At 43.2% G+C, this 72,089-nt stretch overlaps 1 protein-coding gene and 1 long non-coding RNA gene across 2 annotated transcripts; one reads left to right on the forward strand and one right to left on the reverse strand.

Moving 5' to 3' along the window:
* Window positions 1–1,584: 1,584 nt before the first annotated feature.
* Window positions 1,585–30,158, reverse strand: LOC306919370 (uncharacterized protein; the record flags this gene model as incomplete). Its single annotated transcript, XM_079532161.1, has 22 exons — window positions 1,585–2,190; window positions 5,684–5,950; window positions 7,113–7,145; window positions 7,622–7,766; window positions 8,153–8,230; window positions 11,086–11,242; window positions 11,725–11,870; window positions 12,118–12,402; window positions 12,584–12,643; window positions 12,774–12,908; window positions 15,213–15,275; window positions 16,273–16,557; window positions 16,754–16,813; window positions 16,944–17,069; window positions 18,394–18,456; window positions 19,902–19,997; window positions 20,115–20,162; window positions 20,381–20,470; window positions 24,701–24,742; window positions 25,157–25,176; window positions 28,085–28,213; window positions 30,107–30,158. 22 exons carry the CDS (start codon window positions 30,156–30,158, stop codon window positions 1,847–1,849), a joined length of 2,724 nt encoding a protein of 907 aa, XP_079388287.1. The 3' UTR covers window positions 1,585–1,846.
* Window positions 30,159–36,816: 6,658 nt separating this feature from the next.
* On the forward strand, window positions 36,817–37,539 carry LOC306919316. Its single transcript, XR_013789512.1, has 3 exons — window positions 36,817–37,009; window positions 37,207–37,265; window positions 37,476–37,539. It is a non-coding gene; the product is annotated as an uncharacterized lncRNA (long non-coding RNA).
* The last annotated feature ends 34,550 nt before the right edge of the window (window positions 37,540–72,089 follow it).

Here is a 72,089-nt window from a genome sequence, read left to right on the forward strand (position 1 = left end):
TATTCTTTCGGTTATTTATTTCTCAGGTTTAGAACATATGCATCTCCAACAGCTACAATTCCTATAATGTGGTAAATATACTGTAGAATCCACTGCTGATACAAGTTGCTTTTCTTTGTAGTTGATGAAAATGAACTGATGACTGCACCATGTGTTTAACCACACACATAGTCTTCAATACGACAAATACGGCCCAACATTTTCATTACATAGGCTATTGGTCCAAACAGTGTGTAGAAATGTTCATGAATTTGGATCAAAGATTCCGAGAGTAGATAGATTTGGCTGTTTTTCATATCATTCAAAATGGTGGGTCATCTAAAGGTCAGAGGTCAAAAGTTAGAACACGGAAGTTGTTTGGCATGAGGATCGAGATTCATGTGTATCAAAGTTGTATTGCTGATGGTCAAACGGTGTATGAGCTATGCCAGTTTAATGCATTTTAAATTGAGTGCTATAGCGAGGATTTTGCATCTGCACCGTTTAGCATAGCCCTATATCACCAAGTTTTGCGAAAACCGACTACACGGTTAAGCCAGAGCTGCAATATTTGGCTATGATACTGTGTTCAAATCCCAGATAGGACGTTAAGGTTACATAGTGTGAATTTTCAATATGTTCATGTTACATACAATTCAAAAGCTTCAATTCACTGTTGGTTTGTTGTTTAATTCCCATTGCTGTGTTCTTACAGGCTTATAACAGTGTTATAACTAGTTGCATAAGTGGGAAATCTCTGGAAACATTATTTACACATGTTTGGCATGTCAGGCTAAACCATAAGGTTAGCATGTCAGGCTAAAGCCCACACCTCACCGTTTTAACCCACAAGAATGCAACTCATTGCAACTCAATGAGTTGCATTGGTGTGGTTGACCTTAAAAACCATCTCGTCCCGTCTCGACCCTTTGGTGTGGTTTGGGCTTAATATGTGTACGGATACAACTAAACTTTGCTGTTTCATAGCTTTGCTTAATTACTGAATCAACCCTCCGCAAGGGGGTTATAACAAACAGGTCTGGCAATTGTGATTTAACACACACCAATTGTAACAATTATATTACTCAAACACTCATAGCCTCGACGTTGCAATAATGCTCGCAAACAATCACTTGATTTTGGCCATTGTATTACTATTATCTCATAACACACTCATACAAACATACTTCTACTAAACTTGTGTACAGTATAAAGCCTTATTTGCCTTGTCTGGCCCGTGTTTAGATCTAGTTCAATAGCATTGATTGTCCTTAAATCTGATCATTAGCACAAAGTTATCAGAGACTGTGGCGCTTAGGTAATAACTGAAAACACAAAAGAAACACAAAACACATACTATTAATTCACAGATATAGCGACTGCATAAACGCATCATTATGACTGTATTTAGAGCATTAACGAACATATAACACATTACAAGGACTTCCTTAAACGCGTCATCCTATCCGTTACATTTTACTGAATGGAAGGAAAGAACACATTCTACACATCGTTCTACGCCCGCCTCTTTCTCTGTCATCTGACACTTCCTGCCTCTTTGTCTCCTACACCATGTCCTAGTACGACCTTTGCATTCCCCATATAGTATAACACATTTTACCCCCCAATTAACTGTATTAATATCTACATCCCTGAGACATACTGTAATTGGTTGATAAGAGGATTTCTGTTCTTATATAACAGAGTATTTACTGTATAGGCACCAACATCTATACATAAACGACACAAACATGAAGTTACAAATATAAGCTGGGTCGGCACTTAATATCATAATGAGCCCACTCACGGAATAAACTCGACAATATGTATGGTAAGCATGTCAGCCTAATCCTTAGGGTTAGCATGTCTAATCCTTTTTAGGGTTAACGGTAGGCGGCGGCCTCAGCTGCAGCACTTCACTAAGGTTACGATCCAGCTGATTGATCACGGCAATCATGAATGAACTGGGCTTGTTTCCTTTTTTCCGCACCATGTCGATAATATGGCGTGCTTTGTCTCGTGTGAGTCTTTCCGCCATGGCGGTGTCCATTTCCTCATCAGTGATGATGCCTTCATCCAGAAGTTCGTCCAGCAGATTTTTCAAGGTGGGCTCTGAGATTCTTTGAATAAACTCCTTCCTCGCACACATCAGCTTCTTCTCTGCTCCTTCTGTGACGATCTGGGTCGGATGTTGTTGAGTTGCAGAAGCACCTTGAAGGGGAAGTTGTTTTATTATTAGTGGCGCAATTATAAAATAGCCAAGATAATAGATTAAAGTATAATTTTGCTTTGTAAGAGGTTTTGGTTGTATAATCACATTGTCTAGCAACAGAGTAAGAGATTGGACAAGTTCCATTATTTAAAGGAGAATTCCATGCTAGAAGGCTTTCTTACCTTTCTTTGTAGTTGTTACATCTCCACCAAAGAGGTCCAGGTGTTTTTTGTGCAAAAACTCCTTATTGGCTATTTCCCCTACCATAAGCCCTCAATGAATTGCGTTGAATTGAATGGGAATTGAATGGGGCTATGGGGTGTTGTGCTAATTCGCTTATTTCCATCGAAATAAGTAGTAAAGTGTGCCGCTTGGGATATTATTTACATTATGAAGAGAGGATATATACAAAAAAAATAATAATTTTGAGCGATGGAAATAAGCGAATTAACACCCCATAGCCCCATTCAATTCCCATTCACTTCAATGCAATTCATTTAGGGCTTATGGTAGGGGAAATAGCAGATAAGGAGCTTTTGCACAAAATAACACCTGGACCTCTTTGGTGGGGACGTAACAACTACAAATAAGGTAAGAAAGCCTTCTAGCATGGAATTCTCCTTTAAATAATGGAACTTGTCCAATCTCTTACTCTGTTGCTCCGTTGATTAGAAATTAATCGTCCAAAATAGTCTCCTCATTGACTTACAATGTATAGTAAATCAACTCTCAAAGTCACTGTTTTAGCACATGAAGCGAGGCAAAGAAGCCAGATTCTGCCAATTATAACACCCTGGCCTGAACTGCTTTAGTTTTTGTTGTTTTTTATGTCAACTTTCCTGTTTATTTTATTATTCCATTTGAAAATCCGGATACAGTCTGGGTATTCCTTCCCAATATAAATCGCTTAATCAACATGAAGTTGACATTTTTCTAAAACAAAACAAAACAAAAACCAACATCATACTGGATTTTGTGATGTTATACATTGTTATAATCTGATTTATTTGCTTTGAGAGCCGTTTGATCATAACATGTAGGCTAAATCAACAAGGAGACTTTTTCTGGATTATCAATGTATAATCAACAGAGAAACAGGATGAGTTATAATGTCAATTTGAATAGTTCCATCATGACAAGCTAGCTACACAACCCAAACCTCTACGAAAGGCTGTAATGTTTCTGCCTCCTTCATCACAGCTCTGAAGCTACTAGGTTATTATTCAGCTTGTTTGTTGTGAAGGTGTCACCTTTCAAATATTATAACTACAGCAGACTGACACTATACATTCACACCCAATGACCTTCATCTTACATCTTCTGTACAATCATCGTCATGTGTTCATATAAACAATAAACGCTACAGTCGGCTATTGTTTACATGGCAACTCTCTATGCAGAAGGCTAAGTGAAAAATATTGCCAGGCAACACCACGGAAGACCATGTGCACATAAAAACACTCCCTTCTGGGGTGTATACCAGAGGCGTATCTACAATAAGGCGATGGCAGGCGTCCGCCTGTCCAAATCCATTTCTGGCCTGGCCAAAATCCATACAATGAGAAAAAAAAAAGAGGACAAAAACAAGACCTGAGAACTATTAAAATGGACAGCCGATTGGCCGTTGCGGTAGAGCGCGACCCTCAACCACCCATTGGAATGTAAATGCATGCCTTTCAGCCTTTGTATCCCACTCGTCTGGCAGGTATATCTCTTTGAAAACCTTTAGTGCTACGATTGTGCGCGGGGAGACGACAATTAACATATCTTGCCTGTCCAAAACGTAATTCCTGGATACGCCACTGGTGTATACTGTACGTTGGTTAGACATACATACAGTCCGACAGGCATTAGTCCAACAACACCGTCGCTCCTGACATGCGTGGCCCGTTACAACTTACCTGTTCTGCGGGTTCAAACTCACCCGTGGCTCCTGGCATGTGTGGCAGGTTCAAACTAACCTGTGGATCCCGACATGTGTGGCAAGATCAAACTAACCTGTGGCTCCCGACATGTGCGGCAGGTTAAAAGTAACCTGAGGCAGGTTAAAACTAACCTGTACGTTCCCAACATGCATGACAGTTCAAAACTAACCCGTGGCAGGTTAAAACTATCATGTGGCTTCCTGTGAGGCTAGGTTTAGGTTTTGGGTTTTGGTTATGGCGTTGGGCTGTTAGTTTGTCAGACAAAACACATGCACCCCGCCCTTCTACTACCCTTACACACAGCACGACTGTAAACAAACAATGAAACACACTCCAAAACAGATATTTAATACATTTATATACAGAAATGGATATACTTAACAAATAGTCCTTGGTTTTCCGAGAACTGAATAGCCTGTTAATGGAAGTAATAACGTGCGTTAAGTGGGCCGTGCCGCTTAACCCTCTTATGGCCCTTGACGCTATTGACGCAATGAATCATTAACCTTGACGTAAATGACATAATTGTTTTATTCCCTATAATCGGTGGCTTAAAGGTGTAGGGAAACGGAAATGGTGGGCATTTTATTTTGAAGTTTCAGACGGTGAGCAGATATGGGGAATTAAACGGGTGAGCTTAATTTTGTATTGGCTTTTATCAATGTGGGCCTCGACACGTCATCACGCAGTACGTTTTCATTTTCAGGAAGTAATTCAAATTAGATTTTATGGACTTTTGATATAAAAATACACAAAAATGAAAATGTACCCATTGTTTTGGCATCCATTGTTAGGTATGCTCATATGATGACCACGGATATGGTCTAAAATTGTGAAAAATGTAATGCGTGATGTAATCTACCTAAAACTGGTGGAAATCATCGCGTGCACGCGCATATGTGCATAGCTGCGTAATATGCGATATTCAGGGCTTCATTAGAGCTTAATTTGACTTAGATATTAAAATAAACGATGATCGCATAGCATCGGGGACAGATCACTGTGTAACACATGTGCAGAAAGCTAGCGGATGTTGTGATCCGTTTAACCGGAAATGACATCGCCAGATTCGCTCTATTCGGTCAAAATTGGCATGGTAAAGTTACCGCCACCATCAGGACTCAGTGTCTAATACTATAGTCTTTCCCCGTGAAAATGAGATGTAGTGTGTATATAACAGATTTTTCTATTGGCATTAAAATGATGAATAAAACATATGAATAGTGCAGGTAGAAGGCACAATTCACTGTTAATTAGGGTGGCCATAAGGGGGTTAAACACGTTTAACATTTATCCACGGTTTATATTGACACGCTTTAGGCAGAATGGTTTGAAATATATCCACTGTGGGGGCTGGTTTCACCTTTCTGCATTTTAAACGGAAATTATATCTAGTCAAAATGTTTGACGTTTTCTACAGGGAGCGTTGTTTATGTGAACGGCACCTTACTTCACACCAAGTTGAATTATTGTCAGTAGAAGTAGAAGCTTTTGGTTTTTAAAGTGTGAATAAATAGAAGTAGCATCGCGCTCACATGTTTTGAAAGAGTAACATGGTTTCACTTACATTTCTGGTCTGCCTCCATCTGTCTCTGGCTGCACTTCTCCAGTTCACTCCTAATTTCTTTCATATGAGCTGTGAGCATCTCTACATTGGCTCTCTGCTCCTGTTGTTCCCCCTGTTGTTCCTGGATGCGTTTCTGTTCCCGGCTCTTACTGTCCTCCATCTCTTTGATGGTGTCTTCTCTTTCTTTCATTTGAACTTTGAGCATCCGCACTTGGTCGCTCAGGCTCTGCTGTTCCTGGATCAGTCTATTTTCATTGATGACATCATCTGTTGAATGAATTATGTGTATAATGACGTCATTCTCCTGAGTCCTGACAATGTTCAAGCACACACAACTAGTAGCTTGTTGTTAACTTCATTAACCATGTGAATTAGTATAATTACTAATAATTGTAATTGTTTAATTATTAATAAGTTAAATAGGCCTAAGCAGACTCCTCTCTCTCTCTCTCTCTCTCTCTCTCTAGTTTTGGAAAAAGAAACAATGAATCGCAATAGGGGGAATGGCTAACCAACAGCAATGAAGGCCAAGGACCCTAAACCGGGTCTACAGCAAGCAGGTCAAACGTTATGGCAAAGGGGGTGGAGCCGAGTTACACCAATGAAGGACAAAGTCTCTGGACTGAGTCCAGTGACATCAACCACAAGTCTGTATGGCAATCAGCTCAAAGGTTACATAGGGGGGGAAAAGGAAAAACTTGGGGGTGTGCACGCTTATCCGACACACCAAATATCCGACATGCAGAAATCACCCGTCGCTCCTGCTCCATGCTTGCGGTTAGTGTTAGGTTTTGAGGTAGGTTTTCAGTCTAATGACAGTCGGACTGTTAGTATGTCGGAACTAAAGCCTGTACCCAATACTTGACCTTGTAGATCAGCTATTTTCACTTCCTGTTTGCCGGTGAAACATGGAAGTTTAATGCTTTGACACTGTCTTTCACGCCAGTGACAATCTGGATCATTTCACATCTAAAAGGCTGAGTTTGTTCATTCATATTTGTGTGTCAAAATAGTGTAGTATAGTGTAGTGTAAACTGCACTCACGGTGACGTCATAGAGCATGTTAAGTGTGGCTTATTTACGAACGACCAGTTAAAACAATACATCTTCCTGTAACGTTGAAAGGTAATTCATAATTTTAGCCGACCTGCTGTTGGTCTACACGTTGATGCGTGCGTAATAATAAAGCTCAAGGGACCAATTTTGCACTCGAGACACCGCAGTATCACACTCACACTGGACAAGCCCAACTTCTGAGTAGGGTCGGTCAGGTCAGTGCGGGAACTGAGCACACCCGGTGCGCAGCACACTGTTGATTATTTTTCCATTCTTTTTTTTCACCCTCTACCACTGGTTGTTGATATAATAAAATCAGATTACAGTAATATGATATGGTATAAGAGAAAGCGCTCCTTTAAATTGCACTCACCTGGGACACACAAGGCCGTTCCTTTGGATTGTTCTGTAAGAAATAAAACACAATTCACATTCAATTAAAATGCATGTGAGTGTTTTGAACTTTTGACTCCACTCCACTTCTAGGAAGAGGAAGGGTAGAAGTGAGCCATGAATTACCAGCTTAATAGTATAAGCCTAATGTCAAATAAAGTGAAAATAGCAGCTCTACAAGAATTAGTATACAGACAGACATACAGACAGACAGACGGAGAGAAACAGATCAGTGTATAGGCAGGGCCAAATTAGCCCTTGGGCCGGTGGGGGCCGTGACCCAGGGGCCCTTGGCTCTCAGGGACCCTTCCGGGGGAATTTCGACCGCATGGTCCTGGGTTTGAGGCCCTAAAAAGGGCTCCTGGGGTCCTTCATTGTCCGTTGATTTTGTTAAATTTAGGTAAAAAAGATGATAAAAACACGGAAAAACACAAACATGTCACACACACGCGCGCGCGTGCTATGGGTGGCCCAAAACACAAACATTACCGGCCCAGGGGCCCTTGTGGGGGTTAATCCGTCCCTGTGTATAGGTGGTCATCCACACAGTAGAGAGGTCACCCAGACCAGCAGCACCGAGCTCCTCATCCTCAGAGTCCGGGAGGTTGCGGAGCGACTCTCTCTCCTCCTGTGTCTGTCCAGGCAGAGAGATAAGAGAAAGAGGAGACAATCTGAAACATATTGGATAGGAGACAGAACAGTGGTCTGCTCTTCAGAAGAACACAACTGCTGTCGGGAGGAAACCTCATATCTCCATTTTTGAGGTTTTTGATTATTTTTTTTCCCTAAATCAGTGCTATTGAACACCCTTTACGTCTGTGTGTTGTTTCGAAAATATTGAACCAATGGAAAGTAGTAAAAAGTGCTTTGGACAAAACCTCTTAACTCCATTCCTCCCGACAGCAGAGAGATAATGCATTCATTGAACAGTAACCAAAAACATGTAGCATTCAGCAAAGAAGTGTGATTAATAAGTGTCAATTAATCACATTGTGGAGAGGAGGTGTATGGAGAGTATACCAATTTCAAATTCCGCTTGCTCATGTCGCCTTCCTGTTTGTGAGGTTTCTGGACGCTACGGAAGCCTCCACAGCCGTCCTGTGGACACACACACAACAGACCTTTCATTAGTGTGGGCAACCAGACCAGGCCCGCGGGAAGTACTTTACACTCGCAGGGGCTGAGCGTCTAGTAGGGGGTGCGCGCGCGTGGGGTGCGCGCGCGTGGGGTGCGCGCGCGTGGGGTGCGCGCGCGTGGGGTGCGCGCGCGTAGCGCGCGCCGCGAAAATGCGCGTGCACGCGCATCATGCACGCGCATTTTCGCGCATTTTCACGCGCAAACGTGGCCTTTACTTTCCCTCTCCACACGCAAGTTATATGAACGAACTGACACAGGCAATTAACCAGGATAAGGTGCCAATACTGTGATACAGCATATTTTATTCTTTTTTTTCTTCTTCCCCTCCTGTTCGAGGGGGGGCTGTGCCTGGGGGGAGGGGGTGCTACAGCCCCCCCAGCACCCCTACTTCCCTCAGCCATGAACCAGACTATTGTTATTGTAAATTTGGATACTTTGCCGCACTACTCCTCCCACAGTTTTTGCCGCACACACTCGAGCCATATGTCAAATCGACCGGCTTCATCAGGAATGGTGTGCTTGCTCATTGCTAAGAGATCCGTTGTATAGTTTAATTGATGATGAATTAATTAGTTCTCCATAGACTTATGGGGAAGCCCACTTTATGTTTTGGCTTATAACTCTTGAACCATAGGTTGTAAAATCAAAATTATTTTTGCCCTGGATGACTTGGGTCATGACGCATCTCCCCATATAGGCCACGCCCATTTGCGTCAGGATAGATTTTCGGCCATTTTGAATTTTCTTCAAAACACACTTTTATTTTCGGAATCTACAGATTTTGTCCGAATCTCACAGAAATCGGTACACATGATCTCTGGACCTATCGGACCGCGTTTAATTTTTTTTCAGATTTTTTTTTAAATGTTTTTGTCCGTATCGTTTGGCCTTAATCGTCGTCCGAAGTTAGTGGGAGGGGCCTATTTTACAAAAAATGCCACAAATCACGAACGGAATGTCCAATTCATCCCAAATTTGAATCACATGTCGAGGGTGGTTTAATCAACCAAAAGCCAAAAGCGATTCCATTTTCATCCATAGGGGGCGCCGCAAATGCGAAAAATTTAACCGTTTCTTGCAGAAAAAAAGATTTTTGGGGGGATAAATCCCCCGAATTACTTACGCATGATCGCAGGGGTGACGTGACATTGTAATTGGCTGGCAATATCAGTGGGAGGGGCATATGTAAGCCACTGCGGCAACCACACTTTGCAATTTTTTTAAATTGCGACCTTTCTAGTTTATATATCGTCTTCACAGTGTCTTTTCCACAGCTGGTGCAAAACTACAAAACAGATACTAAAGGCTTTGATTTTCAGTGAGCATTTTACTCCTGCAAGACTGTGGTGTGACAAATAAAACTGATTCTGATATTAGTGCATTATGAATTAGAATCAACTTTATTGTCACATCACAGGTTTACAGGTGTAAAATAGTGGGTGATTGCTAGTGTTGTTTCAGTGGGTGTGTCATGCCAAGTGTGTTGTGTGCACATCACAGTGTGCCACTGTGAGGTTGCTGCTTACTATACAAACCATTATTCTTACATCACTGTTTTTGTGAGGGCAGACAACAAAACACCCCTTCCATTAATTGCACATTTTTCTTGCACATTTGGAAGCTAAAATAATTACCCAATGGTTGCAATCTGGAGCCCCGGCTATTTTAATATGGTAATTTCATAGGTTCTACAACACATGGATGGATAGACTCTAAATATGGTAATTGCTGTAAGACTTTTTGGGGTAACTTTTTAAAAAGTATTAAGTATTTGAAAGAAGCAAAAGTCCCACTAAGACCCAGGCGTGGCACATTGGGTGTATCTCAATAGACTAGGAGGAATCCACTCTACTTGCCCCAATTTCTCCACAGTACTAACACAGCTCCAACTTTGGCACAATACTGTACAATACTGTACAATAGCCCCTGTCAGGGCAGGGGCTATTGTCTTAATACAGCTTCAGCACTTTGATTTTCATTCATTATAATTTTCTTGATTAGTTACAGCTGTCAACTAGCCTGAAACACAAGGAAACAGACAAGCTTGTTCCAGCCCAATGAGAACTCAGAACAGAAACTGATAAAATAAAGGACTTCTGTGTTAGCCAGGGAAGAGGAAAGGACAAGTTAAGGCAGCCTCTGCAGAGTATTGAGAAGCATTTGACTCAGTATGGTAAGCACACACTCTCTCACGAGAGACTTCCAAATTAGGGAGACATCATCACTACGTGTATGTAAAGTGAACTATGCATAATGTGTGGAGAGCAAACACAGAGTGAACCTGAACCTTAAGAGAATGACACACAGAGAGCGACAGAGATACACAGCCGCAAGTTAGAGGGGGGGAAAAATCCAAACACACAGAGACACACCACAAGGAAGGAAAAGGTTAGTTAAAAACAAATAAATAGACAACTTTGTATCAGCAAAATAACAAACAAAATAACTAATCCCAACATTAAGTGATACATCATCCTCCATAAAAGCATTGATTGAGGGCTGGTGATAATGCCAGCTTGGGAGAGATAACAGATGACACAGCAGCAGCAGGCAACAGGCTCTTTGATGCAAGAGAAGCATCTGAAGTAAGAGACATCAACAAAAACCTCCAAAGCAGATGTCCACACATTATGTTCACATAAAACAATGAGTAAGAGACAGCCGGGATCAAATGAACACTTCCCTAGTTTGTTAATTATCATCAATGTTATTAGTACTTGTATTAGCAGGGGTGTGAAGGATTGTTTGTGATTTAAGTAAAAATGGTAGATTTAACAGACTTTAAATTGACGAATATTCTTCTGTAAGTGACTCACTTGTTTGATGTTCTGTCTGTCTGAGGGGGGTATCATTTCTGGGGAGAGAGTCTGAGGAGGGTCCAGACCTTTGGTCAGCTTCTGGTTGATGAGATACAGTGCTAGGGCAAACTGCTCTCTGGTTAGCTTCCCTATGTCCCCGATGTCACACAGCTCCCTGAGACAGACACGCACCATGACATAACATAGGAATGATTTACACTTCAGGCAAAATACTATTGTTAATAGTGTGAATGAACCTCATGCACTGTGGCTAGAAGCTTAATGTGCATACAGACAAAATGACACAGATACAGGAATGTATATGATATTCTGTGGTAAATGTTAAAGGAAATAATTATGTGAGGTGTCGTCTGTGCAATGTCATTATTTGTGATACAAATATGTCGGCAACAAATCCAGCAGGACAACTGTATGCATTTTATATTTGATTCATTGTGCAGTCCTTATATAATGTAACTTGACAACAAAGTTGTGATATGGTGAACATTAATGAAAAAAATCTAGTAAAAACTGACATGGTGCCAGTGGAAGGTAATGTGTCAATGCCAGTGTTAAGCTGCAAGTGGCAGGTATGCAGCCCAAACTGCAGGCAGTGCAATTGAGGGGAAACATTTGCCAATTGCCATCTCTGCTTACCAGATGCGCGCTAGCGTGTTAGAAGGCAGGCCAGTCTTATGAAAGATATCTCTGACCTCAGGTCCAGACACCAGACCATCCATGTCCCCATCTGTTTTTCTGAACAGTTCATCGTATTTGGCTTTCTCTCCAGGAGACACCACCCACTTGACATGGGAGAGATGGTAAAGAGAGCTATTAACTACTCATATGATGTTAAATTAAATTAAATACACAAATATGATCTCTAACATTGTGCTCACCAATTTGACCATTTAACAAAATAATCTCAAGCACATGTATTTTCAGTTCTTATAGTAGAGTCTTTCAAAAATATTTTAAAGACTACACTATACATCACAAACGCATTACCTCAGGAAGTCCTTCATACAGACTTCACATCCAAGTACTTACAGGGGCAGCTGCTGATGTTGGAGTAGGAGCTGGCGCAGGAGCTGGCGCAGGAGCTGGCGTAGGAGCTGGAGGTGGAGCAGGAGAGGGGGCTGGTTTAGGGGGGTGGGGCATTGTCTTTGATCCAGCATGAGAGGAGCGACTGTCTTTGATGGAGGGTGGTGAGGGCAACAGGGGCATCACGGGAGGCACAGAGGGTTTTTTCCGCTTGGAGGGCGGGACCAGGGGAGGTGGGAGTGACATTGGCACAGGCTCTCCTTCCAAAACACTGTACACCAGATACATGGCCTGGATAGGGGTAAAACGGTCACCAACGTATGTCATTATGTTTTTGCAAAATTATATATATATATATAGAGAGAGAGAGAGAGAGAGAGAGAGAGAGAGAGAGAATCATTAATTTAATTGTATGAATAACCTAGTTTTCTGAGATATATCTGAAGTTGAATATATAGCCTGAAAGGCTTACCACAGCAAACTCATCTCTGTCCAGCATTCCATCTCTGTCAAGGTCACTCAGCTCCCATACCTGGAACACACACACAAGAATGTCATCAAGCATTTTGGAAAATATTATACTGATTAATTAACACACGTTTCATTTGTGGTACTTTTCTCTGGGATTTTATTTTCCGTCGTCATCAGTATGAATATCGTACCCTGCCTAGGACATCCATGGGTAGCTTAGAGTTCAGCAGGACTGGTTTGACCTTGTCTCCTGTCAACATCCCTCCCACTGGAGCCAGACTGTCAAAGATGGCATCAATGGCATCAAACTTCATCTTCTCTTCAGCCTGAAGAAAAACATATGCAAGGGAATTTTTTTTTACCTTATCCATCTCGTAAAGCAGCCAGCTACTGCCAAAACTACTGATTAACTCATTCAGCCTTTTGACGCCTACCGGTCCAAACACCCTCTGTGATAACATAACACTCTATGGGGACGCAGTTTTTTTTAATCGTACTATCTCTGATTCTTCTTTTTGGCTCAAAACCAGCTTGATTTGCGGCTCATTTCTCTAAACGATATGATCCCCGGTTACAAAATGTATGCTTCAATCGCTATGTAATGGGTGCCTCGATTGTTATAAAATGTATATACCAATCGACAGTGACGGATCAACCCCTCTCAAGGCCCTGGCGCTTCACCAAATCAAAAGGCCCTACAGATTCAGCCAATTAATTAATTAATTAATTAACATGCATGCATGCGTTTCGCCGTTTAGCGCATATCCACTACTGCCTGCGCTGCCCGCTGACACACAAGACACAGCCGCACTGGGCACAGCCTTTCCAACTTCAGTCTCTGCTAAACTATTATGTAAGGACTAGGAGATTACTTTATGGTTATTAATACAGTCATTAACAGGAAACATGCAGCAGCATGTTTTGTCTAAATTGTCTTTGTGGCCAACAAATGTAGCTACATTTGCAAACAGTGCTGTTGGTCCATATAACATGTGTGATTGTGTGCACCAACAGACAATGCCAATATGCTATATTAATATTAGAACGTTTTAAAGACAGATTAATTATTGACAACAATGCAACCAAGTTGTGGGTGCAACGTCACTGAAAACTTTCATAATAGCAAATTAGCAATTACAATAATTTACTCACGAGTGCTGAAATCGTGAAATGGAGGATGTAAGAACACACTTTTGTTGCATTAGAGCAGGGTAAATATGAAGTTTTATATGAAGTTTATATTCCTCTTACATAGGCTGTAGGCTATGTTATTGTCGCAGCAACAACACACGTTGGTCAGTCTGAGAGAGGGGGCCTTCCTGAGCGAGGGGGCTTCTGTCGCTTACTCGCTTCCCCGGAGGAGGAAGCGACGCGCAGCCGTCGGGAACCCCCCCCCCCCCCCCCCCCCCCCCCCGACTGCCCCCCCCCCCCCCCCTTGCTGCTAGTATCAGGCTGCTACAGAAACTCTCAGACGAGAAGACCAAAAACACTAGCGGGGGTTCCTGTGTTGCGTTATATTTTTCGACAGAAGCAACAGTTGTACCTATAGTCTCGTACCGGGCCCTACAAGCTTCGGGCCCTGGCGCTTAAGCTCCACCTAGTTCCATTGTTAGTCCGGCTCTGCCAATCGAGGCACCCGTTACATAGTGAATATTCACTTCCTGACTCTCGGTTTCCAAGTGAAACCGCTTTCAAACTAAGAGTCTCACTGTATTAAAATACTGGGCGGCGGTCCTGGAGTACACTTTTCCGACACCAGATGGCAATGTCGGCGGTCAATGAGTTAAAAGGCACAAAGTGGTGTAAAATATAAACAACAAATTAGCCCTTCGCTAAGTCCCTCCCCAACCCGTCCTTGTCCAATAGCCACGTTAGCAGCGAGGAGACAGGTTAAGCTGTCCTCCCCCATAGAGATGCATGTTAAATGACAGGATTTATCCATATAAATAATCGATCCTTTCAGTAGCAAGAGCATCAAAATGTCTTCTAAATCAAGTCAACCAGGCCTGCAGTATACACTGGACAAATTTGCATGACATAATTTAAATAAAATAGAAATACAAGGCAATGACAGAGGGAGAAATCAACTTTTAACGACCACCCACAGGAGTTTTCATGTTGCACGGTAAGACTACGGTCATTCATATTATTGCCATCACCTGGGTGGGTCAGTCGTGTAACTTTCTTGACGTTAATTAAGCCGTGTACATGTTCAACTAGACTATTTGGATTGGCATTGGACAATCACCTTTTTGGGGTGAGATTTAGCGAGGGCCAATTAAACAAGTTGTGATGTGAATTGCAAGTATAGTAGTATACACTTAAGGAGAAAACCAATGTTCAACATGAAATGAAAAAAAGAAAATATCACACACACACACACACACACACACACACACACACACACACACACACACACACACACACACACACACACACACACACACACACACACACACACACACACACACACACACACACACACACACACAATGTCAATCTGTGTAACAGAAAGGTAAAAATCATAACACTGCGCAAGATAGATATTATTAGTATTACTGTCTATAGCACACATTTTGTCATACACTGTGATGTGATATGTGGAATCACGACCATTGTGAGGGTCTCACCTTGACAACCCAGGGAAGGTCACTAGCCACGACCCCTTGCAACAGGGGGCTGCTTGTGTCATGCTGGAGATAAAGGGCATTTAATTCAGAACAGTAAACACATTCAAACTACATATGCATAATCACTATAGAGCACCGAAGTCTGACGTCACTTTCAGTAGAGGGCACCAACACACAGGTTCATGTATTTTTTTATTTGCATTGAAATCTCCATAGGGCGATTTTAGGTCGCTTCATATAAGAACTGTGTTTGAAAAATAAACCGACCACCCCAGACTTTCTGTCAGGGGAGTGGCTGTGCGTCGTTAATGATGTCCATTCATATTTGATACAGCCAGTTTCTGGAGAAAATGGAATTCATGTGACCGCAAAAGCCTTGAAACTACATATGAAGGCAATGTCGCTGCTAATATACGTCACGCCCAGCTGTCAACACATTGCGTTCCTGAGATTCCTCGTTGACGTAAGCTCAGCTGGTGGTGACTCGACTCGTACTAACCACGAAACATTAAATATCAATAAAATAAAAATAAAAATAAACGTAATCGACATTCAGTTTCTGTTGTGCGACGGACAGATGCAGCCACACGCATACCCGGAAATGTAGTCTCTGGGTTGTTTGACTCGTTTCTAACGCTTATTTTGTTACTCTTTGGGTATATTTGTACATTTCCACCTTCAGTCGATGCTTCATATCCATATGAGTGAAAAGGCCGGGGTGATCAGTTCATTTTTCAAACACAGTTCTTATATGTGGCGATCTAAAATCCCCCTATGGAGATTACAATGCAAATAAAAAGTACATGAACCTGTGGACTGACGCCCTCTACGGACAGTAGAAGGCAGTGACGTCAGGACTTCGGTGCTCTATGGGAGTGAGCCAAACAGTAATTTTCTGCTGTTGACTTAGTTATTTACAATGGAATCTGAAAGTAGTACCCAGGTTTGAAAAAAAAGAGGAAAAATAAATGATATGATGATATTTTAAAGACTACACTATACATCACAAACGCATTACCTCAGGAAGTCCTTCATACAGACTTCACATCCAAGTACTTACAGGGGCAGCTGCTGGTGTTGGAGTAGGAGCTGGCGCAGGAGCTGGCGCAGGAGCTGGCGTAGGAGCTGGAGGTGGAGCAGGAGAGGGGGCTGGTTTAGGGGTGTGGGGCATTGTCTTTGATCCAGCATGAGAGGAGCGACTGTCTTTGATGGAGGGTGGTGAGGGCAACAGGGGCATCACGGGAGGCACAGAGGGTTTTTTCCGCTTGGAGGGCGGGACCAGGGGAGGTGGGAGTGACATTGGCACAGGCTCTCCTTCCAAAGCCCTGTACACCAGATACATGGCCTGGATAGGGGTAAAACAGTCACCAACGTATGTCATTATGTTTTTGCAAAATTATATATTATATATATATATATATATATATATAGAGAGAGAGAGAGAGAGAGAGAGAGAGAGAGAGAATCATTAATTTAATTGTATGAAGAACCTAGTTTTCTGAGATATATCTGAAGTTGAATATATAGCCTGAAAGGCTTACCACAGCAAACTCATCTCTGTCCAGCATTCCATCTCTGTCAAGGTCACTCAGCTCCCATACCTGGAACACACACACAAGAATGTCATCAAGCATTTTGGAAAATATTATACTGATTAATTAACACACGTTTCATTTGTGGTACTTTTCTCTGGGATTTTATTTTCCGCCGTCATCAGTATGAATATCGTACCCTGCCTAGGACATCCATGGGTAGCTTAGAGTTCAGCAGGACTGGTTTGACCTTGTCTCCTGTCAACATCCCTCCCACTGGAGCCAGACTGTCAAACAAGGCATCAAACTTCATCTTCTCTTCAGCCTGAAGAAAAACATATGCAGGGGAAAAAAATATTTACCTTATCCATCTCGTAAAGCAGCCAGCTACTGCCAAAACTACTGATTAACTCATTCAGCCTGTTGACGCCTACCGGTCCAAACACCCTCTGCGATAACATAACACTACGGTTACGGTGTGATGAAAAATGTAATTAAATTAATAAAACGAAATGAAAATTCCACTGGCTTATGCTGTCTATGGGGACGCAGTTTTTTTTAATCGTACTCTCTCTGATTCTTCTTTTTGGCTCAAAACCAGCTTGATTTGCGGCTCATTTCTCTAAACGATATGATCCCCGGTTACAAAATGTATGCTTCAATCGCTATATAATGGGTGCCTCGATTGTTATAAAATGTATATACCAATCGAGGCACCCGTTACATAGTGAATATTCACTTCCTGACTCTCGGTTTCCAAGTGAAACCGCTTTCAAACTAAGAGTCTCACTGTATTCAAATACTGGGCGGCGGTCCTGGAGTACACTTTTCCGACACCAGATGGCAATGTCGGCGGTCAATGAGGTGGTGTAAAATATAAACAACAAATTAGCCCTTCGCTAAGTCCCTCCCCAACCCGTCTTGTCCAATAGCCACGTTAGCAGCGAGGAGACAGGTTAAGCTGTCCTCCCCCATAGAGATGCATGTTAAATGATATATATATATTTATATAAATAATCGATCCTTTCAGTAGCAAGAGCATCAAAATGTCTTCTAAATCTAGTCAACCAGGCCTGCAGTATACACTGGACAAATTTGCAGGACATCATTTAAATAAAATAGAAATACAAGGCAATGACAGAGGGAGAAATCAACTTTTAACGACCACCCACAGGAGTTTTCATGTTGCACGGTAAGACTACGGTCATTAATATTATTGCCATCACCTGGGTGGGTCAGTCGTGTAACTTTCTTGACGTTAATTAAGCCGTGTACATGTTCAACTAGACTATTTGGATTGGCATTGGACAATCACCTTTTTGGGGTGAGATTTAGCGAGGGCCAATTAAACAAGTTGTGATGTGAATTGCAAGTATAGTAGTATACACTTAAGGAGAAAACCAATGTTCAACATAAAATGAAAAAGAAAATATCACACACACACACACACACACACACACACACACACACACACACACACACACACACACACACACACACACACACACAAAATGTCAATCTGTGTAACAGAAAGGTAAAAATCATAACACTGCGCAAGATAGATATTATTAGTATTACTGTCTATAGCACACATTTTGTCATACACTGTGATGTGATATGTGGAATCACGACCATTGTGAGGGTCTCACCTTGACAACCCAGGGAAGGTCACTAGCCACGACCCCTTGCAACAGGGGGCTGCTTGTGTCATGCTGGAGATAAAGGGCATTTAATTCAGAACAGTAAACACATTCAAACTACATATGCATAATCACTATAGAGCACCGAAGTCTGACGTCACTTTCAGTAGAGGGCACCAACACACAGGTTCATGTATTTTTTTATTTGCATTGAAATCTCCATAGGGCGATTTTAGGTCGCTTCATATAAGAACTGTGTTTGAAAAATAAACCGACCACCCCAGACTTTCTGTCAGGGGAGTGGCTGTGCGTCGTTAATGATGTCCATTCATATTTGATACAGCCAGTTTCTGGAGAAAATGGAATTCATGTGACCGCAAAAGCCTTGAAACTACATATGAAGGCAATGTCGCTGCTAATATACGTCACGCCCAGCTGTCAACACATTGCGTTCCTGAGATTCCTCGTTGACGTAAGCTCAGCTGGTGGTGACTCGACTCGTACTAACCACGAAACATTAAATATCAATAAAATAAAAATAAAAATAAACGTAATTGACATTCAGTTTCTGTTGTGCGACGGACAGATGCAGCCACACGCATACCCGGAAATGTAGTCTCTGGGTTGTTTGACTCGTTTCTAACGCTTATTTTGTTACTCTTTGGTTATATTTGTACATTTCCACCTTCAGTCGATGCTTCATATCCATATGAGTGAAAAGGCCGGGGTGATCAGTTTATTTTTCAAACACAGTTCTTATATGTGGCGATCTAAAATCCCCCTATGGAGATTACAATGCAAATAAAAAGTACATGAACCTGTGGACTGACGCCCTCTACTGACAGTAGAAGGCAGTGACGTCAGGACTTCGGTGCTCTATGGGAGTGAGCCAAACAGTCATTTTCTGCTGTTGACTTAGTTATTTACAATGGAATCTGAAAGTAGTACCCAGGTTTGAAAAAAAAGAGGAAAAAGAAATGATGACATGTCAGGTGAAACGAACGCTGTCTCCGATTTTTGTAACTTGTATGTTTCTGTGTCACAACCTCGCGGCCGTTGTTTGCGTTCGTTTCCGACGTTCTGTTCGTGGTTCAATCACTGTGTTTTGTTGTGGCTTTCTTGCTGTCCATACAGTTAGCTCATAACATTAGCAGCTGTTGTCGTTACGAGCTGCGGGCCTAGAGTGGCTGCGGTGCGGCTTTGCCAGACTTCCGCGGTGTGGGGCAGGGCTTAGGAGGCAGTCAATCATGACTAGGTCGCTACGACGTGATTGGCTACACGAGTGGTGCAGACTCCCATTGGCTTAGGCGGCGTTTCAGAGTATACCATTGGCTTAGGGGGCAGTCAAGGTGCATTGACATCGTCAAACACATTGGCTCAAACTCGGAAGGTAGGGGATTACACTAGGTGAGCAAGTTTCATTAAAAGGAGTGGCCGGAAATGTCAGTGCATTCTGCAGGTAATATAAATATGCAGGTAATATAAAGCTCTATGGTTGCAGTGATGAGGGAACTCACAAACTTAGGTGGAGGAACAGCCACATTGAGGCTCTTGAGCGCCACCTCCAGGCCATTCTGAGCACAAGCCACCAACCGGAGAGCTATGAAGAATTGCTGAGGGAAATAGAATGAATAGTATGTGATGTATACCTCTGCATTGCTAGCATACCATTACGATTAAATACACAAATGTTAAAAATATATGGGTTCATGTATAGGATCTGCTTGTACCTGTTTGTTTAGGCACCCTTTTCGGTCAGAGTCTGCTAAATCCCAGATCTATAAAGGGCATAACATTTAACTTTTTACATTTTAGGAACAAACACACAAGTGTGCAATTGTATCTTAATATCATCACAAGTAGTACAGAAAATGGAAAACATTTCAACAAATTATACTGAAATAATACGAGTCTTTTGTTTACTGCAAATGTGTTAACCTTTGAGATGCCGTGCTACTGTATATTTGCCATTGTACGCCTCATGCAGCATGCTTACCTTTCCCAGAACCAGGTCAGGCAGGCCAGAACTTTTCAGGAACAAGGCTGTATCAGCTGCTGCCACCCGCGCACTGCCAGTAGGATCAACCTATACACACAAAAATACTGTTTAGCTGTAAGAAAATGTAGCTGTCTCTGATCTCAGAGACAGCTAAATCTCTGAGATAGCTCTGAATAACAATAATAATAAAAAAACAATTCTCCATGCTATCAACTAGGTATTTAAGGAAACTGCAACACTCTAGTCTAGTTCTCTTTCATGAGGCTCCCTGATAGCTCTGCTGACAGGTTTGGCAGAGAGAGCCATCATTTATTCATGGAGAAGCCTCACTCATTGGCCACAGACTAATTTTGAAAGGAAGGGACAGGAAATTGCTACCACTCACTGCTAAACTGCAGTGGATTAAATACAGCTAACGCTATGCACAGTAGTGTTCGAACTAAACCGGCCTTCTCCTCACTCTTAAGTAGATGATTAATATAGTCCGGAGGCTTAGTGAAAAGATAGTGCAATTGCGGATAAAAGCGTAATTTTTTGCATGATGGTTCGTTAGGGTCAGTTATTGAATTTTAGCCTAGGAGCCCTTGTCAAATATCTATTTGAAATATCAAATTGCAAGACATTATTATCAATGCAATATGTGAAATATGTGAAAATCCGCCTAGTATTTTTCAGACTATATACATCATAAAATGATCAGATTATTTCCAAATGTGATAAAGTTGACTTATTTTGACATTATTAAAGTCACAGAACATGAAATATCATCAATAACACCTTTATTGCAATGAAGAATACATACAAATGAACTATAACTCGACCGGCCATCGGACGGTCTCGCGCCACACCATCCAGGTGGCCAGTTGTCCGGGTGGCCACTTGTGCAGGGTGCCCACTTGTTCAGTCAGACTACATTTTGGGTGCGGTACTGAACCATACTGTAGCGTACTGTACTGTACCATACCGTACTGTACAATACTGTACTGTGCTGTACTGTACTGTACTGTACTGTACTGTACTGTACTGTACTATACTGTACTGTACTGTACTGTACTGTACTGTACTGTACTGCAATGTACCATACTGTATGTTACTGTACCATACTGTATGTTACTGTACCGTACTGTACGTTACCGTACCGTACCATACTGTACTGTACCATACTGTGCTGCTGCGTGTGCGTGTGTGTGTGTGTGTGTGTGTGTGTGTGTGTGTGAAGTGAAAAGGGGAGGGGTCGGTGAATGTGGAAATTGTGATATAATTTGCGTCACAGCAAAATGTTGCACAATAACAGTATGGCACACAAAAGCAATATTTGTACAATACATATGACAGGTGAGCGGAGGCAATGTAGTGCAGATGGATTCCTGTGGCATGTAGAATTTGTTTGTGCTTCTTCTGTCGTATATGTCGTTAGACCTTCAGCTCCATTGCAGCAAGCCAGTCCAGTGTGTCATTGTCTAGGTCAATTAAGCCTTGATCACTATTTGGTGGCCGGTATGTGGGGAAGCTGGTCAGCACGTGTTCCACAGTCTGTAATGGATCCCCACATTCTCAGTGGGCACTGTCTGTGAGACCCCACTTGTGCATGGATGCACCAAAGCGTCCCACACTCGTCCTCAGGCGGTTGAGGGTTGTCCACTCCCTGCGGGGGAGGCGCTGGCCAGGAACATCTGTGAGATCCTCGATGTAGTAGTGAAGCCTGGAAGGATCTGCTGCCTTCCACTGGTCCCTCCATCTTGCCTTCACCCAGGAAGCCTTGGAGGTGTCGGCTGGTGTTGTGCCGAGCAGTTCCTGGGCCTGTGTGGCAAAGGGCCGCCGGGACTTGAGATGCGTACGCTGTGGTGTCTCCGTGACGACCTTGTGGAGGAGGTGAGATTTGCTCAACTGTGCCTTCCGAGTGAGGGCCAGTGTGGCTGCTTCTCGCCTGACCTCTGCTGGGGCGATTCCAGGCTGAGGCACAGTATTCAGCGGCAGGGAAAACTAGGGCCTCGGTGGAGATGCGCAGTGTCTTTGTGGTGACTCCCCACGTGGTGCCATCTAGATGCTGTATCAGTGCGGCACGGGCTTTCCCTTAACACTGTCCAGGTGTTGTTTAAAGGACAGTGTTCTGTCGAGCTTCACTCCATGTATGTCGGTGAGGACTGGGACTGTAGCCAGGCACCGTCGACCATGATGTTGATTTGGCGAGTTGCTTCCCTTTTGTAGAGGTGGAACATTGTTGCTACAGTCTTCTCAACACTGAGCTTGAGGCGGCAGTCCTTCAGGTATGAAGAAAGGGTGTTCAATTCCTCCGAGAGGCCTTCCCCTATACTGCTTCCCAGGATGGCTTGCTGAGCAGAATTGCCAAGTTTCGTAGGAGAAGCCGGACGGATAAATATATTGGTTTGCTCCCCCTTTCCATTATAGTACAAGGATATGCATCATAGTGTGAAACATGTTATAGAGCTGTGCTTTCTGCCTGGCTGTCACAATTGCATTTGCAAAGTGGGGAACAGTCCAAATTTGTATTACTGCATTTTCAGGTACTACACTACAGTCACCTTTACAGGTGCATCTGATCAGCTCTCTGCAAGCTCTGGAAACCTCTGGAATGGTCAGCCAAACTGGCACCCATGACCCTTCTTCCTTAACCCACCCATAGTTCTGTGGAGAAGGAATCACTTGGTGGCTTCGTGTGCTGGTGGCCCAGATGCCCGCTTGGTAGACTGCAATAGCCTAGGCCCTAGGGGAACCCAAATCTCGAGCCCTGCCTATGTTTCACGCATATTCTGGTTGTGACACAACATATGCCTTAATAGCCGGGGAGCCAGTCACCCAAAATTTGAGAGGACCTGTGATGTCATAACATACTTTTTATTTGTGTTTTTTTTCTATTCATTTGGTCAGAGCAGACCTCTCATTCTGTGTTCCTTAATGACCAAGTTAATAGAAAAAACACAAATAAAAAGTATGTCATGACATCACAGGTTCATCTCTATTCCCGCTCCCCGGCTATTAATGGAAAGGGTAAGAAGTCAGCTTGGCGGACCTGGCAAGCCTATGATGCTGCCTGCGACAGAAACATTCGTCAATCTGGCAAAGCATCCCTTCCAGCAACTAGATGTTGACTGCCAGCACTTCCGGGAGCTTGAAAGACTGACAGTAATTTTGTACGACAAAACCAGTCCTTTGAGCTCCATCAACGAAAAAAGAAAATAACTCTTCTGTGAACAAAATCGAACAATAGAGAAATGACCTCCCACCCAGGGTGCACTCACATGTGAAACGGGCAGTCTACCAAGCAGGCATCTGGGCCACCAGCACACAAAGCCATCAAATGATTCCTTCTCCACAAAACTATGGGCCAAGGAAGAAGGGTCATGGGTGCTAGTTTACTGACCATTCCAAAGGTTTCCAGAGCTTGCAGAGAGCTGATCAGATGCACCTGTAAAGGTGATGTATACCTGCCAATGCAGCAATGCAAATTTGGACTGTTGGATTCTAGGCAGAATGCGCACAGCTCTATAACATGTTTCGCACTATGATGCATATTAATTTGTATTCTTCATTGCAATAAAGGTGTTATTGATGATATTTCATGTTCTGTAACTTTAATAATGTCAAAATAAGTCAACTTTATCACATTTGGAAGTAATCTGATCATTTTATGATGTATATAGTCTGAAAAATACTAGGCGGATTTTCACAGATTTCACATATTTCATTGATATTGATAGTCTTGCAATTTGATATTTAAAATAGATATTTGACAAGGGCTCCTAGGCTAAAATCCTTTAGCATGACATAAAGAAGCCTCATACAAAATTTGGCGCTTTTATCCGCAAGTGCACTATTCTCCTAAAAAAGTGCACTAAGCCTCTGGACTAATACTGTTGAAGTGGAAGTCAAGGATTAAAGCTAAATAAAATCTCACGACTTAACATAGTTCATGGGCCAAGTAGGTTAATTTAAAATACCTTCAATAAACATATTTACAACAACAAAAACGCTAGTATGCAGTGTGTGTGTATTCGTCACTTCCTTTTTTCAGTTATATTTTGCATTTAAGCACGTAGCTCAGCATCTTATGCAGACTTGCAGAGTGTCTTAAATTTTAATTCAGCAAAAGTAGAAAATGTAACAAGTGCAACAATTCCACAGTGATTTTCTTCCTGTATCATACCTCTCCTTGCATCTTGTACAGCCGTCTCATATTTGAGTGATGGAAAATTCACTGCATGGTTTATTAAGCCTTTATAATCACTAATAGACCCAGAACGGAGGTTAAACGGAGTTTAAACAGAAAAAGCCATTGTAAAGGACATATTTGCTTACCTGCCGATAGTATTTGTCATAGACGGGATTTCCACTCGAGAGCTGTTGGTGTAGACACAAATTCAACATTAGACACCATTTTGAAAATGTTATAATTGGTTGCAACACTGACTGCAATACTTGCACCTACAGTATGGGCTTAGGCCTAGGTTTGAGAATGAAAATGTAGAAGGACCATAAACCATGGCCAAATTAAATACAAAATAAACCTGCTTCCAGTCCATAAGCTGACTCTACAAGTGTTTGTTTGACTGCTGGCCAGTGGCCAAAACTGTCATCCATTGTGTTAAGACGGCTGCCAGAAAACAAGGCTGATCCTTCACAGATGGATGGAGGCAGGCAAACATGTTGACTCTAATCAATATGCTTCTGCATTATTGTTTCTCATCTTCACACTCCAATCAGTGACTAAACCTACGCTCTGTCAATCATCAGTTTCCAGGTAAATATGAATACATTGACTGCTGCCTGTTTCGCTGTGGAATGAGAGCTTACACAGCAACATCTTACAGTTCACAAAGCCCAGTCTAAAACCATGTCTCTAGGTAGGACAAAACAACCACAGCAGACATGAGAATAGATGCATGCCTTGGCACTCTTCACCTATATGTCATATCTCCTCGCAACATCGTGCAAGCACCATTATTCCATTCCACCATTATTAATTAATCCACTTAGGCCTATGGGCCGGGTGTGTTGAGGATTTCGGAGAAAAATCGACAGAATTGCTTAGTCTGGATTTCCTGACATAAAGCCACACTTCCTCTGGCTCTTAGATTTCAGCTTGTTAAAGATCTAGATAACTCTGCAGCCACAGAAGTCGAGGACTAAAGGAAAACAAACCCTACACACGTCTTGTCACATGGCAGTTATATTATGTCAATAGCTGATTCATAACCCGATCACTATTCACACACACACACACACACACACACACACACACACACACACACACACACACACACACACACACACACACACACACACACACACACACACACACACACACACACACACACACACACTTATCTTTCTCTGGCCCACACCACTTTTGGTGTGGGCCAAAAGTGGTACACAATTCTGTGGTACACAATTGTGTGCCTGGAACTGTTGGCGACCACAACACTGTGGTCATTGCACTGGTGACACTTTAATAGCGCTGCACTGAAAAAAAGTAGAAGAAAAAAAAGAAAAATCCCTCAATCATTCTCTAGCCTATACAAACTGCAGCAGATAGCCAGATATGCTACTGCAGGCTGACAGGCCAGTCTGGTTTTCTCTAGAATATTCTACTAGCCACTGGTTACAATTGAAACAATGGCCGCAGTTACATGCAGGCTGATCATTCCGAATAAATACTTCCGAATAAAATACTTCGGAAGTAAAACATTTTGCTGCGAGTTTACATGGGAAATTGTCATTCCGAATGATTGTTTACATGGAGATGTGATCTTTTTCCCCACCCGCTGCAGCTCCCCTTCTCCGCTGGGAAGGTGATCATCTCGTTTTTATTTGTAGGCCTGCGCCCAGGGCACGCAACACACTGATTATTATTGTATCAAGGGTCGCTCGTTATTTTTGAGAGAGAGAGAGAGAGGGAGAGAGAGAGATAATACTAGATTGATTGCAGCTGCTCATCAACTGCAAAGCCGTTGTTTCATGACGTTTTGGTTGCAACTTGGAATAGGCAAGTTATAGCCTGTAAAAGTACAAAAGGACATTATAGCGATAGTAGCGTATTATTGGGACTGTGTGTGTGTGTGTGTGTGTGTGTGTGTGTGTGTGTGTGTGAGATTACTGAACAGCGGACTGACGGCATTTCGTCCTCTCTCTCCTCCGTCTTTCTGTGAGTCCCCCGATGCACGGTAGCCTACATAACCTATATCAAACATCAAAATTATCAGAGTGATCATCAACTCGGGACGGTTGGATCTTTGAACACTCACAGATCAGGGGGATCATCATCACTGCTGCTGCTCCACGTTTTTTTTTGTGGATTTTGGATCTGCAAAATGCACGAAATAATGTGCAAACTCCTCAGCGCGCCTTGGATATGAGCGCCTTGGAGTTGGAGCGCCTTGGAAATGAGCATGCTCAGAAAGACCAGAATGAATTTACATCCGAAGCAGTGTATACATGAGTCCAATTTTCTTTCAATCTCATTGAACATCGGAATAATCCGGCCAGTGACATCGGAATGGTTTTTAAATCGCATCGATCATTTTCATTCGGATTTAAGTTTTTGTAGGTGTTTACATGACGTTTAATAGGATTTAACTTCTATTCGGAATTAAGAGGGGTTGAAAGACCTCATGTAAACGTGGCCATTGTCATGTTAGCACCAAGAAAGCTGAGTTGAGTGAATTTTACAAATTCATCCTTTATGGGAAACAGAAATACACAAATGTGTCAATGACTGTGTCACTCACCAGAAATGACAAGAGATACAGTTGTATGACACAGTACTGTATAAACAGAGCTTTAGAGTTTATCGTGTGTACTGTATACAGTAAGAAGAATGCATGACTTGTGGGTAGCCCATTACATATTAGCTTACTGTGTGTTTGCTCTACTGTATCCAAGTTTATCAGGCTGTAAGTAAAGTGATGGATCATAGATTTGTCTTCATGTAGGCCTCACTGCTTGGATGAGTAGTGGAATTCCTCAGTATGAAATCCTCAGGACACAATGTATAATCAAGGTAGGTAGTATTATCAGTGGTGGAAAAAGTACAAACATATTTTACTTAAGTAAAAGTACAAGTACCCATTATGAAAGTTACTTAAGTAAAAGTATAAAAGTACCTCAAATTAAATGTACTTAAGTACAAAAAGTACCCGGTGTAGTATAAAACTAAAAAGTAGTACATGATTTTCAAAAGTACAAAGTACAAGTAAAAAGTACAACATGCTTTTCAAAATGCCTACAAATAAATTAATTCCAAAAGTGGCTTTATTTCAACACTCGTCTCGAAACTGGCCATTCATTATCAATGGCATTTAATGTTTGTGTTGGGATAAACACTAGAAACTGACCATTCATTATCAATGGCATTTAATGTTTGTGTTGGGATAAACACTAGAAACTGACCATTCATTATCAATGGCATTTAATGTTTGTGTTGGGATTGTTGGGAACCTGAGCCCTGCGACCCCAGCTTCAGGAATAGCCCCCCGTTATCCCCCAACCGACCGGGCCACCCAGGTACCAGAAGAAAGCATACATACAGCCCCAACCAAGCCCCCCAGCTAATAGGAAGAAGTGGAGCAGGGAGCCAGGTTATCGCCAAGGAGGCTCCCGGCAAAGGTGGTGTCCCAGAACACCCCACGCTATCCTCATCACGAGATGGCTCACGGGCCCCCCGGACCTGCTAAGTGGGCTTACATCGAGGGGAACAGCGCATCACCACCACCACCACCAGCACTGCCAGCGCCGGGACCTCCGACCCTGCAGCCAGAGTGGTCCAGTGAGACAGGGCCACCGACACGGGGAACGCGCCAGGCCAGGCGATGGCTGGAGTGCATAAGAAGAGTGGATGGGTTTTTATTCACTGAATGGAAATGTTAGTTTTTATTCATTGAATTGAAATGTTAGTTTTATTCAGTAAAATGAAAGGTTAGTTTTTATTAATTGAATTGAAAGGTTAGTTTTTATTCATTGAGTTGGAATGTTGAAAATAACCTCTCTCCTGTCCGGCGTCAAGCCAAACGTGTATGCGTGAATATTTGTGTGCTTAGAGAGAAGTACGGTGGTGTGCCTAAAAGGGAAGTAGATGTGTTAAAAAGTTCATGAGTCATTAACTGACAGGAGGCCAGAGGCCCATGTCTGAGGGAACTATGCAAGATGCAAACAGAAAGATACATTAAACTGGTAAACATGCCCTTTTAAGGAACAGGGCAAAGGTGAGGCAGGAACTTGTGTTTAGGCCGATAAGAGTAACAGGACGTTTTCCTCTCGACGGCACGTCCGCTACAGTATTGCAACATATAGCATTATATATGCATGAGCGCAGGAGAGAGTCTCTCTCTCTCTTCTATTTTTGCGCAAGCAATAGATCACTTAAACCACAGCTGCAAATATACTTTTGTACTTTTACCTGTATTGTCTTTGAACTGACATTAAACATCTATTACCTCTTTTGAACGGGTTTTTGAGTAAGATCTCCTCTGCCGTTTCTCTGAATTGCCTTTTTGTGAGTAATGAGTAAAAGTAGCCATTTATGTATTGCTGAGTATAAATACTTGCAGTCCCTTGCCAAGGGTGGTAAATTGGTGACACTGCACCACTTGATCGAGAATAAGGGGAGCTACTGATGATGAGTGACTTAAAGTGACGTAAACTGCATATTCGCGCAGGCTCTGGTGAAGAGTTCATAAGTCATAAAAATACCAGTACCCCCATAGATCAAGCCCAGGTCCACTGGGATTACCGTAATAAATGTAAGCGTGAGCACCTGAGAGATAAGGTGGTCTGAATGTATGCCTGCATTGCTGAATTGAGAATTCTGACAGAGCTTTTGATATCACTGTATTGGTTTGTCTCTGTAAAGGTGGTGGTCTATAAACTAAAATAATTGTTAATCTTATGAATATATGAAATTAATTCACAAAGACAGGTTGGTCAGAAATAATAATTAGCTTTATCTAGGCCATGACATAGATAAGTTTTGGTGTATGTATACAGAGGTATTTTATTCAGATAAATAAGTTAAAAGCTCTCAACCAGCGGTGCGAAGTAGCGTTTGTTTCCTCATGGGGTCTGAGCAGAGCGCACGGCTGCCTGTAAGGCATTCATTATCAATGGCATTTAATGTTTGTGTTGGGATAAACACTAGAAACTGGCCATTCATTATCAATGGCATAATGTTTGTGTTAGGACAATGTTTGTGTTTACATACACGCACCAGAGATAGGATCCGACAGGAAGCACGCACATCTCAAGACATTCTGCTTTTAACTATGTCTGCACATTTAGTCCTTAGCTAGACATACCCTACAATACATGCTGATTGCAGCCTCATCCTTTCTGATGCGGTGGGCGTGTCTCTCTTGATTTTCATCATTGCAACAGAGCTTGTTCATTGTTGACCTGCCCATATGCTGTTGTATATAATACGCCTCTTGATGTTGTGTACCTGACGAAGACACACAGAGGTCGAAACGTTGTAACAAATAAATAAATCTTCCTGGGAGCTACAACTCAGTGTGCGGACATACATTCCTTTTTCATTGTACATACACCCTCAGGGTGCAAGCAAGCTCACACAAAAATATATTTCAGATGGGGGTCCACAGTCAACAGTCATTTAGGGGAGAATGGAGAGAGAGCCATTGCAATTTGCAAAACAGACATTATAATTGTGTGAATTCACGCATTATAATTAGCCCTTCACTAATTAAGCCCCACCCACTCCACTCTGCGAGGGCAAACTGTTCTTCTGTCTCCCATTGAGATGCATGTTAAATGATTTCTCCATCAAAATAATCGATCATTTCAGTAGCAAGAGCTTGAAAATGTCTTAACAAGACAACTCACCCCTTTTGCCACTTTTGGTGAGTTGTCAGGACAACTCACCCCGAACGTCCGGACAACTCACCAGGGGTGAAATGTCTTCACTTTCGGGGGTGAGATGTCTTCACTTTCGGCCACTTTCGGGGTGAGTTGTCTTCACTTCCGGGGTGAGTTGTCTGACTGAATATGTAGCCTTTGAGCTCTTTTATATACTTTACTGAATTAATGGTGACATAGTTCCTATTGGATATTGAAGTAGTCTATTTTCAGAACTTTACAACAACAATTATATATACAATAATGTATAAGTATAATTAAGTCAAGGTATGATAGCACAATCACAATATAGGCTACAGATGTAAATATATTTATGACACAGTAAAATGTCGAAAATGAGTGCTATTCCCCTTTAAGTATGTCAAGGTCAAATTCATACATTTAATAAACCTTACAAATACAAACATTGTTTGTATGTAGGCTACCCAGTAGCCTACCCATATGATTAGATGAATGTGCAACATTGTTTCCATCTTCCAAGCATATTCCTGCCAAAATGGAGATCTTAAATTGTTGAAAATGTCTTTAAACCTCTGATTCCACTCATTTCCTTGTATAATCTGAATGATTTATCCCATTATCCTTAATATAATCTAGTTTCATTCAACCTTATCTTCCTGTGTGTGTGTGTGTGTGTGTGTGTGTGTGTGTGTGTGTGTGTGTGTGTGTGTGTGTGTGTGTGTGTGTGTGTGTGTGTGTGTGTGTGTGTGTGTGTGTGTGTGTGTGTGTGTGTGTGTTGTAATTTATCACATGCTAATGTATAACTAGCAGTAGCCATATCATCGTTGTTGGGGGGGGGGGGGGGGGGGTCAATATTGCTTTGCTATTCAGATGTAATTCAGTCAGTATAAGTAGGCCTATTAGAACTGTGATTGATTGATCATGCGTCCGTTGGGAGTGCAGTCTAATTAGCAACTTTGTACAGCTGTGAGACTCTGCCTTTGAAGCGCAAACATTATCCACAAACGACCCCCCTCCCCTCAATGCTGCATAGAGAGTGAGAGAGAGAGACGCTCTACTCCTTACTTACAAGTGTTTCACCGGATTTTACTGTTAAATAAATAAATAATTAGCCGTGACTGCGCACGTCTGTAGGAACCGATAGTTAGATCCGAAATTGCATTAGGCCTGTAATGGGTGACACGGAAAGTACAGACAACTCACCCTGCAATGTCAGAAAGTGAAGACAACTCACCGGGGTGAGTTGTCTGGACTTTCGGGGTGAGCTGTCCGTACTTTCTCGCCCAACTCGCCCCAGCGGAAAGTACAGACAACTCACCCCGACATGTCAGAAAGTGAAGACAACTCACCTTCTAAATCTAGTCAAAAAAGCCTGCAGTAGGCTATAGGCCTATGCACTGGACAAATGTGGATTACATTATTGGGGTAGAAAGTTGAAACCGATATCAACTTTAACGACCATCTCGTTCGACAGACGTTTACATGCAATGCATGGTAAGATACAGTGATTATTATTGCAATCACCTGGATGGGTGAGTCGTGTAACGTTCCTGACGTTAAGCTGTGTATGTGTTCCACAACACAGCCATGCAAAATAACAGCCATGAAAACAGAACTGCAATAACCAGCAGATGCAGCGCGCGACACACACACACACACACACGCTGTTATTTATTCACCGCACCAGAGAGAGAGACGGGCGCTTCTGTCCAGCTTTTTCACCGCACCGCAACACCATGCTTCTCTGTGTGCATGTGAACGAATGAGTGAGGCGATGACTTTATAAACTTTATAATGCGGAGATTGTGAAATCAAGCGAGCCCCGCATATTTTGCGCGGAAATGTGTAGCGAATAACGAAAGGTGTCTAATTTTAATGTAGCGGATTAAAAGTACGATGTTTTACTTGTAAATGTAACAAAGTAAAGTTAAGTAAAATTACAGAAAAATAAAAATAGTAAATAAAAGTACAACTTCTCAAAACGTGTACTTAAGTACAGTAACGAAGTAATTGTACTTTGTTACTTTACGCCACTGAGTATTATAAATGTTTAACAAACCCTACTGCGGCCCAACTAATGACATAAACGTAATGGTTTTACTTGACACATAGACTTTCTGTAAAGGCGAATGATAGAAACACGTATCTCCAACAGTTCTTCTCAGCCTTTAGATTTAGGCTGTGTAACGCTGACATTGGGCCAGGTAACAGCAGGTCTGTGGTTGTAACCAGGCTAGACCTTCCAAATAAATGAGGCAGCTTTTGTAGTGTGTGCAAACCAAACCGTTTCCGCGCTGCATTTAGCTTATAACAGGACTACAGCAGACTGTGTGACAGACAGGACAGCTGAAGTGCAAGCTTAATTACTTATTATACTTTCTATAACTTTGATTAAAAAGCAGGTGGCTGTAGTAATTATTTGCAAAGAAGCAAGGCAAACATCTATAGCTCTTAAGACTACATGATTTCCAAAGGTCATGAGCAACACATTACAACAGTGAGTGAAGACAGGCGGTGCAATATTCTACTAGACAATATCATTAATCAATTGACTTTTAGGGTAAGTTACTCAGCCCACCAAGCAAGCCAAGAAAGCAGTAGGAAGATGTATCAGCAACAGCAGTAGGTAGGCTAATACCTAATACGTTTGTTATAACATTTGTTGTATTTGTAATAATGGGCATTATTAGCTTTAGCAAAGCAATGTTTGACAGCAAAACAACAGACCATGGTAATCAAGTCCACACAAACATTTTGATACGCTGAAGCAGTAGGCTACCACAAATTCCGAGTGGCATCAAAACCTGGTAACGTTTGCTTGGCATTGGTTTGATAGAGAAACTCTAAAAAGCTACTACCCCGTGGTTGTGTTGTGTACACAAGCCTACATTTACGTCTCCAAAGAGATTACACAGAAACTTTTCCCAGTCACAACTGCAGACAGACAACTTCCAAAACAGCAACGAACACCTAACCGCACGGCCATTAACCCGCTCCAGAGGAACTACAAACAACGTTCAAAGGTTTACGAACAACAGACAGACGACAGAGAGACAATTCTGACATTTAGTTGAAAGTGAGTTGAAAGACAGTGTTACCTGAGTAAGAGACAGAGTGGCAGCCATAACGTTAGTGTTTCTCTTGCCCCTCTAACACGAAATCAGATCAAAACGAAATCGCGCATCCGTCGTCCTAGTAACGGCTGATGTTCCATTGTAGTCATAGCGTATATAAAAGGATAGAGACTGAACTGGCGCGAAGCTCCGCCCCCCCAGCTATTCATGTCAGTGGAAGTTGCTCAGTGGCGTGTTGAAGTCTCAGAACGTCTACTTCCGCATTTGACCACCACATTTTGGTGGTCAAAGCTTCCTTGGGTCAAATGCGGAAGTGCAACCGAGCGCTCAATGTTAAAACCCAGCTGCACGGGGTTTCCTCCTACCACTAGGGAGGAGAGCTTCAACGTTGAACAGCCTCACTGGCCCCTTGATTGTAGTCCTACACGGACCCCACACTACGTAGCTGTCCTCGTCAATGCCAATTTAAACAATACATACCGATCTGATTCTCGTTTGGATTAAGAAGCGTCGGGGAGACGGACGGACACTCACATTACGTTGTGGTTACACACCCTTTAGCCCTGTGTTTTGTTGTTGTGATTGTTGTTGAGAAACAGGAAGACACTCTCCTTCTTCCTGTGACTGTCTATGTACAACAATTCGTTTTATAAATGCAACTATAAGTAAACATGTGTCACATACATTAACTATGCAGCCCATGTAATGCGTCAATATAAACGCATCGATGAAAGAATAAATACATACCGTAAATAAATTACCGTTTGTTTCTGACGGGGTTCGAACTCCTCCGTTTTTCGGCATAAAGTTTCCCAGTCATGGAACTACTACAGTGAGCCATTCTAGCCATGACATTTTGTAATCATATTCAAATCATAGTTTATAAAAGCAGCCATCACAACTCAAAACGAACATGGGGAACTAGATTAACTTGAAATCTCATTAATCACACCGATTTCCAAAACGGCTGTTTAATAGGCCTACAGATTTGTTCTAACGTCTCTCACCATCATCACCTATACGTTCACCTTATGGTCATTATGTTATAGGCCTACAGGCTACATAGAAATAGTAAATGCATGATATGTTAAATTAACAATCTGTTTATAACATGACCTAAATATGCCCAAAAGCCACATTACACTGACCCAAGTCACGCCAGTCAATGTACGTGCTCCAAATTATCAAAGCTAATGGTGCTAATATTTCACACACAATATTCAGCCCATTTAAAGCGTCAAAATAAACGCATCAACGGATGACTGAATAAATAAATAACTGTCAGCATCTCACAGGATTCGAACTCCTCCCAATGTCAAAAGGAGCACACCAGTGTGAAGCATAGCCCTGTGTGCCATTATGTGCACTCCATCTCTGAACAGTAAATAACTCATAGAGTACAAATCCAGTTAACACAACTCAAAACAACAGACATGGGACCTAGATTAACTTGAGAATGATGTCATTCATCACACTGATTTCCAATACGGCTGTTTAATACAGATTTCTTAATATCGCCATCATCATATATTATTCATCATGTCATCCTGTATAGGCTACTTAGAAATAGTAAATATGAGCAGGTAGATTAACAGTTTGTTTATAACATGACCTATAGTGAGGGAGCTTTTCAGACACTTAGTGTCTGAAAAGCTCCCTCATTAATATACACTGACGTGACTTGACTTGACCAGACAATGTGCTACAAATGTAAGCTAATGTGTCACACACTAACCATTCAGCCCCAGTCATTTAAAGCATCAAAATAAACGCATCAACGAATGGATGAATATAAATAAAAGGCTCTCATGGGATTCGAAGTTTTGAACTGTCTTGCATCTGTGCACCAGTCAGAAGCATGTGCGCCATTCTACACACTATCTGTTATCAGCACCTTCCAATAGGGCCAATATGGCCATACTGGCATACTCACTGTTTCAATATGTCATTATCACCTATTGTGACGGGTGTCACTGATGTCAATGACGGAGGCGCGCCGTGTCTGGTGGCCTTGAGCCACGTGAGGCACCGCCGAGCGAGGCGCTAGCCGAGCGAGTCGCCGTGCCGAGCGTTGCGAAGGCCACCAGACCCGACTCAGCGCCGTCCGAGTTACGTCCCGATAGGCAGAGAATAGTATATATTAGTAGCCCCTAGTTTCCATGCGCCGATCCAATACAATAACTTTGTAGGCTACAATTTCTCTAATGTTTTTCATTGCATATTATAGTGTACTCTTTAGTGGGGTCTTCTCTATCCTAGCATTGACAATGTGACCATTAAGTCCTATATGTCATTTTGTCACCCGGTTTGAATGTTATCAGCCTATAATCAAGAATATGTGCATGATCAGGACCTTAATTGGAATAGAGCCAATATGTGATAATCACACATGCAACAAACCCATGTTTGCCACCATGGGAATTTAAAGTGCTAAAGTCTAAAGTGCAACACAGGGTCATTGTAACAATTGTAACAAAGCATAAAATATCATTTTTTATTTCATTCATCTGGTTATACAGTACAACATATTTAAAAAGTTGAACACAATTGACATGGGGAAGGAGAGAAAAAGAGGGGTTTGCTGTGTGGTTTGCTTCAAATCCACAGCAAACTACACTTGCACTACACAACCAGACACACTCACACTGGGTGATTAGGAAGATGGGTAAAGAGCCCTCCAGATAGTCCTCCCCCACAGTACAACTGTCCGCTCTTCTCTGAGTACACCAGAAATAACAAGTAAATTAGTAACAATTAACAGCTAATTGGCAGCTGGGTTATCAAAAAGTTAAATACAATACAACAATGATCTAATAATTCTAATAATCTAGAAGCACAGCAAGGAGCTAAGCCTCAACAGTCAAGGTCTGGTACATTGGTACTCAAGACTCATTGAAAGAGTAGGCCTAAACACACTGAACATTACATGACAGTACACCAGCCTTCAGTTAAGTGCGGTTTTGGCCCTAAAATGGCTTACAAACAAACTTCACTCGGTCCTCAACACTGAGCCTATGGGGAGGGCACCTTGTTCCCACAGAGGTCAGTGCATAGCAATAGACAAACAGGAATGACTGACTGGCACCTGGCTTAAGGGGAGGCAGTAATCAGTAAATGGTGAATTTTACATATATTGTGCATTTCATTCACACACACATTCACTACACCGATGACAGGCAAGGGCTGCAAGGCACCAACCTGCACATCAGGAGCAATTGGGGGTTCAGTGTCTTGCTCAAGGACACTTTGACACCAACTCTGGGGGAAGCTGGGATCGAACTGGCAACCCTGCGGTTACCATCCAGCCACTCTACCCCTGAGCCATTGCTGCCCGATCAGCGATCACTTACACCTGAGTAATTGGGGTGTGATTAACAAACATATATAAGGTGGTGCAAAACAAACAATTGTGTGGGAAGTAGGAAAGAGAGTAAGAGTAACAGAGCAAGCAAGCAAGCAAGCAAGAGTAACAGAGCAAGCAAGAGTAAGAGAGAGTAAGAGAGAGTAAGAAAGTAAGAGAGAGTAAGAGAGAGTAAGAGAGAGTAAGAAAGTAAGAGAGAGTAAGAGAGAGTAAGAGTCATGGAACCAGTGAAGTTCACCAATATCATGGAGTATAAACTCCATGGTCATCTGCCAGCGTCTGCCACCACAACACCGCAGGCAAAATTTAATTTCAAGAGGTCTGCTGCGCCGTATATGCTTAAGGGTATGTATTCTGTTACACTATCAATTCTACATAATATATTTGTCTTATAAAATTAGAAATGTAATGATTAGAATATCAAATATATAAATACAGAATTGATCAACTCTAAAACCGTGGTGTTCACATAAGCCTGAGTAGATGATCAAATGTCTAAAAGTATCTTGGACATTGAGATTTTTCTCATTCATTTGTACTAGATGGAGTCCTTCATTATCTCTGCCAGCGTCGCAAGACCGAGGACTCACACTATGCAAAGGTAAATGTGTTTCATGGTTACTTTTAGTGCTCAAACAATTGAATTGATCAAAAGAGGAATCTTAAAGGACCACTTTTAAACCTGTCTTCATATAGTGAGGATGAATGCAATTAGGCTATATATAAATCATATGAAGATGGGTTGAAAAGTGGTGAAGTGGTCCTTTCAGTATCTGTCAATCTCATCTCTATATGCTATTTACCTATGCAGGTGGTGTCATCGGCTGCTGAGGCCTCTGACATATTTCGGGAGTTCCATGCCAGTGATATCGGTGGTCACTGCGGTGTGGAGAAGACTCATGACGCAGTGATCCGCCGATATTACTGGCCTGGGATGCAAGCTGACATCCGCAAATGGGTAAGTTGGAAGGGTCAAGGTTCATCCAAATTAATATTCTTTGTACATGCTGGCCAATTTAGGAAAACAATGTCAAATTGAAGCATCAATTTAAATTCATGTGCTTGTAGATCACCTTCACTTACTGTTTGTGCTTGACCAATAAGGCCTGTGATATACATTAATGTTCATATCATTTGATTTAAGATCAAGGAGTGCCCAGCGTGCCAGGTCAAGCGGGGGAACCTCAAAGAGAAGGTGCAATACCAGCCAATCCCTGTGAGTGTTCAACTGAATATAGCATGCATCTACATTTGCTGAGATGGGCTACCAACATGTCTAATTGCCTTTATTTTTCAGGTTAAGGAGCCATTTGAGCTGGTCGGTATGGACCTCATCAAGCTTAAGACCACAACATCAGGCAACACCTATATTTGTGTCATGGTGGACTACTTCACCAAGTGGTCAGAGGCTTATCCCCTTCCAAACAAAAAGGCTGAGGTAAAATAAATGCATAAATAAAATGTTTTTGTTTTTTCTTTAAATCTTGTCTTTAAATGTTCTGATGAATTGAAAATGGAGGACTCTTATGTAAACAAGTCTTACTACTCTTATCGTCTTAGCAAATGTTGTATTGACCTGTTCTTCAGGAGGGGCGAGATCCAATTGCCATCGGATGGTATGCAGAATAAGTCAGTCGGCAATTGTATCTCGTCGTCTCTGTCTCTCCTGTACTTTTGTTGAACTGCACCCATTCTACAAACTGTTAATCAAATTTTCTATCAATCAGACGGTGACAGACTGCATATTGGACTGGTTCTACAAATTCGGGGCCCCCCAGCGGCTGTTAACAGATCAGGGGACCGAATTCCGGAACCAGGTACAACAATCAAAGCATTAAAGCAATTTAGCACAAACAATAGATATAAATGTAGGTATGTGCCAAATTTGGCACTTTACATTTGTATTGGTAAACTATTATTTGTTTCTGTGTATAGTTGGGGAGGGACTCAAACCGTTGATCGGAATGTTGTTAATTTCAGTGTTATGTATTTAAATATTATTGTGTCAAATGCGAATCCCCATTTATTCTTAATGGGAAATGTAATTTAAGGTGAATTATGGGCTGTGTGAAGCCCTCAAAATCAAGAGGAGCTTTTCCGCCCCATACCACCCCCAAACCAATGGGCTGGTGGAAAAGATGAATGGGACCATCCAGAGGTACGTTGCATACTGTCAACTTGTCAGATACACCTCCACAACATGACTGGTGTACATTAAAAGTGTCTGAATGTCTGCTCTTATGTTATGATATTTTCAGGTCTCTGACAGCGCTGTGCGACAAGCACCCCACACTGTGGGATAAATATTTAAAACCGACCATGTTCGCCCTGAGGACCAAAAAGCAATTTACCACCAGATTCTCCCCATATTACCTGATGTTTGGCAGGGAGGCCAGGTATCCCTCAGAGGTCCTGGAGGACTATAATGTAAGTGGCTCCATTGGCTCAGTTTAACCTCCTTTATACAAATGGACAATCTACAGAGATTGTGTTCTGAGAGGTCAATGCCAGTTGTATATTGATTTTCAGGGGTGGGCAACTTTGACGATGGAGCGGGCCACTATATTTCTACAAGCTTTGCTATATTTGAATTTAAATCCTGAATTATTGTTTTGCTATTTAATTGGAATCCTGAAAAGTAACTTATTTTATTTCAAATGCATTTAGTTATACTTAACTTTATGAACTTAAATGCAAATATGTTGAACATATACTGTCAATAACCCCACCTGGTGTTTTTGTACTATAGGTGAGTCCAGAAGATGTGGAGGGCCTCATGATGCGAGAGGAGGTCTCGGTGGGGCTGACAAAGCAACCTGCCATTTATGAGGCTGTGCAGGGCAATGTCCAAAAACAACAGGACAAGGTCAGGAAGAGGAAGCTCGAACAGGGCTGGGATGACGACATGGCAGTTGGGGATAGGGTCCTTACCTAGATATGTCCCTAACCGCCCCCCTCAGGTCCTCCACTGCTGGCCTGCTTGAAGTGCCTAAAAAAATTTGCACAAAAAAATATGGTGAGGCAGCTTTTTCCTTCTACGGCCCAACAGCCTGGAATAAATTACCATTCCAGCTCAGACACGCACCCTCTGTAGACATTTTTAAATCTCAACTCAAGACTCACCTCTTCACTCTTGCTTTTAGTTGAGTTTTAATATCTGCGTTCCTACTCTGTCCTGACTGATTTGCTTTTATTTTGTTCTTTGCCATTGTTTTATCATTTTAACTACTTGACTGTGTTTTATTGTATTCTATTTGTGTGTCCTGCCATGTGAAGCACTTTGAGCTGCATTTATGTATGAAAGGTGCTATACAAATAAAGTTTATTATTATTATTATTATTATTATTATTAAAAAGAACATGAGGGAGGATCAGAGGAAGGGTGGGAAAATGGCTGCAGAGATGCTGGGGCCATACACCATCACGGAGATAAAGGGGAAAGCGGTGTACTTGGTTGGGAACAAAGGAGAGAAGCAATTTGCTAATTTGGACCAGCTTTCACGCTACATAGAGCCAGAGGAGAGGATTCCAGCAATGCTAAAGCCAGCTGGAACCTTTCCTCTAGCTCGCCCCCCTCCACCACTTTGTCCTTTATCTCCTCCCCCTGGTCCTCACCTTCCCCAACTGTCACCCAGTCCCTCCAGCCCTCTTCCTGACCTGGGCCCTGCACAGCCTTCATTCAGCCCCTCTGGGCCTCCTCCTGCCCTCCACCACCCACCAGCTGCAGGCCCCTCCACTGACCCCCCACCTGCCCTACACCACCCACCATCCACAGGCCCCTCCACTGACCCCCCCCACCTGCCCTACACCACCCACCAGCCGCAGGCCCCTCCACTGACCCCCCACCTGCCCTACACCACCCACCAGCCGCAGGCCCCTCCACTGACCCCCCACCTGCCCTCCACCACCCACCAGCTGCAGGCCCCTCCACTGACCCCCCCACCTGCCCTACACCACCCACCAGCTGCAGGCCCCTCCACTGACCCCCCACCTGCCCTACACCACCCACCAGTCGCCGGCCCCTCCACTGACCCCCCACCTGCCCTACACCACCCACCAGCTGCAGGCCCCTCCACTGACCCCCCACCTGCCCTACACCACCCACCAGCCGCCGGCCCCTCCACTGACCCCCCACCTGCCCTACACCACCCACCAGCCGCCGGCCCCTCCACTGACCCCCCACCTGCCCTCCACCACCCACCAGCCGCCGGCCCCTCCACTGACCCCCCACCTGCCCTCCACCACCCACCAGCCGCCGGCCCCTCCACTGACCCCCCACCTGCCCTCCACCACCAACTAGCCGCCGGCCCCTCCACTGACCCCCCACCTGCCCTACACCACCCACCAGCCGCAGGCCCCTCGACTGACCCCCCCACCTGGCCTACACCACCCACCAGCCACCGGCCCCTCCACTGACCCCCCACCTGCCCTACACCACCCACCAGCCGCAGGCCCCTCCACTGACCCCCCACCTGCCCTACACCACCCACCAGCCGCCGGCCCCTCCACTGACCCCGCCCCCCCCCTTCCAAATTGGGCCATGGGGATGGTAAATCCCATTTAATAATGCAACATCAAGAATAATGATGCCCAATGTACAACTTTGAATGACTGAAATGTTCTATATTTCCAGTTCTCACAGCGATATGGACGGGGAGGACAACAGGCCAAATTCTGTGGGCCAAATTCGCCAGGTTCAAGGTCCTGACCTTGGATCTAAACAGCCTGGCACCTGGAGAGAGATTGCACAGTGAAGTAAGTCTTGTTTTGCAAAGTGCTCTCTTTGATATTAAAGTAATATTCAAGTGATTGTTTCTTTGTTTGTTTTTTGTAGATTGTGAACGCTTATCTGCAGTGGGTGGCCCGAATGGCCAACAGGCCAATAAAGGTCCTGTCGGTGGAGGAGACCACAAAAATGTGGAACAGTTCCATCAAGGGGGTGAAAAAAGTAAGGATAATGGTTGCTTTTAAAAGTGTTGCTTACAATCACACCATGTTAACAAATTCAATGATCACTTGCAGATTGATGCCCTGGAATGGGAGCTCATTGTGTGGGTAGTATGTGAGAAAGGGCACTACACACTGCTAGTAAGTTACCGTTAATCAATTCAAATTAAAACTTCAAAGGCTTAGTTGTAAATATAGTTGCATAAAGTATCCTATCTGCTGAAGGTCCTGTATCCCGAAGAGGACCGTGTGGTTTTCATTGACCCAATGGGTGCAGGTGAAGGGCAGCTTAAGCTGAAAACGCAACAAGGCAAGTAAATCAAGATTAATTGTAATGTTCAATGTTTTCTGATATGCAAGTAACACACTTTTTTTTCTTCAGAGCGTATATGCGCAGGATGCGTGGGTGAACCATTTCACGGCGGTGGCGCTGTGACACCATTCCCCATCCCCGCCAAAGGGATTCCACAGCATGTGGGGTGTTTGTGTGCAAAGTAAGATTATATATCCTAACAATGTAATACATTCTTAAAGAACACGGCTAACACTAACCTCACCTGTATTTAAGCTTGCAGAGATGTTGGTGTTGGGCACAAGGGTGGAGGAGGACCTGCTTGACATCGATGCTGTCAGATGCAGCATGGGAATCTCCCTCATGGAGAATTCTGGTAGGGTTCAATCAAATGTATTTCATCTTCATCAAACCAAAAGATTTGACTTCAATTAACTGAATGTGCAATTTAAATATTTTTGAATAGATGATCTGACACGTCTGTGTCGTTTTTGTGGGGAAGTCCACACGGGGACAGCATCTCTGGATGATTGGGGAGGAAACCATTACAGTTCTTTACATGGAGAGCACATGCTTTCTTTAACCAAAACAATGACAATATATCCATCTTCTTTCAGATTCAATGCGATACATGTGCATTGTGGTTCCACTGGGTGTGTGTAGGAATTACAACCACAAGTGGTTGTGCCCAGCCTGCAGATAACCCAGTGGAATCACAATGCCCATGTTGAGCATTTCCATTCCTTTTTTTTTTTTGAGGGGCGCTGTGGCAGCCAAGTCAATGGACTATATAATGTTTATTTGGGAAAGCCAAGTCAATGGACTGTTTATTTTGAGCACTTAAGGCAAGTCAATGGACTGTTTATTTTGAGCACTTAAGCCAAGTCTATGGACTAATGTATATTTAGAGCTTAACTGAAAGTCTATGGACTTGTTATGTTTTTGCTTTTGCGCCTGGCACCTTGTGGCATTGTTTGTGCGTGCCCCCAAAGACACCGCTCACTTCACATAAGTGTGTATTTTTTAGGGGTGCTAGCCCCTCCTATGCTCAGTTTTGTGTTTGTGTACCCCATAGCGATTATTTGATTGGCTGAGCATGGAATGTGAGGATAAAGTGAGGACAGAAAAGTGAGGACGCGAAAATATATGATGATAAGAGTGCTCCTCACTTTACACTTTTTTTTTTCTTTTTACTTTTGGGGCCTTTTTTTTTAGGGCCCAAAAAACATAACCCGTCTTGTGGCTCTTGACCTAGTCTGGACATGCAGACTTCTGCAAAGGTTACATTTTAATTTAAATGCAATGTTAGACAGATGCTGGGTTCATTGTTTACATTATCCTATGGTTTCAAAGTACAAATTCTAATTTGGATAGTATATTGTTTAGAGTAGACTGTCTTTGCTTTACCTGTGTTCCTAGTTTACTGAGGCAATATTTGTCTCTCTTGATTTGATGCATTTATCCCTACTAATTGTGTAAGGTTGTGTAAGTTCAACCCTACCAAAGTCAATTTATGGTGCATTTCTACACTGCCAATCGATGTCACCTGCTCCATCAGCATTGAGCAGACTGTAATCACTGTCCTGAGGTGATCATTAGCAATCTGACATGGCAATAATTGTACTCTTGTGTACCGTGTATGGGATGTGAAAAATTAAAACACGATTTTTGAATCATACAGGTGTTGGCTGATTTACTATGCCTCTTCGCTCTTTGTGTAAATGGTGTGGGGGTTTCCCCTTGAGGGTGCCATGTTGTTCAGAGTATCTGAGAGAGATTTTATTTAGTGCCGTCCTGAATGCGAGTTTTTTATTCCTATGATGGGAGGGAATTTGGAGCGCTTTGATTGGTTGTCAGTGGAGTAGGAAGCGCTGGGCTGTGTTTTGGACCGCACACAAGTGTTTATGCCTACTAGTACTCTATGACTAGTACTAACCCTATCTCTAACTCTAACCTAAACATAACCGCAAGCAGGGGAGCAACGCATCCCTCACCAACCTTAATCCAATCTTTTTAATGCATCCCTCACCAGCCTTAATCCAATCTTTTTAATGCACCCCTCACCAACCTTAATCCAAAAACTACTAACCCTATCTCTAACTCTAACCTAAACATAACCGCAAGCAGGGGAGCAACGCATCCCTCACCAACCTTAATCCAAAAACTATTAACGTACCCCTCACCAACCTTAATCCAAAAACTATTAACGTACCCCTCACCAACCTTAATCCAAAAACTATTAACGTACCCCTCACCAACCTTAATCCAAAAACTATTAACGTACCCCTCACAAACCTTAATCCAAAAACGATTTAACGTACTATAGGAAATTATTTATATCTGAATGTACTTGATGTTTATATGTACTGTTGCAGCATGCAGTATACTGTGCATAGTGATGAATGCATGCAGGTGACTGCATGGTATTCTGGATTTATGACTTGTGTCTGGGGAAACACCACGCGCAGGGCCATAGTGATCAATGGGACACTGTGTTGACATCCTATGCACATTGTTATAACTCAACTAACCATAGAATGACGCCAGCATGTCGGACTAATTGCACACACACACACACACACACACACACACACACACACACACACATACACATGCATACACATGCACACAAATGCACATACACGCACACAAATGCACACACACATACGCCCGTTGTATTCGGAGCTATGAGACAGTGCAGGCAAACATCGGGAGTCATGGAATGTGTTGTCGGACACACATTATTATAACTCAATTGACCCCATACACATGCACATGCACATACACACACACACACACACACATGCACACACGCGCACACTCATACACGCACACACAGGGCACACACACGCATACAGACACACATGTTATGTTCGGGTTCTATATATGTTCAATGCAAACAGACGAAAGTCAGTCATACGAGCCAGAACGGGACGCCGTCATCCACCAACTCTGTTCAACTCTGTTTAACTCGATGACTCCTTAGCAACCAATAAAATGCTGAGTATACTACAACATCCTCAAGCCTCGTCTTTTCAACCTGCTGGCCATAAAATGAACCAATACTTGGCGAGCTAGAGCCAGGAGACAGAATACCGACATCTGGAGAAGAAGACAAAAGGAACAGCCGTGGCGAGCTGTTTGGAAGAATTCTTTAACCTGAACAAAGAAGAAGAAGACAACAAGACAATGACATTGATCTTGGACGAAGAAGAAGGAGACAACAAGACCATGACATTGATCTTGGACGAAGAAGAAGAAGACAACAAGACCATGACATTGATCTTGGACGAAGAAGAAGAAGACAACAAGACAAAGACATTGATGACATTGATCCTGGACGAAGAAGACGACAGCAACATAAATTTGTACTTGACATTGAACTTTGAAAGCGGCAGAGAAGGACCACAACAGAAAGACATTGACGGAGTCATCAGCAAGATCTCAGTGAGAGACCACAGCAGAGAAAGACTTAAGACAAAGGCATCAATGACGCTGAGTCACCAGATGCCATCCAGGTTCCAGAGCTAGATACCTTCAGAAGAAGTCTGCAGCTTCTTTGACAGGTATACTGTACTGTCTCCTTTTGTCTGAACCTCTGAAAATTGTACTGAAACGAAACTAGAAATTGGAATTTTGAGCAGTGATGTGGTTGGTTCAGCATTAGTGTATTAAAGTAAAAAGGTCCGGACATAATTAGATATATGAAATGTCCCGTTTTGCATTTTGCAACGAGGCCTAGAAAGGTGTTAAGTGGGGGCTTGGGATGTGTGTGTATTGTGTAATGATAAAAGCGTCATGGTGATCATGTCGCTCTGTCCTTAATTTGGTATGTGGGGTGACGGTTGGCGTTTGGCCATAAAAAGTTCTAATTCACATTAGATGGGCTACCTCCCTGAGTAACCCATAGTGACAGACGCGTGAGTCTGCTATACGACGGGGACAGTTTAAGGTTATACGACGGGGAAGAGGGGTCCTGGAAGGATGGTTCACATTGAACGTATATTATAACTTATTGAGTTACTGTGCGCGTTGGGGCTTCTCTAAATTGGCTGGTTCAAATTGAACGTATAAGATCATATTTTGATCGTGTATTAATGAACGCGCTGTAGACAGACTGGGTCTGTGTGGAAATAATTGGCCAACGATGTGTTGTATTGTCTTGAAAGTGATAATAGTGATAATAACGATATTGTGTTTATGCCTCTGTATTATGGCATTAGATTCTGTTGAATGGGATCTCTGTGAATAGTTTTTGGGGGGTACGTGATCCCATACGGTTCACAGAGGGCTGTTATTTTTTTTATGAGTTTGTCCGTGGTCCTCTGTGTCTGATGGTGCTCTCACAGGGGGATATCATCTGTGGGGGCACTTGCCTCAGGGGCTGCGGGTTTTCGTACGGCCAGGCCTTTGTGCATGAATGGGGCTGTTGTCCCTTTAGGGCTTGAGGTCTGGCTGTGTGAAATACGATAAAGAATAGAAAAATAAAAATAAAAAAAACATTCCGGGAATGGCAGATGTACAGGCTCGCAGTAAAGCCCAATTTGATGTGCTGTGAACTTGTATATCTGCTACTTTTTTGAGTTCCTAAGAGTTACATTGCTTGCTAATGTAACTAACATCTAAAATGACAACACGGAGTCACGGATGCTGCCGTGGTTTTAAAGGGTTAATGTGCTCCGGATAAGTGGGGTGGGGGGTATCGCCCGCCCATGCAGGGCTCTCCTTGGATTCGGGCTTTATCTTAATTAAGGATCAGGCAGGCCGGACGTCTGTTCCCATTTCTTGCTGTTTTGGTGTGATTTGTGGTTACATGTGGCACGGGTTTACACCAAATTTAGGTGCTGAGGGCTTGCCACTATTCGGGTGCCTCAAGGGGGACGTCCGGTTTCACAATTGGGACCAGGGGCTGTTATGAAATAAATAAATAAATAATAACATAGAACTGCTTGTGGTCTAAGTGGCCACTGGAACACAAGTATGATTCAGATGGATTATCGTTTCATCCGATTTCAAATGTGTGACTATGTTTGTCTTGTTCAACATATAATAGGCATGTATGTTGATTGTTTGTTTTGTCGTATGGTATTTTAATTAGAGAAGTTGACTTAATGGGGATGCCTATATGGGAGATTTGGATCTGAATAGAAATATTTACCGGAGTAAAATTAGTCGATGTTTCTTTATCAGTCGAAAGGGATCCCGTTTGCCACTCCCGTACGCTTAAGTGTAATCCGTCCTAAGATTAGATAAAGGTGTTATTGTTATTCAAATACATTTGTGAATGGGAAAGTCAACAATGGTATTTACTGCCATGACATGCCATGTGGGGACACTCTAAAGTTATATAGATAACTCTATGATTTTAACGTGAGTAAATAATGCAATTAGCATGCTGGTTATTAATGAACCTTGGAAATATGGAGTGTTGAAATAATGTATGGATCATTTCTGCATGTCCTAGAAGGAAACTAAACAAATAATGGATCAATAGTATATTGGATGGTTATAGCTATAATTTAGTCATGACATCAACTGAAGCTAAGTGCTTTAGATGTCACAATTGAAAGGTTATAAGTAACACACATTGATCTACGATTGGGGTGCTTCTGAGTAAAAGCAAAGGGGTTGGAGAAGCGACAATGTATTGTGATTTAATGTCAGATATGTATGTATGAAACTATAAGATTAGAGAAGTGCCAGGATGCGGGCATTATAAGACACCCTGGGGACACTCGGGGGAGGAATACCACTACTCTACCTAGCTGTAAATAACAAACATAATTCATGTTGGTGATTATATAAAAGGTATCGTTCATTTTATCATTGTTACATGATTAATAAAATGAAACTAACTGCTAGAAGGTCCTAAATTAACTTAATTAAGCAGTCACCGACTCTGTGACATGTTGTTCTTTCTAAATGGTACAGAGTATAGAGATCCCTCCTCCCAGTTCTCCCAGTCTCCCAGTATAGACTGGAATGGTGCATTGTGGTGATTGCTTTGTGAGATGGGTGACATGAATAATCAAGTTATCACAAAAATCAAGATGTCTATTGTATGGATAGACACCATATGAATACACCAATAAGTATATAGGCCTACATTGAGAAAGGCAGGATATTTGATGAGTTTTTACTATTTCAAAAAGAACATTATGGATTCATGAAAGTTTTGAATCTTTGATTAGTGACTGATGGAAGAGCTCTGCAATGGTTGGTATTTGACAACGGTTGACAGAGACATTATTTTTAGGGAAACAGACCTAGTGATTTGTGAGCCACTAAAAGTGGACGGTGTCAGACTGAGAACAATGGAATTGTAATGAGGTTATACATTGACTTGATTAATGATGAAGTGATTGATAAGGATTTATGGATTTGTGAAATTAACACAATGTTGTTGGTTCTGTGTTCTTGTCCGAGATAATGAGTGGGCAACTCCCCCACAATGAGAGGCCTGCAGTCCCGGAAGGAAACAAAATCTTCTGGGGACACAAAAGCAGTCGACCCTGAACCATGCAGAAAAGCAGTCCATGGAGAACAACTAAGGACAATTTTCACCCACCTGCCCGTGACGATGGACAATGTAAAGGTTCTATGATTATGTGGACAGCTGAATACTGTTTATGACATAGTGAAAATAATGATGCGATTTGATATTCAATTGGGGAGTGTCTAGTACAGTGTTACTTATAAGGTTAACACTGAAGGTGTTAACCTGGGAATCTGTAAACACACTCTAGTTTAGCCTAAAAATAGGAGAATACCAGACAGCGTAAGATTGTGTAGTCAAACGCGTGACTATGGTGCCACATCCTTCCGGCCGCTAGCTTGGCGCTGGAGGCCGTTGAGGGTTACTCATGCGTTTAGTCATGAGGGGCTTCAATAACCAAACGCTGGGTAAGGTTAAGTTTATTTCAGTTTTGTGGACAGGCAGCTAATTAGGGATGAGTTTCTTTACAGATTTTCCTTGGCGCCGTTTTTAAATTAAAGGACGAGAATAATTTGGACCTAGATGTTTATAGGATATTGGATTGGGTGGAAGTTTGACACATTGGACGACGTGTGATTGTGTGAAAGGAGTGATTCTTCTCCTTCCCTCTCTCTCCCTGTGTCAAAGGGGTGGAGGGGGGAGGGTCAGGGGACCATTATGTTAATAAGCCTGTGCTTTGAGCAGGCTGTCTGTCTCTCTCTCTCTCTCGATCTTGGAGGAATTGTCTCATTCACCCCTGGCTTCGAATTAGCTGGTGCTTATTCGTGGGGGGTGATATGGAATGATTTTTGATACAATTACATTTTTGGAATGATACAATTAAATTGGTATGGACAATACAAAATAAAATAAATGATAAAATTAAAATTGATAAACATGATGATAGATTCAATTGATAAACATTGATAAACATTGGTAAACTTTGGAAAATTGGAAAATGATTGAAAATCACATGGTGATATAACATTGATAATTTGGAGACTATTATAGAGTTAATTAACAAGAGATTAATTGCGATGGTAATTAATGAGAGATTTGTTTATGATAGAATTTGACGATTAGGACTATGATGAAATAAGTGGGCTGTATTCAATGATGAAAACCAACATAAATGTACTTTTGCGTCGCACATGGATAGTGCATTTTCACTTTGTGTTGACTTAACTCCAGAGTCCTCAGTCATGCAAACCCACAATGGAGAGATGATCTGTCACCTCTCTACAATGCCATATGCCAGTCTAGCCTTAAAACCTACATTTATATGTTATTCAATATATTACTTTAGCACAAAATATAGGCTTTTCTAAACCAAGCCCTCATTCAAAAGTTATGTAGGCTGTCATTGTATTTTCTGTGAATTAACTGTGAGTTAAAGTTTAACCCAGTGATCCCCAGCCATTTTAATTTCAAGGACCCCAAATTAAATATATATGAATTAGCCTAGGGTGACAGGCCATTCCATTATGATGTTCATGTATGTTACAGACATGTCTACAATATTTTACAACAGTAGCTACTTATTTTTTGTTATTTAAAGCTGTGATTAGTTATTTAAGAAGTACTGTTCTGAACCAATGTTCGCCTTAAAAAAATAAATAAATAAAAATGTAATCATCCTTTAAGCTAAAATAATTATGACCGGGGACTTAAAATGTATTGTTTTAATTGATGGCCTTCATGCCCTGGCAATCGGCCTTTGTGCCCTCAAAAAGTTGTCCAGTTTTTTGCCTCTGATATACAGTATGTCTCTGTATTTCTTGTTTGGATGTTTTCTTTGTGTGTTGATGTTTTCTTGTTTCAACTCACCTTTAGGTGGTGACACAAGTGTCACAAGTGTCACCAGGGGGGATATATAGGAAATTATTTATATCTGAATGTACTTGATGTTTATATGTACTGTTGCAGTATGCAGTATACTGTGCATAGTGATGAATGCATGCAGGTGACTGCATGGTATTCTGGACTTATGACTTGTGTCTGGTGAAACACCACGCGCAGGGCCATAGTGATCAATGGGACACTGTGTTGACATCCTATGCACATTGTTATAACTCAACTAACCATAGAATGACGCCAGCATGTCGGACTAATTGCACACACACACACACACACACACACACACACACACACACACATACACATGCACATACATGCACACACACATACGCCCGTTGTATTCGGAGCTATGGGACAGTGCAGGCAAACATCGGGAGTCATGGAATGTGTTGTCGGACTCACATTATTATAACTCAATTGACCCCATACACATGCACATGCACATGCACATACACATACACATACACATACACATACACATACACATACACACACATGCATACACATGCACACTCATACACGCACACACAGTGCACACACACGCATACAGACACACATGTTATGTTCGGGTTCTATATATGCTCAATGCAAACAGACGAAAGTCAGTCATACGAGCCAGAACGGGACGCCGTCATCCACCAACTCTGTTCAACTCTGTTTAACTCGATGACTCCTTAGCAACCAATAACATGCTGAGTATACTACAACATCCTCAAGCCTCGTCTTTTCAACCTGCTGGCCATAAAATTAACCAATAGTAGGTAGATAGATAGATAGATAGATAGATAGATAGATTAGCCATTAACAGTTTTAACATGGTATAGTTTTATAGCCTATACGTTTTAGGAGTGCATATACATGCAGATGTCTGTGACAGCCTGTCAGCTGGTCAGTCAATTTGCTCCCAATGCTCCGCTTGTCTACGACAGAAAAACAGGTGTAGTGGACAAAGCCTACACCTGACCTGATATTAAAACATTTTCATTCATGCTGGAATGATAAATGTTGAAAGTTTTAGTGATTCCGTCGTATGCCAAATGTGCCGAATGCCGAGCCAGCGCAAGTGAGGACTTGGGAGATCTCACAGTAACCCAGCAAGCCCACCACCACCATCACTCCCCGAACCCACCTCACCCCTGCAGCCCACTTTGACAGGCTGGAATGGCTTAGGGTTGACGACAGAGTATGGCTACAGCATCTTGCAATGGGTCTGGTCCACACAATTCGATCCCCCACCCATGCAGTCACCCACCCCTTTTTACCCTCACTGTATATGTTTTCACTGTGTTTCCCCCCCCCTTTTTGATGATTTCCTGTTTTTGGCTATATAGAAGTGTATAGGCTATTTGTACGAAATGTTATGATGAATTGAACATGCAAGATTCTGAAACAATTGAATATGTTTGTTGTGAACTGAAAGCGTACCACTGTGTTTATTAGCAAACTGTAAAAGTACCAAAACAAGGCAGGGAGTGCAGGGGGTTATAACTGCCGTTATAAGAACTATTCGTGCCTGGGAGGAAATAAGGGAAATTGTCTTATACATCTTTGCAGTTGTTCATAATGGCTTGATTTTCTGGCGTACCAGATTGATTTCAGCCGTCACATATTAAATGTGACATGTACAACGCTAAGACCGAAATTACACGAGGTTCAGCTGCTTACATTCATAAATTCCGTGCCGACGAACCGATGTGAGCATACGCTACATTGTCTGTCTGTCTGTCTGTATATATATCTCTCCATGACTCCATCTCTCCATCTACCCAACAAATCACTTTCCATTGGGGTCCAACTTTGTAGTTGTATCATAGCCTACTGCAAAAAGTGACTAATAAGACCCAGTTTATGTGTACAGTACAGTACAGTACAGTACAGTACAGTACAGTACAGTACAGTACAGTACAGTACAGTACAGTACAGTATTGCCAGGTGTTGTTATTTCCGAGGCTTTACCTTACCTCTATTCATTACTACTTCAATGACTTCCATAGCTTGGTTGGCATGATGAGAATTGGCCCAAAGGCGTTAAGCGTTATAGTGACCCACCTCTATAAACATTCAATTGAATTACAAACAATGACACAGATGACGATGATGAGGCACTTATAGTCTTATCAGAGCCGGATTTACCTTGCTGAGGGCCCCCGGGCTGGAGCAAATTTGAGGGCCCCCCTTGGGGCGCGTGGCGGTGCTGCGCGTCCTGGGCTAATTGGGCTATTTGTTTTCATTTTGGGGTACCCAGGCCCCTAAAAAGAGAGGCAGGCAGGCAGGCAGGCAGAAGCTCTCAATGGTTTAACCATAATACAACTAAATACAATAACTATACACACATTTCACTTGAATTGGATTTCAATACTTTACAATCTTATAATACAAATAATAAAAAAATTAAAAATAATAAGTCCGGCTCTGAGTCTTATGTTATTGAATCCATCTCTCTCTCTCCATCCATTCATCCATATCTTTCTATCTAGAAAAATACGAGGTATCATAGCCTACTGCATACATACCTTAGCATAATTAGAAAGACTGTTTTTATTATAAATGTTATTATCGATCTACCTATCTATTGAATACTTTATTGATAGGTTCAATTCAATATGAGGATGTTTAATCAGTGCGTTTCCATTGGGGTTCAATCATCCAGAAGATAAATGGGGTCATCATCCCTATGTTCCCCAGGTTCTATGTCCCCCAGGTTCATATAATAACAGCAGTGCGTTAAAGTGTGATCTAAAAGCACGCTAATATATTTAAATTATTGTTTAAATAAATATAATAAAGGATAAATTAAATATAATATCGCCTGGTGCGATCGTCAACAGCGCTGCCTGTGTCTGCTTGCAGTAACAGCAGCACAGCCTGCCTGTCACTCAAGACGGCCGTGGCCATGCCTCCGCCCCCTTTTCAGGGAGAGGGAGGGACGGAGAAATTAATATATATTTTACCCCAAATAATTATAACAATAATAATAACACATAATAATAATGGATGCAATTCAAATAATAATAATAATACCTTGAGTATAGGTAGTAGCCTACAGGTTAAAGAAAAAAATAAATAAAAAATGAGAAAAACTGTAGCAGTTGTAGGCAGTTTGCTTTATGAATCTACACGCTGACAATGAACATGCTAGTATGTGTGGGATACACCCACAACAAATGTGACAAATCTCTGCCAATGCCAAACCTTCTGTTGCCATTGAATTGTTTTGAGTTTCCAAACGTATAAAGGTATAACGTCTGACACATCCAACGGTATAATTAAACAGTGTTACCATAGAGAAATAATCTACCAAAGACAAAAACTTTCTCTGCCATGTTTATATAGGTTTTACATACAAAAAGATAACAAGAAACTAAATTGTGGTGGTCTTTAAATTCGGATGGTGACAAATAATAACAATAAACTAAAAATAATTGGGCCAAACAAATTAGAAGAAAAAAAAGGGGAGGGTAACACTTTGAGTTTTTCTTATTTCTAATTATTTGTCCGGCCCAACATTTTTTGTCATTGTCATGATTTGTCACAATCTGAGTTGGCTTTTTCCGAGGCTTAAAAGGTCTTTAAATAAATACTTTATGAAATGTCTATGGGGAAATGAATGGGAACTTCTCTTCTGGTGCCCCTCTTCGTTCTGAAAGGGGCGGGACTGTGACGCTCTATTGTCAGATTATGCGATTCCACTGCTTTAGTATCTAACTGTCATTGTCATCCTGGAATAGAATGAATGATGTTATATCATGTGTCAACTCAAATGGGTTCATGGGGAAAATGTGCATTTATTACTATTACAACTAACCACTTCTTCCCTGTATGATTCCTCCTCATTATCCTCAGATGTGCATTTTGACCCAAACATTTGGCACTAACTGCAACTAAAGGGTTTCCTGTATGAGTACTCATGTGTCTATGGGCTTTCCCCTTTCATGAGTCCTTGTGTGTGCTTTTAGAGTACCACTCCTACTAAAGCCTTTACCACACACGTTACAAGTGAAGGGCTTTTCCCCTGTATGAGTCCTCATGTGTGATTTTAGATCACCACTCTGAATAAAGCCTTTACCACACACATTACAAGTAAAGGGCCTTTCCCCTGTATGAGTCATCATGTGTGTTTTTAGATTAACACTTTGAGCAAAGCCTTTACCACACACGTTACAAGTAAAGGGCCTTTCCCCTGTATGAGTCCTCATGTGTGATTTTAGATGACCACTCATAGCAAAGCCTTTGCCACACACTTTACAAGTAAATGGTTTTTCCCCTGTATGAGTCATCGTGTGTGTTTTTAGATCACCACTCTGAATAAAGCCTTTACCACAAACTGTACAAGTGAAGGGCTTTTCCCCTGTATGAGTCATCATGTGTGTTTTTAGTTCACTACTCTGTGTACAGCCTTTACCACAGACGTTACAAATAAAGGGCTTTTCCCCTGTATGAGTCCTCATGTGTGATTTTAGATTACAACTCTGAGCAAAGCCTTTACCACAGACGTTACAAGTAAAGGGCTTTTCCCCTGTATGAGTCATCGTGTGTGTTTTTAGTTCACTACTATGTGTACAGCCTTTACCACACACGTTACAAGTAAAGGGCTTTTCTCCTTTATGAGTCATCATGTGTGTTTTTAGATCACCACTCTGAATAAAGCCTTTACAACAAACTGTACAAGTGAAGGGCTTTTCCCCTGTATGAATCATTGTGTGCCTCGTCAGATTTTCCTTACGATTAAAACATTTGCCACAGTCTGTACAACTAAAACGTTTCTTCCCTGTGTGGCTCCTCATGGAGTGAGTTTGTTTTGATGATTTCAGGTCCTTGGACAGCTTGCTGCTCAAAGACAATCTTTGTCCTTCCACATGTTGTGTCTTGTGTGATTTCAGTGTGTTTAAAGTTGACTGACCTTCACTGGGCTCCTGCCACTCATCACTGTCTTCAGTGTCAGATTCAGAACAGTGTGACGAGAGGAGCTGGTCATCACCAGTTGGTTGTGATGTTCCACCGTCCTCTACATCAGCTTGTGTTTTCATGTGCTGAGTTGAGGTGCCGGCTACAGGCTCTGTCTCTCTGTTTTCATCATCATGATCATCTTCACTTTTCACTGCTAGTAATGTCAACGTTGACCCATCAGCCTCCATTGGTCTTTGAAGTAGCTCCACTTTAATCTGTGGTGGTTGTGGTTCCTCCTGGACCAGACTGGAGCTCCTCTCCGGTTGTTTAGTGAAAACCTCCTCTTTACACACAGGGAGGTGCGGGACGGCTAGAAAAAAGACACAAAGAGAGAAAAACATTTAATGTTTGCATTTTTGGAGGAACATCATCTTCTCCATTTCTAATCAAAGACAGTTTTCAGGGCTTGACATTACATTTTTGAGCCACTTCTCATTTGGACAAGAACATTTACTTACTTGTCCAAGTAAAGATTTTAGAAGACATATTTTGTTTGTATTGATTATAATGTTGCATTTAAATAGTTACAAATAAGTAATACGTGTTCAACAGAAGGTTATGACAAAATTACACTACAAGAAAAAAAGAAAAGACAACTGAAACTATTGACACAAACTCAAACTGGTTGTTGGAAGTTTCAACAAACATGTTCCAATAATACAATGATTTTTGAGTGTGTCATACATATAGTGTGTAGTGGTGACTCCAGGTCTCAATCTTGAATTGATGCATGATTTGTATAAATGCAATAATATCAAAGAATATATATATATACCATTTTTACTAGGACTCCCACCCGTGGGTCCTGGGACCCACTGCAGACCTAACAACATCACTGTGGTACATTCTGTTTCCTAGACAGGCTCTCTACCCATTCAGCTATGGCTGTCCCCCTCTAAGGCAGGGGTACTCAACGTTTTTGGCCGGGGACCCCCGGAAATGCTTTGGCAATGTCTCGGGACCCCCACCCCGCCCCCTCCCGACCCCCAATATAAATTGACTGCTACAATAACCTTAATAATAGAGACAATACACCATAAATAAATACTGAAACCAGATATAATCATTAGGGAGGTGTATGCATGTGTACCATGTAAACTCTTCATTTCCATTTTCCAGCCATTCAGTTGCAAAAAAAAGATTATTATTATTTTTTTAATAATTTGGGGACCCCCCAAAATAATTTGGCGACCCCCGAGGGGAAGGACAATATCATTCACTAGAACCAGGGATGGGTGTTTTCTGTGTATCTACGATGGTTAAAATGGAGTTTGAAGTTACAATGGGCTTGTCTGATAAAAATAAATATAGTAGACGATAACAATACCCACAATTATTTTGAAAGTGAAATATCCCTTTATGTAAGTAAGTAAACAAAACAGCACATACCTATACGGTACAACTTTACTACAGGTTGCATCTTTGCATCAAACAGTCCACGTCTCTGGTCCACCTCTGGCTGTTTCTCTGCCAACGTTGAATGTCTTTTGGAGGCCATCTCTCTAGATACTGTAGACCTCTCCCTGTGGTGCTCTGTGGAAATCACCAGTAAAAACAACTTGTACTTATCATTCAATAAGGGTTTACTGAACAACTGAACAACCAGGAGTAGTCTGGTGACCACCGGATAGACGGGTGAAAGCCGGAATGTAGACGGCACCCGTGAGCAGTATGGGTTGGCGCCCCAGCCTGTGTCTTCCGTGAGGAGGAAGCCCAACACACCCATGGTGAGGCCTTTAGGAGGGCCATTCAAGCTGCAAGCGGAGTCTGCAGCACCACCGTTGCCCAGGTGGAGCCTGCAGCACCACCGTTGCCCAGGTGGAGCCTGCAGAACCATTGTGGCTCAAGAATCCACCACTCCTGAATGAAGTGTCTGGTGCTGATTGATGATTAGAACCTTCCTGGACAGATCACTTAACCCTTTGAGTGGACCAGTACCATGTCTCGTGCTTAAAATCTTAAAAGTCTCACGCACAAATATCTTAATAGCTAAACATGATTATGGGTACAAACTTGTTGTTCTATACTTATGTAGTGGCACAAGCGGAAACATGCTGTGTGTCTGTGTCTTTTAGGGGACCATGAGTTACCAAACTATATTTTTATCCTTACAGTTTCTGAATAACCCTTTAGTCTTGTTAGAATAATACTAATAAAAACATCATTGTGTTTTACCTGATAGAGTATATTGCACCACATCTTCCTACGTAGTAATGTCAAAGTTGACTCACCAGTCTCCTCTTCCTGTTCCTCTTTAATCTGTGGAGGTTGTGGTTCCTCCAGGACCAGACCTCCTCTCCTCTCCTCATATTCAGATGAAACCTCTTTACACACAGACAGGAGGAGGGGAGAGACGGTAGCATCAGCAGAGCAACTCAAAGTGCTTTTGTCAACTCAAAGATTATTCTCCTATTCGTTTTGTCAGGATCGTTTAAAAAATGAGTGTCTCGAGTCTCTTCACAATGCCTCGCAGAGCAAGGTGTTGAGTAGAGCCCGACATCGGTCTCAGCGATGTATCCGTCATTGTTGGCGCCGATGCCCGAAATCGGACATTATTTCACCGATGTGGCCAAAACATTTTTTTAATCATCATTAATGTAATCTACCCCCAACCACCCCTTTCCCCCCTCACTGTATATTTCCCTTTTTACCTCCTTTATGATGAATTCCTGTTGTGTTCTTTGGAAAAATAGAAGTGTATATTTGTACATCTCTAAATGTTTTGATGAATTGAACAAGATGGACCCTCTGGTAAACAAGTGTAATGCTTTTATTGGGTCGTCCACTCACAGTTAACAGTTTTTGTATTGAGTTGTGCTTGAAATGTACTGTAATTCTGCAAACTGTTTTTGAGTGGTGCAAACCACTCCAACAACTGGCTTTGTTAGTTTACGTGTCCACATGTTTGTTCGTACCTGATCAGCTGTGGTCACTGACGTAATGTCTCATTCCGGCCAATCACAATGCACCATGCTCATCTTTTGGTACGAACAGACACGTAAACTAACAAAGCTGAAATCACACCCGGGTGAACTGGGTGACCATAGCAACCATGCTCATTTTTTGGTACGAACAGACACGTAAACTAACAAAGCCAGTTGTAGGAGTGGTTTACACCACTCAACTAACAAAGCCAGTTGTAGGAGTGGTTTACACCACTCAAAAATGAGCATGGTTGTTATGGTCACTAAGTTCACACAGGTGTGATTTCATTACGTCAGGCATTACGTCAGACCACAGCTGATCAGTCTATATAAGACCTTGCACCACTCAGTTCCCACGGGTGTGATTTTTTTAAAGTCACTGCGTGTGCCGTGCCTGTGACTCTGACCATTTATGTGACTCTCACCATTTATGCCAAATATCTTAATAGCTAAACATGATTATGGGTTTAAACTTGTCGTGCTATACTTATGTAGCAGCACAAGCGGAAACAACATGCTGTGTGTCTGTCTGTCTTTTAGGGGACCATGAGTTACCAAACTATATTTATGTTTCATTCCTTACTGACTGCCAGTAGGCAGTAAACAATAGTGAATATACCTCTCGCGCTCCGCGTAGGTCGAGTCTTAATATAAACAAAGTCATGTGACGTGTAGGCTGACCGTGCGTCCCGGTAGGCTATATAAGCACGTGACAGCCCAAACCCGGCCTCTTTTTTCTTCTCGCTACCTGACGTGAGTATCGTAGGTAAGTGTAGCTCCTAGAATCTGTACATCAGTTCTGTATTGCAGGTTCAAAGAGTTGTTAAGACACTATATGTGTCGTGGTGTTGACATCCTGCCTGTGGCTATTGCCGAGAGCGCAAATTGTTGTCCTCTCAAGGCTGTGGTTGTCAAATTATCACCATTTCTCTTTGTTTGTCTTGAGGATCCCTAGCTACAAACACTCTCATGTATTGTTGTTAAAGGGCTTCCTCCACACACTGGGTGTTGGCCACGTGCTGCCGGTTTCCCACAGCACTCGCCTAATTTACCTAGTTATAATTGTTTGTTTGATAATTAAACTAATATTATTTAATTCTTAATTTGATTAAGAATATATAAATATATTCAGATTACTGGAGGTTCCCACATGGTCTGTACCTGCACAGTCCTCGCTGGGATTGCCTAGTTAAATATCTGATTGACATTTTTGTTTGATGATTAATCTAATCAATTAATTCATCTAAATAACTTAATTTGTTTAAAAATTTCAGATTACTGGAGGTTCCCACATGGTCTGTGCCTGCACAGTCCTCGCTGGGATTGCCTAGTTAAATATCTGATTGACATTTTTGTTTGATGATTAATCTAATTAATTAATTAATCAATCAAAATAACTTAAAAAAAGAAAGAAAAAAACCGTTACTGGAGGTTCCCACGCATTCTGTGGCTGCACAGCTCTCGCGGGGATTGCCCAGTTAAGTGTCAAATTGACATTAAGCTAACAGCAGGCCATCTTAGCCTGACCGGTTAGCTACTCTGTTTGCTGGAGGTTACTGACGCATTCTGTGATCGTACAGTTCTCGCTGGTATTGCATGGCTATACAACTGGCTTGAGACTACTGAGCTATGGCGCGTACGTCCTGTAGCGCTCAGCTCCAAGTCGACGATGGACATGACTTGTGTCCGACATGCTTGGGTGTCGGTCATCTCAGGGAAGCCCTGATTGACCCATGTATGAACTGTGGCACTCTACCACTCTCTGTGAGAGAGGCTAGGCTGCGTGAGGTGGAGAACCTCCTGTTCAAAGGAAACCTCCCACCTTCTGGGGTCCCCGCTGGGGTCCCTTCTGGTGGGAGGGTGAAGCTCAAAACGCGGGTCTCGCGCCGAGCGCGGTCACCTGGCCCGGAAGAGTTCAACGGCGGCTGTCACGACTGCTCCATATCGCCATGAAATGGACGATTTGAGGGCTGAAATAGTTAAGGCAATAGTACGGCCACCTCCTCCCCCGCCACAGGCGGTCCAGCAGCCACCGCCTCCTCCGCCACAGGCGGTCCAGGAGCCGCAGGGCGATGATGATCTAGAATTAGATTACGGTTATGATGATGATGACGCCATGTCAACTAGAGCTTCAGACTCTATGTTCCATGACGAGGATGATATCCCCAGGGGGGCCCCTCCCCCGAACGGGGGTTTCAGGGTGATCCCCAGGTGGATAGTGTGCAGGCTGAGGATGGCTCAGAGACTTCCCGCAGAAGCTCGGGAAGCACTGAGCTGGGGATCGGGCCCTGCACATTGCGTTCAACGCTGCGTGCTGCCCTGGCTAAGATTGAGCTGGACGACCTGTCAGCTGCTCGTGGGGCGAGTAACCCGTTCTTCAAACGGGCTGCCGCCGCTAAAATACCACCCTTTGCTGTCCCACCCTCGCCTCACTACCTAAGTCAGCTGAAGGAGTGCTGGGCTGAGCCGGGTGCATCTGCCCACCGAGGCAAGGATGCAAGGACCCTGGCCTCCATGGATAAGGCAGAAGTGCATGGACTGGTTCGCATGCCTCCTGTAGACCAGTGCATTGCGGCGCTGGTTCTCTCTCCAGATGAGGCACTGAAGGCAAGAACCCGCTGTCCCAGTGCGCAGTGTGCAGTCACTGGCGACCTGCTGACAAAGGCATATGCTTCTGCTGCCACAATGGCCCGTTTGGGGAAACTCTCTCTCTGTGCTCCTCCTCGCCCAGTGATGTGGCTCTTGAGTCCTTCGCCTTAATGTCAAGCGAACTTGGCCATGTGATGTCCACCTTGGTTGTGACACGACGTCAGGTGTGGCTTGCTCAGGCGCCTATGTCTGACAGTTGCAGACAGGCGCTACGGAAGCTTCCGGTGGTGCCGGGCCAGTTGTTTGGCCCGGAGGCAAACGAGGCACTGCAGCGTAGGCAGCAGTCAAGGCAGGCCTCAGAGGACTGGGGTCAACGGGCCAGAGGCTCGAGGGCACCGCCCGGTCGACCCTCTAAGCCACGTGGCGCACAGGATCCGCGACGCCTGGGCTACTTGAATCCTCAGCCGCAGACCTGGCAACGTGACCAGGCGGCAGCAGGCGGAGGGCAATATCAGCCCAGAGGTGGGCAGCGGCTTCGCCAGCCCCAGCGTGGGCGAGGACATAGCCCCCCCCCCCCAAGCCCCCATATAACCCCCCAGGCACAGCCTGAGGGTCTGGGGCAGATTTTCACAGCAGCACCTGAATTACTGGGCAGACCATGCCAGGGATGCATGGGTCGTTACAACAATGTCCCAAGGTTACAGGCTGCAGTTCCGCCGCCGACCCCCACCACCTTCACGGGTCAGGGTGACTTCAGTCACAGACCCCGTGAAGGCCCAGTGTTTGTCTCAAGAGGTGGCCAAGCTCTTGGACAAACGAGCAATAACAACGGTTCACCCACGTTCACAGAACGAAGGGTTCTACTCCACCTACTTTCTGATCCCAAGAAAAGAAGGGTCTCTCAGGCCTATACTAGACCTAAGAGGGTTAAAGGTACTTCCGTTTCGGATGTTTCACACAGTCGACGTCTTACAGGCTATCACACAGGGGGAGTGGTTCACCACAATAGACCTCAAAGATGCCTGCTTTCATGTGCCTATACATCCAGAGCACAGAAAGTACCTCCGCTTTGCCTTTCAGGGCAAAGTCTACCAGTTTGCCGTTCGGCCTGTCTCTGGCTCCCCGCATCTTCACAAGGTGTATGAGGGCAGCCTTAACGTCGCTATGCCTGTCGGGAGTGAAGATACTTCCCTACCTAGACGATTGGCTCATTTGCGCCCCCCCCCCCCCCCCCCCCCCCCGTTCAGGGAGGCGGAACAGGTGATGTCCAGAGTCCTCGCTCACATCGAGGCACTGGGCATGACCGTAAACCTCGAAAAGAGCTCGTTGCTCCCAACGCAACAGACCACCTTCCTCGGCATGTCCCTAGCTTCGGTATCGATGCAGGCACGACCGACTGCACAGAGGGTGGAGAGAATTCAGAACCTCCTGCGGTATTTCCGCCTGGGGGCGAGGTTGACCGTCCTAACATGGCTCAGACTGCTCGGCATGCTGACCGCAGTCTCAGCAATCACTCCTCTGGGGCTGTTACATCTACGCCCATTACAGAGGTGGTTCAATGGCCTTCACATGGACCCCTGTCTACACAGGGGGGTCAAGGTTAGAGTCACTCGCAGGTGCCTTGGTTATCTCCGCTGCTGGCGGGACAATGCATTCCTGCTGAGTGGAGCCCCTCTCGGCTCTGTCCCGGCGAGACGAGATGTGGTGACAACAGATGCCTCGCCTCAAGGTTGGCAGAGGAGGTCAGTCCAGGGGGTATGGTGCTATCGATGGAGAGGACGCCATATCAATGTGCTAGAACTCCGGACTGTGTACTTGGCGCTGAAGCACTTCTTGCCCTCTCTCAGGGGGAAGCACGTGCTCATTCGGACGGACAGCACCTCAGTGGTGTTTCATGTCAACCATCAGGGAGGGACCAGGTCTCTGGAGTTCCTGAGGGAAGCCCATCGCCTGTGGACGTGGGCTTATCCTCTACTTTCCTCGATGAGGGCTAGGCACCTGCCAGGCAGAGCAAACTCTGGCAGATTACCTGTCTCGTCAGAGACTGCCCCCTGGGGAGTGGAGATTGCACCCCCAGGTGGCACAGTTGATATCGGATCGGCACGGGGTAGCCTACGTAGATCCATTCGCCTCAGAAGGCACGACTCATTGTCCTCTGTGGTTCAGCCTGGCAGAGACCAGTGCCCCACTCGGGATGGACGCTCTCGCCAACGCTTGGCCGAGAGCGCTCCTTTATGCATTTCCCCCGATCCACCTGTTGTTGCCTGTGCTTCACAGGGTGAGATCGTCAGATCACAGAGTTCTCTTGGTGGCCCCCAGGTGGCCCTCGAGAATATGGTATTCAACGCTCCTCAGTCTGTTGGACGAGGATCGATGGCAGCTTCCAGTGTGGATAGACCTCCTGTCCCAGCTGGACGGGAAGGTGTGGCATCCATCGCCGAGCCTCCTTCAGCTTTGGGTATGGCCACTGAAAGGGATCAGTCACTCTTGAGTGGACTAGGCCCCTCAATATGTGAGACCTTGCGGAATGCAAGGGCCCCTTCCACAAGGTTGGTGTACTCAAATTGCTGGGCTGCTTTCTCATCATGGTGCAGCGACAGGGGTCTGGACCCAGTCTCTTGCCCTATAGAACACGTACTACTTTATTTACAGTGTCTACTTGATGCCGGCCGTGCGGCCTCCACCTTGAAGGTGCACACGGCCGCTATATCCTGCAATCATAGCCATATTGATGGCAGGTCGGTTGGTGCGCATTACTGGGTGACACAGTTTCAGCGCGGTGCCAAGAGGTTACGCTCCCCCTAGGGTGAGGCGTACTGCAGCTTGGGACCTGCCTCTGGTCCTGCAGGCATTGAGCAGGGCGCCCTTTGAGCCTATGGATGGGTCGTCCTTGAGCTCTTTATCGATCAAGACTGCCTTTCTGTTAGCAGTTACGACAGCTAAGTGTGTGAGTGAGCTCCACGCACTTTCTATTAGCCCCGCATGCCTTCGGTGGAAGGCTAGCGGCACTGGGGTCACACTTTGGCCAAATGTGTCATTCTTGCCTAAAGGTTCTGCCCCCCGATTATGTTAACCAGGCCATAGAGTTGGCGGCATTCCATCCTCCCCCGTTTACATCCGAGGCGGAGGAAAGGGCCCACTTACTGTGTCCAGTCCGTGCGTTGCAACTGTACATTCAGGCAACACGGGATATTAGACGCTCAGAGCAACTGTTTGTGTGCTACGGCGGAAAGAATAGAGGAGGCGCGCTGTCTAAACAGCGGCTATCCCACTGGGCAGTGGATGCGATTAAGAAGGCTTATGAAGCATCTGGTAAACCTGCCCCCTCCGAGGTCATCTGCCATTCTACCAGGGGCGTTGCCACGTCCTGGGCGGCGATGAGAGGGGTGTCACTGGCGGACGTCTGTGCGGCGGCGTCTTGGACAGCCCCTTGCACGTTCTCGAGGTTCTATCGCCTTGATGTGGCCTCTGGATCCTCACTGACGTCAGCGATCCTGCCACTGGCTGCTACGGCAGTTTAGTAGGTTGGTTCGATTCCTCGTGACACTTCTGGTATGAGTCATCCACTATTGTTTACTGCCTACTGGCAGTCAGTAAGGAATGAAACATAACGCAAGTTACGAATGTGAATGTGAATTCCTGGTCACTCGGAATCTTTCAGGGCGAGAAGATTCTTAAGAGGCCGGGTGTGGGCTGTCACGTGCTTATATAGCCTACCGGGACGCACAGTCAGCCTACACGTCACATGACTTTGTTTATATTAAGACTCGACCTACGCGGAGCGCGAGAGGTATATTCACTATTGTTTACTGCCTACTGGCAGTCATCCAGGAATTCACATAACCATAGTTACATTCGTAACTTGCGTTTTTATCGTTACAGTTGCTGGGTAACCCTTTAGTCTTTTTAGAATAATACTAATAAAACATCATTGTGTTTTACCTGAGAGAGTATTGCACCACATCTTCCTACGTAGTAATGTCAAAGTTGACTCACCAGTCTCCTCTTCCTGTTCATCTTTAATCTGTGGATGTTGTTGTTCCTCCTGGACCAGACTGGATCTCCTCTCCTCATATTCAGATGAAACCTCTTTACACACAGACAGAAGGAGGAGAGAGAAGGTAGCATCAGCAGAGGAACTCAAAGTGCTTTTGTCAACTCAAAGATGACATTTATTCACCTATTTGTTTTGTCAGGATAACCATCGTTTAAAAAAGAAGTGTCTTGAGTCTCTTCACAACGCCTGGCAGAGCAAAGCGTTGTGAGTAGAGCCTGACATCGGTCTCACCGATGTATCCGTAATTTTTGGCACCGATGCCCGACATCGGACATTATTTCACTGATGTGGCCGAAGTTTTTCATTAATGTAACCTACACTTGTCTTTTAGAATGTAATACGCCCTTATGAAACACGCTATTTTGGTTTGATATAAATGTCTTGCAGCTGCAGAGAATGGATTTAAAAGGCACTGTGCGCGCTGTGCCTGTGACTCTGGAGCCTAGGGTGCAGCAGAAAACCCTGCCCTGCGAGTGACTGTCATAAATGGAAGTCCAGCTGTCATTCCGGACCCCTCGCCCTGAGAAAATGTCGTCCGTTTGCAGCCCGGGAAAATATATGAGAGATGTTTGAAAATATCACATATTTGAATAAACAACCGTTTTCTGCCTGAACTTTTACATGGATGTGAAAGTAGAGGACAATATCTCACTCCACGTCTTTGGAATTATGTATTGGGTGAGTACAAACAGAGCGTGGAGCACATTTATGCCGCCGATGTCTCCTTGCTCACTGGGAGCGGAGGCATCCGATCTATGGCTGTGTTTACAGGAATATATGTAATTTATGTATGATCACAGACATTCTAGGGCTAGTATAACTACTGGTAAATGTAGTTCAGTTCAGCTAGCTTAATGCTACTTGTAGCTAAGCTGGTGTTGTTCAGAGTCTACTAACCTGCAGTGTGTAGATCGATGTCCATATCAAAATCAATGTCCAGCCGTTTGTTTTGTGTCTCCAGCAGAGTTTCTAGTGTCTCCATCTCTCTCTGGAAGAGGTTGACCATGAACTCTCCCACCGCGCTGAGGCGCTCCAACACAAACACTCTGACGCTAAGCTCCACACTACAAACATCAGCAGCGCCACGCTGCTGTTTGTCCACAACAAACAATATCTCCTCTCCCACCGACGCTAGCTGTTCATTTATCTTCAGCCGTACAGACTCCATTTGACGCTTTTGACCTCCTTTGGGAGACATTTCCACCACGCTTTCTGTTCCTACTGTAATATAGAATGTGTAATAAACGCACAAACATCAACAATTCCCGAGAGGCACGACAACATGTTTGTTCAACAACATTACCGTGGAAAACTGGCGTAGCCACGTGATGCAAACAAGTACTTCTGACCGGGTCAAAGTTTTCACGCATGCGCAATAAAGAATCCAGGCACTGATGCCTTAATGCATTTCGCCCCCTGGTGGTGGAGGTGTGTAACTGTCAAAGATAGATAGATAGATAGATAGATAGATAGATAGATAGATAGATAGATAGATAGATAGATAGATAGATAGATAGATAGATAGATAGATAGATAGATAGATAGATAGATATATGAATCCATGATGCATTGATAATAAAAGGAAAAAGTACTTTGTAATTTCACTAATTTGTCATTAAAAGGAATACTTGAGCATACGTACGCTACTTTGTCCACCACCGATAACTGGACCCCAATATCAGGGAGTCTAAATTATTATCTATGTATTAGTACTAATTACCTAGTAATTATTACTGGTGGTTCATCAGCTGGTGGTTCATGAGCTATGCCTGATTTTCAATCGAGTGCTACAGTGCCACCCTTTGTCCAATGGTTGTGGGCTTTGTGTCTAAGCAGGGTGACATAGCCCTCTAACATATTGCCACATTTCGTGAAAAACAACTGCATGGTTTGGCCTGGAGCGCTGACATAAGAAAATATGTATAATTAAAATTAGTGGGTGATCTAATGCTGCATTCACATGGAATCAGGCAAGCGGTAGACGGCAAACGGCAAAACCTGCTGGACGGCACGGTAAAAAGATTAAATATTTTAAGATTGATGCCGTCTGCCGCTACCGTCGCCGGATCTGGCTGCCGTGCCGTCCTGTTCCGTTTACCGTCCTGCTCCCGTCCACTAAAATGACTTCCAGTTTGCCATCTACTGCTTGCCTGATTCCATGTGAATGTAGCATTAGCCAGGGTCAGAGGTCAAAAGTCAGAACACAAAAGTTGTTCGACATCAGGAGACGCATATGTCTATCGAAGTTTTATTGTTGGCTCGGTCAAACGGTTCATGAGCTATGCCTGTTCAAAGTTTGCATTTTCGATTGAGTGCTATAGCGCCACCCTTTGGCCAATGGCCGTGGGCTTTGCGTTCTCACCGTTTGGCATACCATATTGCCAAGTTTAACAAAACCCGACTGCACGGTTAAGCCAGAAATTGTTTTTAAGGGGCCAGGCACTTTGGGCGCGGCCCCTTAAAGACAGACAACTACAATAAGGGACCATAGGCCATTTAGCTTGGCCCCTTAATAACTGAACTGGAGACACCCCCAAAAAATCATGTTTGAACTAGGGACCCCCCCAGAAATAATATATATATATTTAAAATGCCCCCCCCCCCCCCCCCACCCCGCCAAGCAGTAGGATTTGAGTCATTACATTTTGTTTGACACTGTTCCATATTGTGAAAATTAATTTCTAATCCTTTCTTAGATAGGTGACAATTTGGCCAATTTTGAATATTGTATATTTTCTGAAAAATGTTATTTTATTTAATTAATAAAGGTCTCATAATATAATTTTCTTGTTTTTAGCATTTATTTTCGAGGTTACAACAATACCAGATACTTGTGTTAGCAGAGCTGCCATTACAGCGATAAGGAAGAGTCTAGATTGCCTGGAGCTAGTCGGACTAAACAAACATAACGGAGGAAAAGAATGAGGACTCAGCACTTACATTCAGCTCGTGACCATAGTCACTTGGTGCATAAAATATACATCAGAGGTAATTACCTCATTTTGATAATGTCATGTAATTGCATGACATTATCAAAACGATTATTATCTTCTATATGATATCTTCTCCGCATGAAAATGTGTGAAATTAAATAGTATTTTTGTTCTTTCTTTCTTTCTTTCTTTCTTTCTTTCTTTCTTTCTTTCTTTCTTTCTTTCTTTCTTTCTTTCTTTCTTTTCAGGCTGGCATTGTGAGAGAAAGTCAACCGGACAAGTTGGTCATGGCATCGGAGCCAGAAGCAGCCCTCATCTGGTGTAGGCAGCTGCCCTCAGATGGTTTTGTTGATGACAACACGACAAGTAGTACCCTACTACTGGAACAACCTGGAACACAATACATTGTTGTCTGTTTTGGAGGTATGTTGTGCTATATTTTATTCATGCAGACTTATTCAATGACTCATATATACTGTGTGTGTGTGTGTGTGTGTGTGTGTGTGTGTGTGTGTGTGTGTGTGTGTGTGTGTGTGTGTGTGTGTGTGTGTGTGTGTGTGTGTGTGTGTGCATGCGAGCTGTACACATTCACTGTATTTACAGTATACTGCTAAATCCTTATCTTTAAATGTATGCAACGTCACTACATTTTTACTCTGTTCCATATTTTAATGCCTAACATTGTTGTCTTGCAGATGGTACCATTGACATCACGGTATATGAAGTATGTGTTGGAGTCCTGAAAATGCTGCACAAGGCCTCTGCTAATGGTATGGGAGAGGAGCAGGTTGCAAAAAACTTAAAAAGTTGCCTAAAGGAAATATTCTCTTGTGATCTCTGGAATGAGTATGAACGTTGGTATGTAAAGTATGAAAGTAGAGCTCTAAAGAAACTCAACATGATCGATGACTTCTTAGTCTTTAAGGATGTGGATGATGATATAGAGATCCGCTGTCCTTACAACTTAGCTTACCTAGCTCATAAGAAGCAACCAATAGAGAAGTACTTCAAGAATGTGCAAGGTGTCAGCTGGGACGATGGGGTGATCACAATCTCAAGAGCAAAGATGAGATCTTTCTTCAATGAAAGTCTGAGTGGCATCACTAAAGGTCTCAAAGAAATCTTTAAAAAGGATCTCAGCATTGACTACCTCTTGTTAGTGGGGGATTTTGCCTCAAGTGAGATTCTACGCAAACACATTACAGAGCAGTTTGGTGCTCAGTGCAAAGTTATTTGCCCATGGTTGCCCCAGCAGGCTGTTTTGAAGGGAGCTGCCATGCTTGGAAGAACCCCTGACTCCCTGAGGTAATAGCATCACGGCAAAGTGTTGCCACCAAAATGTGGAAGGCCCTACCAACAGTCTTTTGCCACCAAAATGTGGAACGCCATACCGATACCAACAGTCATTAAGACATGCAAATCCCTTGACTCCTTCAGGGCACCTACGGACGACTGCAATTTGAAACTGGCCCCGGTAAAATCTGAATCCCCAACCCACCCCCTTTTCCCCTCACTGTACGCCTTTTTTTCCCTTTTTACCTCCATTATGATGATTTCCTGTTTTTTGCTATATAGAAGTGTATATTTTACGTCTCTAAATGTTATGATGAATTGAAAATGGTGGGCAATATTACAAGTGTAATGCTTTATGGTGTCGTCCACAGTTAACAGTTTTTGTTTTGAGTTGTGCTTGAAATGTACTGTAATTCTGCAAACTTTTAATAAATACTTCAATCAAGTCTTTGAGTTGTAATGCTATTCATTGCTCATTTAGTGAGAAGTGGAGAGGTTAGTGAATTCCCATCAGCATATGTGATAAAGGCTCTCATCGAGTCGACCTGCAGGGTCTAAACCCCCCTCGGTTAATAATGAATTGCATTTTTAATAAATTGCATTTCTATAGCGCTTGTCCAAGTGTTCAAAGCGCTTAACAATGGTTCATTAATGTATACATTGGGAGGTGAAAGGGTGAACAGTCGGTGCCAGCGTCCTCACTTCCCACAGTCACACACCAATGGTGGCAAGCTCACACCGACCGACTCATTGGAGGCCATGTAGGGTTCAGTGTCTTGCCCGCAAGGACATCTTCCACATGTGGACAGGAGGAGCCGAGGAACCGCCGATCGAGGGATCATTGGACGACCTGCTCTACCTCCTTAGCCACAGCCGCCCTTTTGCCCGCCATTTCGACGGTTAGACTTTTTCGGAGTGGCGGGTGTTCGAAATGGGGGGTTTTCGAAGGGGGGGGGGGGGGGGGGGGGGGTGCTTCAGAATGGCGATCTGGTTAAAAGTGACAATTTAATTATTTTCAGAAAAATAACGCTGCTTACCCTTTTCTGCACATTGTATCCAAAAAGTGAAGGTCCGTTAATGGTCTAAACTAATTTGAACTTAGGAACGGCAAAGAAAATCCAAGTTTAAACGTTTGGAAGCCGCTTCCATTTTTTTCCAAGGAAAATGCTTTAGCGCCTCCCCTGGTCGAATTCTCCAACTGACTCCAGGTCAGTCGACATGCACACCACAAGCACAACACAACTAACTTGGGGGGGGTTTCTCAGTTCAAATTAGTTTAGACCATTAACGGACCTTCACTTTTTGGATACAATGTGCAGAAAAGGGTAAGCAGCGTTATTTTTCTGAACCGCAGTGGGAGGGGACGTGACTGGAGGCTGGAGTCTGTGGGTGAAGTTATGTGGCTTCCGTCCGACCAACACAAGCAACGTGCAGTGTGGAGAAAGTTACAAAGCACACCATTTGCTCCAAGGTAAGTTGTTTGTTGTTTATTAGACGATTGATTTAACCATTGTTTAGTAAAAGTTGACGTTAATAGTATGATTTAGTAGCAGGGAGGGTGAATGAGTGACCGCCGCGTCCTCCTCCTCCAGAAAGTAAACATTGACATGTGCGTGTGCGCACCCACGGGAAAAGGAATAAAAAGAAAATGCCCCAAACGTTCTGGGTACTTATGAAGCACTGCTGCAGGACGCCCAACAGCAACGTTTCACTATGGTGTTATTATAGTATGAATGTTGGTGATTGGAATGCTTCTATTCCTTCTTGGAAAAATGCCGACATAACACGGTCCTCAATGGAGGCTCGCTGATAGTAGGGATTGTTCGTCCTGCTTAACAACGATATCGATGCAGGTGCGCGAGCGGGCGGGGCTTACCGCAAAGTCTATTGGCTAACATCAAAATCATATAGAAACAACACATTAAGTAACTTTTCTCAAAAATCAGGGTCATTTTCTGAAGGTTTCTTTTTTTCTTCCATTTGGGAACCAGTGTATATTCTATGAGGAGCTGTCTGCAGTAATGACCTTTCTGTCTTGATGAAAAATAACCAAATTAATACCAAGATGTATTTAAAATGGTGCACGAGTTAACTATTTAGAGGAGGGCCGCCTAAACAACATCTTTATGCACGGTGGATCACCGTATTGGTTGCAGGACCCCAGTAGTTTAATTCATAGATGAGTCATAATCATCAATTCTCAAGCATTTTTATAATTGAAAGTTCTCTGACATCTCTTAAAATGTATATTTTCATTGTATTAATAATGTTTTTATGGTGCCTCTATGAAATAATATGGAGAGAAAAATCAATTGTTGTGACTCGGGAGGCAGACAATTACACATTGTACACACATGCTGATGATGAAAGATCCCATTCACAATTTAGCATTCAAATACTTATTCCTTTGTTAATCCAATATTCCAATGCAATAAAATAAAGTTTTTTTTATAGCAGTTTTCCCTACTTTAGAAGTGAGTTGGGGATGCGTCCTACAGGCTGAGGAGTTCATGTGCAGTTCAACACTGCATGCGTGATGACATATTTGTATTGGGTTATTGGCATGAGAAAACGTACGTTTACATTGGCAAAGCAAGTGTCAAAGTATCAGTCTTGTTACTTCAGCACCATGGACAGACAGCACATGGGAATTATCTCTCTTTCTCTCACACACACACGCTCACACACGTACACTCACAATTTAGCATTCTAATACTTATTAGTCGTTAATCCAATGTAATAAAAATATGTTTTATAGTGGTTTCCCTAGAAGTGAATTGCTTATGCGTCCTGGCTTGTAGATCAGCTTTTTTGTGATCCGTGATGCATGCATCCGATTTTTACATTTCTATTCTATTGAGTGGTTAATCATCAAAACATAATCGATACACAGAAGTGGGCCTAACAGACACTTCAGAAACAGAAATGATGACCTTTTATTTTACCATTTGTCCCGCATTTGGGGGATTTCACCCTGTCAAACCTCTCTGTCGATCATCAATGAGAGTGCATGGGAAACGGTACTACTGTCTGTCATGTATTATGTCTAGGGATGGAGCCCGAAAATCGGGCAGAGCGCAGAACTTGTGCTCTGCTGTGAAGCTATGTTTG

This window comes from Electrona antarctica (assembly GCF_951216825.1).
Source record: "Electrona antarctica genome assembly, contig: scaffold_25, whole genome shotgun sequence".
Classification (NCBI taxonomy): Eukaryota; Metazoa; Chordata; class Actinopteri; order Myctophiformes; family Myctophidae; genus Electrona; species Electrona antarctica.